Source organism: Centruroides vittatus, unplaced genomic scaffold (genome assembly GCF_030686945.1).
Source record: "Centruroides vittatus isolate TY-2023 unplaced genomic scaffold, ASM3068694v2 contig_371, whole genome shotgun sequence".
Taxonomy (NCBI): domain Eukaryota; kingdom Metazoa; phylum Arthropoda; class Arachnida; order Scorpiones; family Buthidae; genus Centruroides; species Centruroides vittatus.
The window spans coordinates 391,525-463,613 of NW_027122194.1; the positions used below are offsets into that span (position 1 = coordinate 391,525).

Sequence of the window (72,089 nt, forward strand, 5' to 3'; positions counted from 1 at the left end):
TATTGTTAATTAATTTGTGTATTTTATTTTTTATTTGTAATCTTAATCGTTCATTTCTTTAAAATTGCATTTTATTCATTATTTAACTTTTAAAGTAACTTTATTAGAGAATTCATTATTACTTTTAATTTTCTAAACCAATAATTCTGACAGTTCAAGAAAATTTATTTATTTTTTGAATTTTTCGTGCACTTTTCGTTAAAGTTTATTGTGTAAATTCTTTATTATTATTATTATTTTAATTTAAATGATGATGTTTTAATTATTAAATGAAATTTATAAAAAGTAAACTTCTCAGATACATTTAAAGGCATTTAAATGTATATTAAGGTAAATTTTATGGTAATTTTTTTTATATAAAAATTATATAAAAGTTTTTATTGTAATTAAAATATAGCAGGAAAAACTGCAAAATTATTTCGTGATGGGTTATGATTGATGTTTGAAAAAATTTTTTTTAGTGAATTAATTAAAATATATATAACTTAATTTTCATGTTTTCAAATTAAGAAGCTCAAAAATTCAATTGAAATTTACAAGAAATTTTTTCAGTTGTATAATGAAGTTTATCTTCATCCTTAGCTTCATTGAGTCATGAACATGCATCAGTATGATTTGAAATGCGAGTATTGAATCACGAATATAAAATTATACTTAAGCTCACTTGTCATTGGGGTTTTTGTCACTGGATATAAATTTGAGTAACAAATGAATGAAATATATGCATATTTGTAATAAAATTGCTCAAAATGTAATTATTCAGTGAATACGGAACAGTTCCACATCAATATAAATATTTATCATGGAAATTACCTCTAGAATTTAGTATATAAAAAGTATTTATTACGTGTGTTAGCTTAAATTGAGAGAAATCGTTAAGATCTAATTCGAAATTACATATTATAAATTCCGAAATGATTAGAAATACATACTATACAATAAGAATAATACTGTATAGAATTAAAACACATATATAATATTGTATCCAGATGAAAGATTTTATATAAGAATCACTTTTAAACTAGAAAAAAATTTTACAAGTTTTATATAATGTGAGAAGAAATTGATTGAAAGAAATGAATCTGAAATCCTTTTTTTTTCTATTATGTGATTTCTAAATTATTTCTTTTATTGTCGATTTCTTTAGATTTAATTCTCCTAGCCTTTCTGGTCGTTTTATAATCTTCGAGAATCATAAAATGTTAAGAAAAACTGCGGAACTATGAAAACATGCACTGAGTATCTGTGTAGCTATCAAGAAAACTGAAGAGGAAAAAAATGAAAGGATATGAATACTGTCAGAAATATTTCATTTACAGTATTTCATTTATTTATTTAACTCTTTCCATTCTGAGGGCACTAAGATAACTTTTCTTCCTAACATCATGGATTCGAAAAGCCCACAACAGGAACAAGCTGATAATGAGTGATTGTTATCCAAAATTTTCACGGATATTTTAACCTGAGTATAATTTAAGCGACTAAAAAAATATATCCGCGGTCATTTGTTAATATAAAAAGACTTAAGTGTAGATATTTACAATAGATATAATAGCCAACACCTAGGTGTAAATATTTACAACACAAAAAATACATAATTATATATTGAAATGTGATATTATTAAATTTTAATTAAGAGCTTTATGTTAAAAAAAAATCGATTCTCAACGAAAAAGATGAACACAATTTTATTTCCTAGAAAATGTCTCTTTCAGAGGTCTCGCACCCCCTGGGCTGCATGCACCCCAGGTTAAGAAACATTGGTATAGAGCAGGGGTGGCCAGACTTTTTAGAACTTGAGCCATATATTGAAAACAGAATTCATTGAAGAGCCACATATACATATATACATATTTTTCCACAGCTAAAGACAAATTTGGTCAGTTTTTATATAGTAAAATAAACAGTACTAACACAATTTTGAAAAAATCACATTTATTAATTAACTTGCATGACAATAAAAAAAAATCACATTGATACATAAAGCTTTAAAAGATTGCACTACTATTAAAAATAACAACAATAAATCGACTGACTAATGCAAAAAAAAAAAAAAAAAAAAAAAATACAAAACGAAATCATTTAATATTTAGTCTTTACTAGTTGAAGGATGAATTTGTAAATTGGAAACTGAGTTTGGATAATTTGGTGTGTAATTTGTAACGGCACTTCTGAGCAATTCATTTAAATGGGAATTGGTAAGCTGCGAACGAAATTTCAATTTAATAAATTTCATATTAGAATATAAAGATTCAACTTCATACGTTGACCCAAATAATGATAACAGTCGACATGCTGCATTTTTTAAATGACCATAATTATAATTATTTTTTCTATTAATGTTTTTACGTATTATGTTATTTAATAAATATTACATTTATTTTTAATAAATAATGTATAACGCTACCATATTTTGACTTTTTTATTTCAAACAATATATTATTTATTTTATATTATCCAGGAATCATACATAAAAAATAATAAAAACAAAATTAAAAAAAAAAAAAAAACAAATTTGGTATAAATTTAAGTATCTTTCAGTGAGCCACAAGTATACTAGAAAAGAGCCGCATGTGGCTCAAGAGCCACAGTCTGGCCACCGTGGGTATAGAGAAAACTGTAAAGCTGTCAAGAAAGGTTTATAGAAAATCAAGAAAAGTGAGAAAAGATATTCTGTAGAAGTTTAGTTTTTCAATACTCGTTTCTTTAGCCATTTAATAACCGAAATAATTAACAAATTATTATATGAATATATTTTGGATTTTTTTATCATAATTATCTTTATATCAAGATTTAAAACATGTTTAGCTGAGAAATATTATTTCAGGTGATTTAAAAGAAAATTGAATGAAAATAGCATAAAATAATTCTCGAAATGCTCAAAATCTGCAAATTGATATGAATTTATTAAATAATGACATAAAAAAATAAATGTTTTAATAATTAAACATTTATAAATCTCATTAATAGCAAATTTAAGGAGCAAAGTTTTTTAAATGAACAATTTTTAAGATTTTATCTTTAAGGAAACTTACAAAATATTTAAATTAATTCTAATAAAACTTTTAGAAATTATGTTTAAAATAATAATTAAAAGTTATTAACTAACTTAAAATTATTTTAATTTGGTAAACAATATAAATTTATGTAATATTTGTATGATAAATAAATTTATGCAATTCAAATTTAGTAATTATTTTATAGGTCTACAATTTTTTTCAAATTGCAGCCCGATTAATGATTTTATCGTTAAAATTAATTATTTCATAGATTTTATGTATATATTTTTAAAATATTGATATTATGTAACTTCATTGATTCTTATTTCCTAATATATTCTATTGCAAATAGTAAGAATTTCAATTGAATGTCTTGTGTTCGTGACAAAATCATGATATAATCTATTCAAAGTACTGTACTGTACTGTACATCAAACAGAAATTCTAAATAATTTTTTTCTTATTTAATAGCACTATTTTATAAAAGTTAGAATAAAAATTATGTGGAACCACTTTCAACAAACATGACTACAGTTTTAGAATCGCATAACAACGATATATCTTTGAAGGGTCTGAACCCCATCCTTTCTTGCATTCATAATATTCAAGGTAAGCAATAATTACCAAAATAATTTGTTTTTTTATTTGTAATAATAATTATAATTTAAGTTATATGTACAAAAATAATCATTGGTTATTACAATACAACTAGCGAATTTTAAACACGTATTATTAATAAAATGATCTTTTAATACAGGGCCCTTTATATTCAATTAACAGTTGTATAATTAACAAAACTCACTCAGAAAATAATTAATAGACCATCCAACTATACCTTAAGTTTCTGAGATAATTTATTTAAACGTAAACTAACGTTTTTTGCCTACTCAATAGGCTGAAAACGTTAGTTACGTTTAAATAAATTATCTCAGCAACTTAAGGTGTAGTTGGGTGGTCTATTAACAGTTGTATAATCAACTAATTGATTCACTCTTTAGACAGATTTCTTTCTACTAATACTGTATTTAATAATTTCGTGAGAGCACAGTGGTACCTCGTACTTCGAACTTTAAATTCGAGAAAAATTCGCTTCGGAGTTCGAACGATGCTTCAAATTTCGAACTGCACGCGTAGTGAAAATATGCGTAAGTGCACCCAAATCGTCTCTCGCTCTCGCATTACGTTCATATGTTTTCAGTGAATTATTTTTGGTGTGTTTGGTTGCATATGTGTTATTCGTCGATTTTTAACAATTTCTTTCCTCGGTTTTCTTTCGTCAATAGATTTTGGTCGTTCCATACGTTTTGTATTTTTTAACGGAACTTTTTAAACCACATTTGACACGTTTGAAGTTTATGAGCATCTTCCCCATACACATTACATTTTTTTTTTTTTTTTATAAATTTTTAAAAAGAAATTTAGGACAAAATATACTTTTAAACGTATTGTAAAAAGTATAAACAGCAAAAACTAACACAAATAAAAATATTGACGTCTTCCTTATCGTCCTTTTTCATCGTCACAGGAAAAATAATTCACATTGGCGGTGTCGACCTTTCTTTATAGGCTACTTCTCCGTCTAAAGCTGTGCAAATCGAGTAAAAAGTTTCGACGACAAGGAAAACGTCAATATTTTTATTTGTATTAGTCTTTACTATCTGTACACTTTACAATATGTTTAAAAGAATTTTTTTCTTTTACTGTTTTTATCGCGTTATGTCTTTTACGAAACTCATAAACACAATATTTCGGATATGCTTTTTATTTGAAGACATTTCAACTTGATTTTACTCAAACAAAACGTGAAGTTAAAGTTTAAAATAAACTTTAAACAAAGACTACAATCTCACATTAGCAATAATGTGTTAAATTCACTACTATTATAATTAATCACATATCTATGTGTGATGGTAGCTGTTAAAAATACGCGCAAACTTTCTGTATAACGCAATATACAGAAACAACCTTTTACAGTATTTATTAACCATGTCATGTGAGAAGTGTGTGGAAGCAACGAAGTCTAAGAGAAAGTTTGTAATATCGACTATTGAGATGAAGAAGAAACTTATCGCGAAGCATGAAAGCGGTACATGTGATGAATCAGGCGGCCATGTATAAGATGCCGAAGTCGACGATGTGCGACGAATTAATAGGCCTACAATATTCATTTTATTATGCAGTACTTACGTATTTTATTTAATTTTTTCGTGTTTTAATTTATTATTAGGGCATTTAATTGTGTTATTTTACCTTAAATTACAGTATGTGTATTTACTGTTTTAAATTTATCGAAACGGGTATTGTTTAGGATCTGGAAATGGATTAATTTACTTTCCATTATTTTTAATGGAAAAAATTGATTCGGACTTCAAACGATTCGGAGTTCGGACCGCCTCCTGGAATGAATTGAATTGGAAATACGAGGCGTCAGTGTAAATAAAAACATACAGAAACAATTATGTTGTTTTCCTAATGGTACATTTACACAATTTTAAGAATTAAAAGGGCCATCTCATCGCGTGTGGTTTCTAAATACTTTAGTATAAGGATTATTAAATTTACTACAATGTTTTTCTTTTATACAATTGTTGTTGGAAAAAAGTAAAGAAAGAATGAAGATAATCTCAGGACAGACGTAGATCCCGTCCCGGCCTTATTTGTCCCTGCTTTTATTTTGGTTTGATAAAGCGACGCAACATATGGGCAATCTGCCAGCGGGGGTACCTTCCAGGAGGATTTTCTGTGGGAAACTGGCCTCTGTTTAGGTGTTAGACGTATGAAGAAAATCCGGAAAATTCTATGTGCCAACCCATAAGTCAGGTGCGAACGGTTTTAGCAACTCGTTGGCTTTAATACGAAATTTTTGATTAAGGAGGATATATAATCTCTTATCCTGAAGTGTATTCAGGAGAAGAGATCATATGTCTTCCTTAATCAAAAGATTTAAATATATACATAAGAAATCTACGACAATTACTTAATGATTATTTATTCATGTAATTTTTTTACTGGTAATAGTTAAATAAATCAAGCATGCTTTATATAACACAAGTCTCGCAAGATTTATATTCAAAAGTAATTTTATGCACAAACACATCTCGATGCTTTCCTTACGATAATACCTGGATACGGACGGCCGGATGGCCGAGCGGTAAAGGTGGCAGCCTACCGCTCTGGGGGACCCGGGATCGAATCGGAGCGGGTCGAATAATCCCCAGGAATTTTTCGGGGGGTGGTCCGTTCGGATATGTCGGGCCCCGTCCCTCACCACCCGGTCGCCCCATTGTGGGCCTGGCCGAACCCATAATGGGCCTACTAAAATAGGCCCTCTTAGTGCCCACAGGGCGGAAAGAGTTAAAAAAAAAAATACCTGGATACGACACTGTCCTAGTACACTTTTACGAATTTCTTTCTTCGCGGTTAACTGACTTTTTTGGGCCACCCTGTGATGTTATATATAGGCCTATGTATAGTCTTTCAGAAATGGTAAACTTTTGAATCTGTTGATTTTCATTTAAATATTAAAGTTATTTTATTTTTTTTAAAATAATAAATTTTAAATTGTAAATGTCTTTTCGTAACTAAAATGCATTTTTTCTTTACTTAGATACACAAAGTAACATTCAAGAGAATAATTCGAAATATTTCAAGTCTCTCTCTTTAAAATATTTAAAAGAGCAATGGTTAAAAAGTGAAGTGAGTATTATATATTTGTTGCAATTAACGATTATATAAATCCTTATTTACATAAATTATAGACGTAATATACCAGCGGTGGCCAGACTTTTTAGAACTTCAGCCATATACCGAAAACAGAATTCGTTGAAGAGCCGCATATATGTATATACATATTTTTCCACAGCTAAAGACAAATTTGGTCAGTTCTTATATAGTAAAATAAACAGTACTAACACAATTTTGAAAAAATCACATTTATTAATTTACTTGCGTGACAATAAAAAAAATCACATTGATACATAAAGCTTTAAAAGATTGCGCCACTATTAAAAATAATAACAATAAATCGAGCGACTAACGTAAAAGCAAAATACAAAACGAAATCATGTAATATTTAGTCTTTACTAGTTGAAGGTTGAATTTGTAAATTGGAAACTAATTTTGGATAATTTGGTGCGTAATTTGCAAAGGCACTTCCGAGCAATTCATTTAAATGGGAATTGGTAAGCCGCGGACGAAATTTCGATTTAATACATTTCATATTAGAATATAAAGATTCAACTTCGTACGTTGATCCAAATAATGGTAACAGTCGACACGCTGCATTTTTTAAATGACCATAATTATAATTATTTTTTCTATTAATGTTTTTACGTATTATGTTATTTAATAAATATTACATTTATTTTTAATAAATAATGTATAACGCTGCCATATTTTGACTTTTTTTTATTTCAAACAATATATTATTTATTTTATATTATCCAGGAATCATACATAAAAAATAATAAAAGCGAAATTAAAATAAAAACAAATTTGGTATAAATTTAAGTATCTTGCGGTGAGCCGCAAGTATACTAGAAAAGAGCCGCGTGTGGCTCGAGAGCCACAGTTTGGCCACCGTGGTTATATACTATTTAAGAATTCAAGAATAATTAAAAATTAAATTTTTTCGGGTTTAGCTATTTTATTTTGTTCCATTTAATATTATGATGGCTTATTTTCAATTACTTGTATGTTTAAACAAAATATGCATAAGAAATGTTATATAATAAGAATTCATAAACAAGGAATTCTAAATAGTCTTTACTATTTGTACTTATTACAGATTGTTATAAAATTTTTTATTATTAACAATCTTTATAATAAAGGATCTAATCAGATTCATTTCATTAGTAAAATATCAATATTAAAGAGCTAAGCATCATTACAGTAAAACCTCGATTTAAAGGACTTCAGATTTAACAGACAAAATTTCCTGTCCGTATATCATACGTGAAAATTAACGCCTTGTTAATTTTAAAATGCTTTTTACATGTAATTAAATTAACAGATTTTTTTCAAATCCAAGAATCGCCACTCTTAAGAATATTATTTATTTGTTTAGTTAAATATAATTAGTGTATTTTTCCAAAAAATGTTTGTTTGTTTATTTATTTCAATGTAGGTCGTATATTACAGTCTCGAAACTATGGTGAGCACATAAGCAATAAACATATGCAGAAAACTTTTCTATGAAATTAAATTTTCGTACATACTTAATTTTAATTACACTAACGTATCTACATAAGTAAAAACAGATAAACTAATTTGTCAATTTTTTTTTTTTTTTTTTTTAACGTGCGCATTCGGGAAACCTACTTCATTATATAACTGACACTTCCTCACCCGAATTAGTTCGTTAAATCGATATTTTACTGTATTAATAATGTAAAATATTTGGAAATTCTTAAATAGTACGCATTAAATTTACTTATATGTAAATTTAAATACATTTTCTTTATCTTTGGTGATTTTTATCACATTAAAATGAATGGAAATGAGAATTTCTGAATAGATTCACGTTTTTTTTTGTAAATTGGTATGAGTTACTTAAACTTGATATAATTAACTCGCTGTAGATCCATAAAAAATGTGGACTGAATAAATTTTATTGTTATAAAAATAGTTATTACAAATTATTTTAGTTAAATTTATTATTTATAGTTTTAAAAACATCACCAGAAATTAGCATTCTTTAAATCAAACACCCGATGGTGTTTGATTTAAAGAATGCAGTATATAGCAGTAATTTAAAGGAACAGTATATAGCAATACTATTCTTCCTCTAGATGTAATTTAGTAAATAAATTAAAAATTGATTTTTTCACCTTGAAATTTTGTAAACATGGAAATGGCAGTGAGTCCCCGCTAAGTAAAAAAGTAAAAGTGACTATACAGGAATCAGAGTTGTCGATTTTTGCAGGTCGATTTCTCCGCGTTCAAACGTCTAAAGTAATTCCGAATATCTCGTTCGAAAGATACTTGTTTTCTTCGGTAGTGTGCAAAATTTCAAGATTTTCTATAAAGCGGTTGCCGAAATATAAGCAATTGAAAAGTGCAAAATTCGCCAAAAAAGCTATATTTTCTTTTCTTCATCCTGCACTGCAGACGCTCATAGAGAAAAAACTACTGGGTCTAAAAACTCAAATTTCAAACCTTTCTCGTTACGTCGTCATGTTAGGTCGCAACATAATGACAATTTAAAATACAGTATATTTAGACATAAGCATAGATGATGTCATCGTTTCGTTACTGATTGCATCATACTAATGAACTCTGCTTCTGTTCTCAAAAGAACAACACTACGTTGTTTCCTGCTGCTCCAGCTTATGCCCTCCCTTGCTAAGGTATACGATATCGGGTGTGGTTGTGCATGCTAGATAAAACATTGATCTTACCACTTGTCTATATGACACATCATTTACTTCGTTATCTTTTGTATGAAGTTTAAATTTGATTCCTGGTTCCATTGGTATTGATGCAGGCTTTGCATCTATCATCACATAACATTCCAACATCTCGTCAATTAGATGTTAAAATAGTTCAATAGTCCTTTTCCTTACGTTCAGCTTTTATTGACAGAATATTTTTTGCCTTTCTAAAGTCTTTAACTTCAAATTTCCTCTTTATATTCATATAAACATTAGTAACATTTGTAACTGTTATTTGCTTTACATGTTAAAAGGATATCATCGACTTGTATATCCATTATCAGGTATCGCTTTGCGTCAAAGTAAACACCAGTGGCGTGCCGTGACATTTGATGATAGGAAAGCTGTGTTTCTGTAAGATGCCGACTTCCAGGAGCAATCAGTTAATTGCGCGTCAGTGATGGCCTAGGGTCCATTCGTACGTGCGTGGTGGCGGAAGAGACATATCTGACAAAAACCGACAAAAAAGAAACATAAAATAAACATATACTATGTACGAAATATTTCCTTTAGGACAATCAGTCGTTCGGACATCCTGGGCGTCGATGTGGTTTTTCGATGGTCGATCGAACGTGGCCCCGGGACAGTGGCGTTGACAAGTCTGTAGGGCACGGGGAGACTTCCTCTGTTGGCGTCGGGGACACGGTCTAAGTCCGAAGTGGCACGGGTTACAGGTTGGCACAATAGACGAGAAATTGTTTTTTTTTTTTTTTTTTTTTTTTTTGCGCGTTGACACACGGCGTTTTGGCCTATTCGGAACGTTAAATCGGGTGTACTATAGATTACCACCTATGGAATTTCGGGTGTTTGGGTATATATTTGAACTCAGGGGACCGAGACGAGTTCAACGATACCCTACTTTTGGACCGGAGACGAAAAATAAAAAAAGTTATCATACTTTTTTAATGCTCTCATGCAGACGGCAACGTAATTGCTAGTACTGCCATCTTGCGATAAAGTCTGCAAACCATGACGTCAGACTACGATCATCTCCCGGAGGGTTAAACACGCGATACGAGAGCGGAGAGAGCGACGCGACTCATGGCGGCCGTTCCGACTGTTCGTGCTCTCGACTGACCTCCCGGAGGGGAGCCGCCGGCAGGCCGCCATGTGCTAAACGTCACTAGTTATTGATTCACGGTAGTTCTTGAACAAAAGAAAAAACAGCAGGTAGCGTTTATCAATATTATCAATAAAGATGACGAGATAATGGCATAAAATGCATTTTAACAGCAAACGACGCGACTCCCGATCGCGATAGCGAGGCCGACTTAGCGGAGAGAGCGACGCGACTCCCGATCATCGCGCGACCGCCGGAAAAAAGTATGATAACTTTTTTATTTTTCGTCTCCGGTCCAAAAGTAGGGGTATATACCCAAACACCCAAAATTCCATAGGTGGTAATCTATAATATCCCCGTTAATCGAGTGCCAGGTGTCCTGGATTGGTCGGAGATTATATCAATCTCCGTTCTTTCTTTCGTCCATTTTGATCGGTCGTTCTCCCTCAATCACGCTTCCCGAGTGGTTGGTCCCTGGTTACTAAACGTAACGAGAATTTTACCAGGAGCGGGAGAAAAGTCAAATGGTTTTTGGAATTCGTTTAACTGACAAAGGCTGATTAACGCAGCCGAAAACGTTTTTAAGCTAATAATAACTTCTTACTGGATACTTTAAAGGTGTAGTACGTTTGCCTTAGTAATATACACTGTTTTGATAAAATTGACACACTTTAAGATTTACAAGTTGTTTCAGTAGCTTCTCACTGACATACAGTATATCAGAGATTATTGAAAAGTGCTGTATTATTGATTCTAGGATGTCATGATTCTAAGGAGCTGTATTAGAATTGCAATAAAGTTTTTAAGTGTTACTGAGGTAATTTGGAAAAATAAATTTTATTTAATAATATACCCTATTCCTGTATTGATAGTCTCTCTTTATAGATTGTCCATGCAGTGTTCTATGAGCTTTTCATTTCAAAATTTGGTTAATGTTACCCTAGAATTAACCGGAATACTATATATCAATGGTATCCAAACATTTTAACAGTGCGATTCCAAGGTAATTTTCCACGACCCCATTTGGAGTCGCGACCCATAGATTGAATAGCACTGCTATATATGATTCCTATAAAGTGCAGATTTAGTAGATTCAAACTGAATCAGTTTTAGTTTGTGTTCTATGTTAAATGTATTTTTGGGTGTACTATAGATTACTCCCTATGGAATTTCGTGTGTTTGGGTATATATCTGAACTCAGGGGACCGAGACGAGTTCAACGATACTTTACTTTTGGACCGGAGACGAAAAATAAAAAAGTTATCATACTTTTTTCCGGCGATCGCGCGATGATAGGGAGTCGCTAAGTCGGCCTCGCTATCGCAATCGGGAGTCGCGTGGCTTGCCGTTAAAATTGCCTTTAGTAGACGTTTCCTTCCTTTTTTTACTTTGTTCAAAAACTACCGTAAATCGATGACTAGTTTAGCACATGGCGGCGTGTGGTGGCGCCCATATGAGAGGTCAGTCGGGCCGCCATGTTCGCTGCCATAAGTAACATTAACCGAAATGGCGATCGCGCGATGATCGGAAGTCGCGTCGCTCTCTTCGCTCTCGTATCGCGTATTTAACTCTCCGGGAGATGACCGTAGTCCGACGTCACGGTTTGCAGACTTTACCGCAAGATGGCAATACTAGCAACTACGGTGCCGTCTGCATGAGAGCATTAAAAAAGTATGGTAACTTAAAAAGTGTGATAACTTTTTTATTTTTCGTCTCCGGTCCAAAAATAGGGTACCGTTGAACTCGTCTCTGTCCCTGAGTTCAAATATATAATCAAAGTCCTGAAATTCCATAGGGAGTAATCTATAGTACACCCGTATTTTTAAACTCAGAATAACCATAACCACTGAAGTTAGAATAATTTTAATGTAATGAGCTTAACAGTTGGTTTCTTCAATTAAAAATGAATTTTAATTTATTCTTATATCAGTAAACAAAATTTCTCTAATTAAATTTGGAGAAGTTCTAGCCTTCCAACTATGTTATTGCTAACAAACAAAAAAGTTTTTGGATGAATCAACAATTTATCAAATAATTTATCCTTCATAGATAAGAATTCTAACAATAATGATTTTATTAGTGTAGATTAAAAAGTTTGTTTAAATGATGAATTGCATCATATACTGTGTTTAATTTAAGAAGTGAAAGATTTATTTGAAATAGAATTTTAATTAATATGATGCTACTGCAACTGAAAGCCATAATTTTGTGCATTACTGTACGAGCAACGCGTAACTACGTGATTTTATTTTAGTCATTTTGTAATAACTATGTAACTATAGTCACCCTTCTTTGTTGAATGTAAAAGTTGAAAACTTGTTAATAATTGCACATATTAAAGTAAAGAATGAGCTTAAATTTAACTTTAAACTTTCAATTAGAGGTAGATAGTCACACTATAAGAATGATACAGTTTATTCATATTCATATTTATATCAGATACTTATCTGTAGATATAAATTATTTAATTATTTATTTTTATTATATATAATAATTTCAATTTTATAAGTAGCATTTAAAAATTTTTAAATTTCAATTTTTATTATTAAAATCAGGAAGGATTTTGCTTGGCAATATCTCTTCAAGATGGAACTACACTGTATGTCACAAGTTCAGTTAAGACAATTCTGGGCTATCCCGAGGTAACAAGAACTATATTTTATTATTCTTCAATTTAATTTCTATTAAAAACTTTATAACATCAGTTTTAAACTGTATTTTAGAATGTTTTAGTTGGTGAATGTATAATGAAATTTTTATATCCACCTGATTGTATTGCTTTTGCTGAGCACCTGACTCAAGGTCTTAATCACTGCTTCACAGAGAATGAAAATGGTATAATTTATATATTTAAATAGACTATAAATATGTGTATATAATAATTATAATAATAATAATCCTGAGCAATACATGTTTTTTATTACTGGTAATAAAATTTAAATTATTACATCATAAATTTAAAATATATATTTATTCTAGCATTTATTTAGTTATAAAATCACAAAACAATAATGACAAGTTTACACAAAAAAATCTTTTGAAAATTTATATCTCGTTTTGACTTTGTTATAATTATTTAGGTAGAATAAAATTAAATTAGAACATCTTCAAACCACAAAACTATTTTAAAATATAATTAAACATTTAGAGGAAACAAAATTAATAAAAGTGTTACCAAATTTTTTCATTATTATGAACACCTGCAAAATATTAAAATAGAATTCTAGAAATTTTGCTGATAAATGCCAAAGTCTATTATGTGTTCAGCATTACATTACACAAGATTATAAATATTAAAATCTGTCATAATTGTCAACTGCTTTATGAAAGTCAACAAGCATAGATTGGATGTTGAGAAACATACACAGAAATCAATTTATAAATTTATTGAAAGGTATTTTATTTCAACTGGTTAAAAGTAAAAATCAAGAAAATGTATAAGTGAATTTTTGTAAGATGTTGGGATTGACAAATTAAATGTTTAAATGAAAACAGGAATAAGCAAAAAACAAATAAATGAAAGACACATTAGATTATATGAGATATTAAATATGCTTTTGTAAACATTAACTTTTTTTTATGTAGAAAGTAATAAAAGATAATTCTTTTAAACATAAAATAACTTTAATTATAATTTGAGCATTTTCAGTCAAGTCAATGTAAATAAAAAAGATGTTTGCTTCAAAAGAATTGGCTAATTTTTCCAGCATGGTGAGGGATGGGACCTGATATATCTGGGATAGACCACCCCCCAAAAATTCCTGAAAATTTTTTGACATATTGGGATTTGTTCCAGTGGTGTAGTGAACATAACTGGCGCCCGACACTTTATTGGCACCCCCTCCCCCTCCAGAAACACATATAGTTTGTCTTGGAGACCATTTGGGCGCCCCTCTGCGAGTGGCACCCGGTGCATGATACACTCCCTTGCTACACTACTGATTTGTTCCCAGGGCAGTAAGATGACAGCTTAATTACTCAACCATCTGGTGTCAAGTATGTTTTATTTGTTTCTTGTTAAAGATTTGTGGGCTTTATGGTAATGTATTAGATGAACAAAATTACCATAGCTAATAATATCTTGGTAGTTCTATCTGGATGATGGGGTATTTCTTTTCAATACAAAAAAAAAAGGCAACACAAATCATATGAATCAAAGTGCATTTATTTGAAACACGTAGAAAATAATTACAAAAGGAAGAAACCCCCATCATAATACCAGATCAGCCACAAATTGAGTAGTGTGATTTTTGTTCAGCTCCTGTAACAATAAGAATGCATTCCCTGGTAATGAAAAGATTATAATATATTATCAACAACAAAGCCAAATTTTTTTTTCTGAGATTAGTAATAAAAACAGAAAAAGAAATCAAAGAAGAGGAAGTTTTGTTTGGTAGCATGTTGTTTTATCAGCCAATACTTTCTTTTCATTTAATTTCATTTCATTCTTCATATCATTCTCTTCTTCTCACTTACAGGAATTGGTGCCAATGACATGAATAAGAATTGTCAGTCTTTTATTCAACTGGCATCTTCTTCTTTTATGGGCTTTGACTCTGATATTCCTTTGAATAATACATAAAATTTTGAATGATTTTTATTTGTACTTTTTTCTTCTCTTCTTTACTACTCTGTTCAAGTACTCATCCTTTCTCTCCCTCTTTCTTTCTTGCCCTCTTTTTATTTTTTGAAGAAGTCCATTTCTGCTAAACCGTAAACATGTACTTGGCAACACCCATACTACTTACGCATACTGACCAATAGCAAAAATTAGAAACAATGATGTACAGGAAAAACAAATGGTCTAGTAGGAAGTTTTCTACAATAGTACAGTGAGTGAAACTGAGATGTAATGATCTCATATATAATGATTTTTAACTTCATTAAAGTGCACTCATTTATTTCTTATGTAATGGAGTTTCTGGATTTTTTTCCAGATTTTACTTATGTACAGGATTTTAAAAAGACACACTATTTTTTCATAATATAGCTTATTGCTTTTTCTATTATTTTTTTATACTTAATTTTTCAATTCTTTCCAAATGGAAGAGTTAAACCCCAAAAAATATTCCCGTGTGCATGATCTCACTTGTATTTATAATGACATATTATATAACAATTTTTATTTTAAGTAATTATTATGTTTTATCTTGTAAGTAATGTATTAATAATAATTAAAAATTTATTTTAGCATAATTTGTATTTATCTTTGATAATGAATGATACTTTATATGGGAGTAAAAATTCTTTTATACAAATGCAATATTTTGTATTTGAACATTAATATTTTTATATTTTACAAAATTTATTATTATAGTTAATAGCATTTCTTGAAATTTATATCTTCAAATAACTTTAACATAGCTTCTATACCAAATATATATACAGGGTAATTCTGAAATAAGTGTGCATATTCTGAGGAACATTAGAGTGACTACAAAGGAAATTTTTTGCCAATAAACTAGGTGTCACAGATAACTGCATCAGACTGCAGGTAGCAGCAGTTTTGGAATTGCACATTGGTCATTTATTGGAATTTAGTCCTGCCACATCTCCTATTTATTGTTGTTATGCAATGTGGTACTGGCAAGTTGCTGGTAGGTTATTATGAAAGTAGAAAGTAGTTATTATGAAGTAGAAGTAGTTATTATGAAGGTAGAAATTATGCACACAGCAGTTTATATGAGATAAGCTTGCCAACTAGAGACCAGCTGTTTCTAGTGCCAACACTTGGCACTAGAGACAACTGACACTAACTGTACCATGAACAATTTCAAGTTATCTGCCCAAAGTTTACACATTTCTCACCAGTGGTGCACTCAAGATTTACTCTTGGGGAGCTGGGATGAATGAATAAAAAAATTTTAATGTGAATTTATTGAATTTAATAAAATTTCACCTTATGTCATCATTAATTCATAAATAGTATAGAAATAGAAGACACCAATAAATATAAATAAAAAAATAAATTTTAATTACAATTTTTGTAATTTTTGGAAAATTTTGTACTGTTTGTTTTCCTTTTTTGGAAGGGGCCAGGGCTCCTTGGTCCCTTAGGTGTGCCACCAGTTTTTCATTGTGGATCCAATGTTGATAAGAGAAGGGAACACTGCATGGGAATTGTAATGAACGAAATGAATGGTGGACACTTTGAACAAATGTTGTGAATTCTGTACATATTTCCATTGTGTCAATAAACTATTGCAGTCTCATTGCTGCATTTTCTGTGTACTTCTTGCTTCCTGTACCAGTGATAGTGCCAAAACAACAGACTGCACAATGCCACCTACCTACCTCCTGAAAGTGACACTAATTGTCATTTTTTGATGTAACAATGTATCTATGGCATCTAATGTATTGGCTAAAGATGTTTGTAATTAGTTCTACTAATGTTTACCAGAATATGCAACTTATTTCAGAATAACCTTGTGTACATATACAGTGAAGTGTCAAATCTGTAGCGTCAAAACTTCAGATTCTGTTGTCAATAAATGGACATTAATCTTTTCAATGGTAACTTTATTGCTGGGCTGCAACTTAAAAAATTGTAGATCTGTAAATTCCCACTGTTGTCTGTCTGTTTGTCCTTCATTAATCTCAAGAAGAGTGTTAGATAGATGAAATTCAAGACCAGATATGGACAGATTAACTGGGGGAACAGATTAGGGGCAGGAAGTCCAGATTAATTGTTTATGAACTTTTGATGCAAACCAGAAGTCACATTATTTCAATTCAAAAATTTCCTCTGAAAAGAGTTAGATGACTAGCATGACTGTATTGCTAACAGGAAAAGTATGGTGTACAGGGGCAAGCCACTACTAATTTGAGGTAGAGAGCATATATTTTAAATTAAAAATATGATTAAAAATTGCAGTCTGACATTGTGATGATGTCACAATAAATAATTTCTTGTTATTGTTCTAACAGTCATTCAGAATTTCTAATTTGTTTAATTTTAAAATTATGATTAGTATATTTTTTGTTTAAATATAGTAATTCTATAAATTATACTATATTTGAATTCTTTGTAAGTATTTATACATTCTATGTGAAATACTGGCTTGAACTTGAACACCTATACTTGAATTATAGTATACAGTAGAGTCCCGTACAATGCACAAATAAAGCAAACAACAACTCTTGAATTTTGTCAATCAGAGGTATATGTTTTTTTTTTCAACTTATAGGCCAAGGTTTAAACTTTCATAAATTGTGTGATAATGCAAGTTTTCGATAATGCGATTTCCTATGAATAACGAATCCCCGCATTGTACAGGACTCTACTGTATATGAAATTTACAGTATTTAAAATGCTAATTTACATGCATATTTGAAAATCCAGATAGATCTGGCCAAAATTAGGCTGGATTTTTGATGCTTTACTTTATGCATACACACACAAATAAAAAGAACCAGTCTGATAAGTTGAAAATTACTAAAGTCAGGAGAATTGGACTAATTATGACATAATTGTCATTAGCACACCTGTTTACATACCCCTGCACCTACCTGCCTTTTCTTACTTATGTTTATGTGTACTTACTTGAAATGGTGCAAGCTCTTTAATTATGATTACCCTGTACTATATCACTGTTGTTTTGTTTTTGCTTACAGATGTTAACAGTATTATATATTATTTATGCTATGATTTTAATGCTAAACAATTTCTGGATTAAATCAAGCTACATTACTGCTCCTATTAATAAATAAATACATATTTAATTATTAATAGTAGTGGTATTGTAGACCAATTCAATTTGTTTGACTATGATATTAACATTATTAATTACATTTTTTATTTTTATTAGGAAATGTTACACAAACTCCATATACCTTTTATTGTATAGATTTATAAGAATTTCTATTATTGAAATTATTCTAAATTGTATGAACTATATACAAGGTGATCATAATTAAAGAGTGGTGTTTAGACAATGGCAGATGAAAGGGAGTTATAGAGGCTTAAGTCCTCTGTTCCATTTAAAGTTTGAACAATTTATTTTTTCAAACTTCAAAATGTTGTTTTTAAAAACATTTATTGTACACTACAGTATAATGAGAGGAAGACATGATTAAATTAACAGATAATTTTGATGCACAGAGCATGCAGAAATCCAGTATCCAGAGCAGCTGTCCTGGCTGAAATAACAGTTGTAATTAGGGTGGCCATCACCCAATGCTAAAAAGGAGACACTGTTGGGGGTAACCCCATGCACCTGTTGATTCCATGCTTTCCTTTTTTTATACAAACATGTATAAATAAAAAACGGAAAAATAAATGTATGAAATGTTCAATAATCAGTGATAATATTAAATGTCGAAAACCATACATGAAGTAACAAATGGAAACAATGTAACAAATGTTGAGAAAGAAATAAACATTCAGTATTTTATTAAAAAACAAAACTGAGGGCATGGCTGTCTACGTTTTATATTTCTGTCCTATATGCTTGCCGTTTCCAGTAGTTTGTTGTTGGCAAGAAGTGTTTTTGTACATTACTGAGCACTATTTTGCCAAAGTTCGAAGATGATTGGTTAGACCTTTCATCCTTGCCATGCCCTCGTCCAATAAACATTTGTGACCAATTTGAAAACACTTGTGAAAATTCTTTGGCCTCTTAATGAAGAAAATGGCCAAAGTGCCACTGGGTCAAAGTGGTGTGAGCCATCTGGAAACGTTAACCAGCTTCGTCAATTCATTTGAAGTGGCAACTGAACTATTTTTGTACACATTTTTATCACGCTCCAAAAAGGACAAATTGATGTCTGGTGCAAGTGATGCCAGATGGAGTAGTCAAATGCCTGACAATCTGGCAAAAAGCCAGACGTCTGGCCACCCTAGCTATAATCCACCTGGGTATTGAGTTGAACAGAGTTTGGATGGCAGGTACAGTACATGTGTGATAGGCCATGTGGCTTCAACTCTGTGCCAGAGTTTATCTCTGTACTAGCTGCTGAGTGGTGCAGTTTCTGGCAACCATTGACCAGACATTTTCATTGGTGACAGATCTGGAGAACATGTTGGCCAGGAAAACATTCAAACACCCTCTGTATTCAAAAAGGTCGGAACAGCATGTGCAACATGCAGTCATCCATTGTCCTGTTGAAAGGTACAAAGATAGGGCTATCTTTTGTACCTTTCAACAGGAATACATCAGAAATGTAACATCAGCTGTCCAAATAACTGGCTATGTGAAAAAGAGGTGACCAGGATGTGCACCCAATGGTACCCCACACCATCACTCTAGATGCTAGGCCTGCATGATGATGATGAAAGCGAACTGGCAATGATCGCTCCCCTCAGTGCCTTCATATATGAATATACAGTAATCATAATGCTGTGTGCAGAACTAGCTTCGTCTGAAAAGACGATGTGATGCCAGTCCTTGTCCATATTCATCATTGAACGCACCATTGTAGGCATGCCTGTCTATGCTGCAGCAATGGTCACCATGCTGATAATCTGTGGTGCTGCAGATGACATTGCAGACACTTGTTCTGAAAACAACCCAAGTTCCTGACTTAGGGTACCTGACATGGCTGTACAATCCTGCAAGGCCATGCAGACAAAATGTCTGTCCTCTCGGACGTTAGTGATCAGGGGCCACTCAGATCCCGCATAGCATTCTCTATGGCCTTTCTGGATCCATTGATTCTATATTCTCATGACAGTCATGGGATCAATTCAAGCAGCAATAGTGCAGAACAATAAACCACGGTCCCAGCAGGTTACGATTCTATCATGATCAAACTCTGACGTGTACCTGTACCTTATACGAGGCATACAAAGCCTTTACACAAGCAATCAATATGCAAATGTGATTTCTGTATGAGAAACCCACTTTACAATCTTCTGTCAATCAGAGGTATATGTTTTTTTTTTCAACTTATAGGCCAAGGTTTAAACTTTCATAAATTGTGTGATAATGCAAGTTTTCGATAATGCGATTTCCTATGAATAACGAATCCCCGCATTGTACAGGACTCTACTGTATATGAAATTTACAGTATTTAAAATGCTAATTTACATGCATATTTGAAAATCCAGATAGATCTGGCCAAAATTAGGCTGGATTTTTGATGCTTTACTTTATGCATACACACACAAATAAAAAGAACCAGTCTGATAAGTTGAAAATTACTAAAGTCAGGAGAATTGGACTAATTATGACATAATTGTCATTAGCACACCTGTTTACATACCCCTGCACCTACCTGCCTTTTCTTACTTATGTTTATGTGTACTTACTTGAAATGGTGCAAGCTCTTTAATTATGATTACCCTGTACTATATCACTGTTGTTTTGTTTTTGCTTACAGATGTTAACAGTATTATATATTATTTATGCTATGATTTTAATGCTAAACAATTTCTGGATTAAATCAAGCTACATTACTGCTCCTATTAATAAATAAATACATATTTAATTATTAATAGTAGTGGTATTGTAGACCAATTCAATTTGTTTGACTATGATATTAACATTATTAATTACATTTTTTATTTTTATTAGGAAATGTTACACAAACTCCATATACCTTTTATTGTAGAATTAGGTAAGTTTGCTTTTATAATCTGTATAACAAGAAGTTATACTATAATACACTTTCTGATTAATTAAATTACTTGTAGAATAAAATTTGATTTTAATTTTTATAATTGATATCAAGGTGAGATTAAACATTACATAATGTAAATATTTATGTAAACTTTATTTCTACCAAGTAATTTTACTTACTAATTAAGTTACATTATATAATTTACTTTGAGAGATTTGATAGCATTCACATTATATATAAAATATGCAAAGCAAATAATAAAAGTTCAATGTTGAATAATACTTGTAGTTGCATTACATTTAGTTAAAAATTGAAAATTCAGATTTTAACTTGTAAGAAAACAAAGTTTTACTACAAGTTATGTTTGAGTAGTAATTTGATAAAAGAAATACAATAGATGCTCCAATTTAAACTCCTTTTTTTTTGTGTAAGCAAATACTGATACTTTGGGGAAGCAACTTACTGCTTGTGTTGAAATGATAAAGTCTCTTGATTCTGTTGGGTAGATATCAGGATGCAAGAAGTTAAAATGAGGTATTGGCTAATGGTGGCAGACACTGAGACAAAACTCCATTTTACAAAAATAGCCTGTTTTATGAAAGAACAAATAAAAAAACACTTATGAATAATTCTCAAAGATGGACACTTTCTTCCCCTGATGCCAAGCCTATTGGAGTGTTTAATTGCAACTTCTTGAATGATAGCTCAGTAATTGGGGGAAATGTGTTTTCCTTCCTATATCCAAGAGATTGCAGCTGTAATTAAGAGGTTTCAACTGCATCCTTGCTGTAATTCCAGTATAATAAACACTTTCCCTTCTTACATATGTCATGATAAAAGATTGAAATCTCTTGTTTATGAATTTCAACCTTCCCATTTTCTAACTCACCTGAATCTATATCTCACTTAACAACACATTTCTTTCCATTTTTTACCTTTTGAAACAAAGAGGATATTTTGTTATTTTCCTTCTCAACAGTAAACTAAGAGAAAAATAAAAGTATAAAAAGTGAAGTGTTTGGACTCAGATTTTTGACTGGTAGAAATATTTTATGATGATTTATGAAATGTTATGTATGAAATGTCATTTTTTCTTGGCCAACTCACTTTGAGATTGAGTATGGGAAATCAGAGCTATTCTATTTCTGATAGTTTATTTATATTTAGTTTGCCAGATTTTCACAATGTTAAACCATAACAGGTGATGGAACAGCCTCACCTCCCCCATTACAATTCAACATACTTTAATTTCCTCATACCTGGAAAAATATTATTGTTATAATTATTAACCAAAACATGTAAAGTAAGGTGTTACAGTACTTAAATTAACAAAAAATGAGGACAGGAATTCAAATAACAATGTACTCATTAGGACAAAACTTCTCACTTTATTTCTAGCAAGTAATCAAAATGAAAAATTGGACAAATCTGAGTTGAATAGGTTAGATTATTTTTCAAATTTTTTCTGTTAGTTTAGCATATATTTTTAAGTAAATAGTAAGAAAATAATATAAAGAAAATGTTGATAACTGCAAATGTTTAGCCTGCTCTGCTCAACACCATCTAATAAATTGCTTTTTGAATATCTTGCATATATGAACTGATAAGAAGTGATAGTAATGTTGAGATAACACAATTATTAGCAGTGGTGTAGCTAAATATTCGGCACCCTGGAGCAAGTAGAATCAGTGCATCCCCTTGTTCCTCTGAAGAGGTCTGGCGAAATTTATTTTGATCATTTAATTCAAAAACATATATCTAATTATTTTGATTTAAAACCTTACTTAATAACAGTTTATTTGAGATTAATACAGGTCATTAAATGGCTAATTACAGGTCATTATTGTTATTAAGTCAATAAATTGACTTAATAACAATTTATTTGAGATTGGACACTAAAAATACTTTTTTATATGCCCATTATGGATTTGGTCAATAACAATTGGACTTAATAACAATTTATTTGAGATTTGAGGCATTTCAACAATAAGATATTCAATTTAATAAATACAAAAATAATAATAAAACGAAATATAATTTTTTAAGTACAGAGTACCTAATATTTACTACATATGATATAAACTGTATTGACAAAATGTATACAAGTTTAGTTTCATAAGAAATACATAGTAATACATGAAAAATGTTCAAAATTGTTTTCTTGCTTTTTCATTTGCAAATCAGTCAATCACTTTCTTCTGATCAAGTTGACAACCTATTGTTTTTTAATTGATATAGTTTGTGACTGAGCTAACACTTTGTTGTGAAATGCTACTTCTTAAATAAGTTTTGATTAATTCTAGTTTTGAAAAACTTTGTTCTGCTATTGCTGTCATTGCCCATAAAGCTAATAAAATCAGGCATTCTGCAATAATGTTGGAGAAGTTACTTGAGGCTGTGGTGTGAATTAAAAGTAGTTTGACAACTTTGCATATAGAAGTAATTTCTTTTATTTGAATATAAAAACACATTTTAAATCAAAGCAGTTGAGGTCCAAAACTACGTGAAATGTCAGAGGGATATGCCAATTGTAATAATTCTGATCCTTCCAGAATATTTTTTCAGATGACGCAACAAATATGCAGGTGATAAGCACTTAAAAAGTGTACATAATTGTCGAATGTATTCAAATCTAATAGTTAATTGATTAATTATCAAATTCAAAAACTTTTTTAGAAATGTTTTTATATTGCCTTTTCTAACTTGGCACCCTCATGATTTGTGCACCTGGAGCAGTTTGCTCCAACTGCTCCACAGTAGCTATGCCTCTGAGTATTAGCCAGAAAAAAAAAGGGAAAAAATCATTTTACTTAAGATTGTTTGAAACTAGAATATTTAATCATCCTAAAAAGTTTTTTTTTTTTTTGCTTTTGTGACAAGAGACAAAAACTGAAATGTTTGAGAACACCTATGTTTACTTTTTAACTCTTTCTGTTCTTGGACATTAAAAATACCTTTTTTTATGCTCATTATGGATTTGGTCAAACCCAAAGTAGAGATAAGCAAGAAGAGATAAGCAAACCCATAGCAGAGATGGTCATGTGATAAAAGACAGGACATAAAATATCCATTTTAAATCTCTCATAAAAATTTCTGAGGTTTTGACTAAAACTAAAGTCCTTGGAGCAAGAAACTGATGCCTCTATTATCTTAGTAATCCTAATTATAAAGTTTAACTTTAACTTTACTAGTACTCTACTTTTTAATATTTGAGTTTGAAAAATAAAGGGCACAAAATATATTTTATATAAATCTCTGATTCAAATCTATAAGTTGTTTCAATTAACTCACTTTTGATTTAATTCTGATTATTCAGAAATATTTTTTAGAAATTAAATGTTATGTAAAAGTTAATAATCTGTAAGTTGCTTTTTACAATATTCTTTTATTTTTATTTGTAGATATAATCCGACTAAAAAATTTGATAATTGTAACCAACAAATACAGTATCTACCATTTCAAATTACTGCTCATATTGATAGTCTTGCTTTTATGGAAAAAAATTCTATTATATGTCTTGTTGCTGAAGTTATTCCTGTAGTGTCTGCTTACAAAGGTAATTTGTAAAGTATTTTTTTAATATTAAAAATACAACTTTTAAAAGTCTGTTTCTTAATTATTTTTTATGATATGGTTTTAAAAAGTATATTGGTGTTTTTAAATTATAGTTCCTGGAGAAATTCCAGCTATGACTTTTTCTACAAGGCACACTGTATCATGTCATTTTAGTCATGTGGATAACAGGTAATTATTTAGTTTATATATATCATATTTTCAAAATTTTGTATATCAAAAGTTATAAATTTATTATATTTGAAATATGGTTTATTCCATTTTTTTATTTACCTAATGAAATTTTTCCTTGTAAGAAACAACTCCCTTGTCTCATTTGTAAACTTAAAAATGATAAAATATAAAATTCAAGAAGTCATTGATTTATTTATAGAGAAACAAACATAACATAGAAACATTTCTAGATAAGTTCAGCAACAATAGCTTTGGCTTTATCCAGAAGATAAGCCAAAAAAGTGACCACCACACATTTTCTTGATTTAAATATCACTCTGAGAGATTAACAGATCATCACAAATATATATTTTAAGCAAATACCACCTCTATTCCTGTGGTTTCCAATAACTTATATATGATCAAGCTTTTAGCTTAGAGCCTTTATAACCATAATTAGAAGGGCTTTCTCCCATTGCACAAGTATACTAGATAGACAAAAAGAACTGGTGTATATAGTGAATATATCCTCACATCATGGATACCCCCCTTAAAATGATATGGTAGTTAACTAAGTTTTGTTCACAAGGCAAGGGGGCAACCTCTATCCACAATACACACACAGAATTATCAAATACAATAAGACACTTAACAGCATTAGGCTGGCTGTACAAGGAGATCATGAGAAGCATGGAGGCATGAATCACCTACAGCAGAAACCCCAATATGTTCAAACTATTGTTAATAATTAACATTATTACATAACTATTACATAACAATAAAGACAAAATTAACAGATTATGTGCACTAGGCATACCCTACATTCCAAATTAGAGACACTAGATTGAAAAAGGATTTAGAATATGTACAGACTGCAAATCACTTGTTATATACCAGACTAAAAGAATGTTCATATATGGTAGAACATAATATACTAGCCATGGCCTTAGCCATTTTTGCCTTAGAACCTTGGATCAAGGTCAATATTGAAGCACTGAACTGTCGATACCACTCACATCACATATAAAGGACTTGTAAATACTTGAAATCTTTAAATCAGCAAATAAAGGCAATTGCATTAACTAGAAACAGTGGAGTCTATCTCATTGTGTGAAAGACATTTTACAACTCCTTGTAAAGCTCTCCAACTTAATATTCCCTTCTCATTAAAATATGATCTTTGGCTCGTAATATTTATTTTTATTATTTAATGTTTGTATATCTATATATTTGTCTTGATCATTTACATTTATATCTATTTATTCCATCTTTGACATATTGTCTAAATGGAACTTCATTTAAAAGTAATTTAAATTGCAAGTTTTCCCATTCAGAATTTATATTTGAATTTGATACTTTCTCTAGCACATTGTGCATAGAATGTTATTTAAACATAAAATTTTTAATACATAAATTGAAAATGGTTTAAAAAATTTTAAACATAAAAATTTTTAAACCATTTTCAAACATGTTAATGATAATCTTCTAATTTAGAACTGTAACCTGAAGATGGCCTATCAATTAGTGTAGCTGTTGGCCATAATGTTGTCTATTATTTTTATTAGTTGTTAAGTTAGTTGTAATATTTATTTATTTTCTTTTGTTCTCTGCTCGTTGTTTCTTTGTTTATCACCTTCCAGGAACTTCTTCATTGTGCAGGTGGTGGTGATCTAGTTACAGGACAATAGAAAGGGGGAGCCTGGATGGCTAAAAGAGAGATATGAACTCATTCTTTGGTTTGAGTGTTAGAGAGAAAAGATGTTTGGAGAACAAGGGAGACGATAGGCCTAAGTTAGAATCCGAGAGGATCCTGGAATACTTATATAGAAGGACATTTGGAAAACATATTTTGAGAACTTGAAAGAAATCAGCAATCTTCAGTTTATACCATTTGGATGAATAATCACTGAGGTCATTGGAGATTTTGGGTACCCATATCTCTCTATCACCATATGAGCCGCTCAGTGCACACATCGATTAACTCCATAAAACGAAAAGTATGAGAAACGCGATGATGTAATGTATATTGTTTTTTAAAATTCCTCTGATAATAGGAATTCAAATATATAATGTAGAATGCATAATTGCAGATATAGCTTTCATCTAACGGTATATAAAATTAATAAGAAAGAATAGCCAACAAACAATCGTCAGTAATGTTACAGTTTTTATGTGACTGGTGGAGTTAATCGATTTGGCAACTGAAAAAAGTAATAAAGTTAAATTTAGTCTTTACATTTTTAAGTTTTTTATTACAGAAAAAGTTAGTTATTATACATTTTTATCACAGCTTTTCCATAAAAATGAATGTTGGCAGTTCGGTTATAATATAATTTTTGTAATTAATTCATAGCAGCTTTATGTTAGCGGCATTATTCTTTGGGATGATTCAGCAATATTATAAATAATGTCTTCTTCATCAGCTGTATGCGAGGATTCGTCATTTCGATTTGTTGACAAGTTCTTATAGTAATCGTGTTTAACAGGAGGAATGAATTTTAGCAGGTCCATCATGTCTCTCCATTTTTCCTTTGTCACAGTTCTACCTTTAGGATATAATAAAGGCTGGTCTATATTTTTCAAACTTTGCGGTCTACCCACTAAAGATTTTCTGATATTAATGGCTTGAAATTCTGTATCTTCATTATAGTCACATTTGAATTGTATGAGATAGGGTTTGGACCTTTCTAACTTTATCCAGCGTATTTTAAGCCAATTTACTGGAAGCCCTGTGACGGTTACTTTTCTGTTAATGATAGACTGTTCTAAAGGTTTTGTTGACAAAAAATCTTGGTGAGTCATTTGGATTAGATGAAATGGCGCTTTCTTTTTACATGTTTTGATTATATGGTACCAATCATCTGGTGAAAAAATGTTTTGATTTTTTTTTCGCACATGACTCAATAATGGCAAAATCTGAGTCATTGGGCAAATAGCTGTGTCCACTTACCAAAAATTTCATGTCAATTGATTCAGCTTTGATTTCCGTGCTTTGAACAAGTTTCAATAAACTTAAGACGGTTTTAATATTTCTGTTTTGCCCGGTACACGAATCCGAATATGTTATTATTTTTTCGAAGTTTGCAGCGTAAGTCTTTATGTACTTTATTAGACAAGATGAAATTTCTTGAGACCCACGAGATCCTTCAGTTTCTGGCCAAACAAACATGTGGCTTATATTTTTATTGAATTCATGACATCCAAAATTATAAACATATAAATTTCGCTTATAATAAGCTACGGATGTGGTCAACTTGGGAAAGGCTAAAGCTTTTTCCAAGTCAAAAGAAAATACGAACAATTTTTCCGATGTTGCCATTCGATCGGCAGCCATTTGACTGCGAGCCCGTTCAGCCTCTTCTAAGTGAGTTTCCTTTTCAATTTTCGCCATCTTAATTCCCTCATCGTCTGAAGATTGAATTTTTATTTGAAAAGCATCACAAGTTTGACACGTATCCTTTGATGGTTGTTTAAAATGTAAATTAAATTTTGTAGAGAACACATTATAGTAATATTTTTCTTTCACTGGTGCTACGTTTTCCTTTTCACATTCTGTGACGTATAGTTCATACATCTTCTTAATATTTAAGTCAGGATTTAAATATTGTCGTCTTGGATTATGAGCTCTGGTGTAGTGACTACTGTAGGCTGGAAATGACTTTATATGCTTTATAACATTTGTATCATCTATTTTATTGCTTGCAGCGCGGCCTTTGCGCTTATCAATCAAAGATGTAACTTGTTCTTTAGAACAACAATCGTATATCCGCCCGTCACTCACCTGATAAGTGTCTCTAAAATATTTTTTACAAACGGGAATATCAAGTCTCTCTTTTCGAAAGTAATATGTAAACGAATGTGATCTTCGTTCTTTAGTTTCATTCGTAGGGCGCCTTCTTTTTATTTCGTTAACTTTGATACAACCTCTTAAGAAAATATTTTGGTCAAGTTGACTATGTAAACTATAAAATTCTTTCATGGCAGCCTCTCTCTCATCCGAAAGAATTTTTTGATTGCAATTTTGACGGCATCTGCATTGTATATCGACAAATGTTTTTGCAGGTATTAATTTTCCTCCCCTATTCCTGTATGCCAAACCCTTTATCCTGTTATGCTTTTGTAAATTTCGTATTCATTTAACAGGATTACGACTTCTTTTCCTCCTAATCAATGTGTTTGTTGTGTTTGTACTGTTGCAATCCGATGAATCCGAGGAAAACGATAAACGTCTTCTTGGACCAGACTTTCTGTTGATAAATCGTATTGAAGAATCATCACTGCTTTCCTCACTCACATTATTAGTCTCACTCATCTTGATTATAACGGTATAATACAGTCAAACCTGTTTTTATGCGGTCAATAGGGACCGCATAAAAGAAGTCTCACATAGAAAATAACTCAAAACCGTACGAAATAGAATTTATTGACAACAGATGTCAGCACTTGACTGCATCGTCTGGTCTATCGTCTGTTTTACATATTTTTGTCCAGGTGGTGTTTTGTTGACTTTAAAAGTAAATTATTTCATTTTTCGCATATTCATGCAATAATGTTACTATAATAAGTTCATTTATGCTATAATAAGTTTATTTAGCTATAATAAGTCAACGTGAGACATGACGAATCGCACGAGACTAGTCGCCAACTATACCGCACAAATAAAAAATCGCACAAAAAAAGAGCGCATAAAAACAGGTTTGACTGTATTTATTTCTTTAAAAACAATCTGGGAGTAATGTTGAAAAGACTAAGAAGTACACAGTAACATTCAGCGTGCGAGATCACTGCTATACTAACTACCGTTTGCATTGTGCTTCTTTTTATCTGTTTACCGATGCGATTTTGTTACGAATATTATTGAGAGGGAGAGAGCATCTTCGGCTGTTTAAAAACAAATAAGCGTCGATGCACGGCCAGAACAGATACAGCGTTACTGAAACGATTTACATTAGAGTATGGAGTTAATCGAAATGGCTTCTGAAATAAATTACTTATTATTCAATGGCCAAAAAAATTTGCCATTTAACGGTGCTAATCTTTATTATTCAGGAAAGTTATTATAAATATAAAAAGTTATGACTATACCAAGGGCTTTGACACTTAAATTTAAGATTTTTCAAAAAGTGGAGTTAATCGATGTGTGCACTGAGCGGCTCATATATCCATCTGCTCTACTGTCTATCCTTTTTTCCTCTCTTTTTTTTATTTGTAAGTAGTTTTAAGTATTTGTATCACGTGAAATATTTTGTTTGATCATTTGTTGCAAGATTCTAATTAACAGTTCCGCCTGAGGATTTTGCGGAAATTATATGTAACAAGGAAACTAAGGAGTGGTATTGGAATCTTAAAGAATCCTGTTAAAAATAAACACAGGTGAAATAAAAGCAACATTTGTGTACATTGTATTCTTATCCTTTTGCTAGGTAACTTTCACCACGTGCATTTACCACACTAGGTCAAAAATGTTAGTTAATTAAATAAAATAAATTGATTTTAAAAGGTTTTAAGTATATGATCACAATTTAAAATTAACAATTCATATATATTTAATTACAGTGCTGTGCCTTATTTGGGATATTTGCCTCAAGATATGATTGGTTATTCTGTCTTTGATTTCTATCATGTGGATGATATGCCACAACTTAAAGATATTTATGAGTTAGGTAATATTAGAATTATTTAATAAATATTTAATAAAATATTTTGGTAAATATTCATAATTATTAATTTTTTGTATTTTTTTTCAATAGTTGTTAAAGAGCAAGGATGTTCTTTTCGAAGTAAACCATATCGTTTTCGTGTATTTAATGGATGCTATATTACTATTGAAACTGAGTGGTCATGCTTTATTAATCCGTGGTCTTACAAATTGGAGTTTGTAGTTGGCCAGCATCGAGTGTTAAAGTAATCAATAAATAATAATAATAATTTATTATAGATATTAATTTGAATTATAATTATAATATAAAATTAACAATATGATAATGGGTGTACAGAAATTTAAGAGCCACTTATTAAAGAGCTGATAAAATCGATGTAATAAGTTAATTCAGCCTGAAACAAGGTCACATGCAAGGCACAATATGTCAGAACTACTGTTTCTCATTTCTCTGACTTTTGCTTGTCCCGGGATTCCGGGATAAAAGTGAACTGTTTCCCAGGATTCCGGGAAATCCCGGGATAGAATTAATTATTTTTAAGATATACAAAATATCTGGAAATCAAATGATATAATTATTTTTTAAAGTAATTTAATATGTTCTGCAACCTCCAAAATCATATTAATAACACTGTGTAAGATATATATTAAAAATTACCTTTGAATTAGGTGGAATTTTCACAAATAAAAAGATTTATTAAAGTTTGCTGGAAACTGCATATGACAAAAAAATGCTTTGAATTGAGTTGAAAATTTAAAAAAAAAAATGAACTTAGATCAAACTTCTAATTTAAAAAGTAATTTTCATTTTTAAATAAAACATAAAACAAAATATTATTGTAAATTTTTATAAGATTTTAAAAAGCAAAGATGGTCAATACTCCAATCACTCAATTTGGTTCTTATTTAACCAATGAAAAGCCTGCTACCAAGAATGCCTTTTCTGATTCAATTCATGTGAGTGGAATCGTGTTAAATTGGCCAGCATCGAGTGTTAAAGTAGCATTTAAGAGAAGACAGATGTTGTGTTTTTTCACCTGTAGCCCGGAAGATTTATAGTTCATTTTCAAGATTGTAGTACTTCTTTTGCTCTCTAGTATTCTTGATTTGTCTACCTCAGCTACTTTAATAGAAACATCAAGCTTATAGCCCGATAATTCGGCAGTTCGTTTGTCTTTAATAATCAGGTTTATGAAGAAAAACTTCATACTTGCAGACTTCATACTCATTTGTATCTTTGCCCTTTTGCACAACCTGGCATTTCACAATTATTGAAGCTACTGGGGCACGGTTAAAAATTAAGACAGCATAAGCACAATTATTCCAGATATTACAGGTTCTGACAATTAAAGAATTTTGAGCGTCCTGCCACAAATAAGCTACATATTGATTATTGACTATTTGTGACATGCCATAACAAGCAAAAATTTAAAAAACTAATAAGTAGGTTTAAAATGAATAAATACAAAAGTATTCTGACAGTTTATGAGTTAATTATACTTTCTATCTGCAAAATTTCCTCAACCTTACCACTTCTTCTTCTTTAATGCTGTTGAATGGCGTTTGCGACTTCATATTGATATAGTTCTCTGTCTTGTGTAGAATTTGTGCTGTTGTCATGTGAAGCCAGGTGTTGATGTTGTCTAGCCAGGCCATTTTCGGTCTACCTGGACATTTCTTGCCTTCAATCTTGCCCTCCAGGATGAGTGGCAGTAGATGGTATTTTTGGTGGTTTCTAGTGATGTGGCTTAGGTATTTGCATTTCCTGCTGATGATGGTTCTGATCAGGTCCCGGTCCGTGTGCATGTTCTGCAGGACCTGTGCATTGGTTATTTTGGCTGTCCACGGGATTTTCAGCATTCTTTGGTAGAGCCACATTTTGAAGGCCTGTAGCTTTTTTGTAGTGGCTGATGTTAGAGTCCATGTTTCTACAGCATAGAACAGGATTGGCCAGATGTAGCATTTCAATATGCGTAATTTGAGCATGATGTTCAAGCTTCTGTCGGTAAGGAGTGTAACTTTAACACAAAATAAGAACTTTTAAGAAATTTGCAGGATTTCCTGGATGAGAAAAATTTCCTGAGTTAAAAAAACAACCAGAATCCCATTTGAGAAACCCTAGTCAGAACCTGTAACGAGTACCATATTGGTTATTCAGTCAGGCAAGCAAAAGTGAGGAAGAAAGGTGATCAGTATCTTACTCAAATGATATGACTTTACTAAGAAAACATTGAAGGAAAAGATAGATAGAACTTGTGATCATTTTGCAACTGAAAATATTTGAAGAACTACGACAGTAATCAGATATTGGCAACATGATAAAAATGCAGGAAATACTAATAAGCATAAGCATAATATTTACAATAAATATGGTGTGGTCTGTACACCATATTTATTGTAAATATTGATTTAAGTTAGTTTTAGTTTCTTTATTCTTTGTTTCCTCTTCCTTCTAGAACTTTCCTTTATAACCATTTTCCCTTGGGGTGGGATTACCAATTCTGGGAACCACTAAGAACAAAGGATGAACGAGGCCAGAGAAAGAGAAGAAAGGACATTTTTTGCCCAGAACTTGAGGTGGACAGACGTGAGACGTGGTGCTCCAGGTCGTGTTTAGCAACAACTGGAAGTGCAAGAGAGTTAGATGAAAGGATCGGGTTTTATCGTGGTTACAATAAACTTAATTGCCACACTGTTTTATCATAACCACGATAAAACAGTATGGCAATTAAGTGCAAGAAAAACTTTAATGAACATGACAACGAGAGACCTTCCAAAAGAGTTCAATATGGTATCTCACCCAGAGATTGTAGAGTTCGACAAGAAAAAAACCTTGAGTATTCCAATTCTATATTCTATTTCTGAGATTCTCTATTCCCTACTATCTTTCTATCCCTAGTTTTAAGTTAGTGCCTAAGTTTTAGTTATAGTTTTCGATTTACCTTTATATTATCGTGAATAGTATATGTTCTGTTTGTGCCTTATTATTGTATTTTATTTTATAATACTGTGGATACTATAATCTAAAATAACAACCTGTACATTTTTGCAAAATAAATTACTTTGTGGACCATACCATTGCATAGTCATTGCAACATGTTTCCTTTGTCAATTGACACCATTTCACGTGAATCTAACAGTAGAAAAAAGCAAATGATTTGAGTAAAAGGTTGAAACAAAAGCATTTTCTCTGTTCAGTATGAATAATGATTACCTTATACTTTCATGCAAATGCTTTGGTAAACAAATAAAAGGTTCTAGATGTGCAAGTTATGACATCTTTATCTTGTTTCTATTGTATTAGCTGCATTCAGTTCATATTAATCATACATATGTTGGCCTTTGTTAATTATTGTAGATATCCACCAACACTAGTGAACATGCATCTGGCATCAGAAGTAGCTTGTATGTTTAATGTGGTTTTCAATTTCAATTAATGTACTCATAACCATGAAGTCTAGGTTTTCTATTCTTTATGTGAGTGCAGTCAATCACACCAATTGCAATTGGAAAGTGGTATTTATTTTGACATAGCTGTTTTGCTTCCATGACAGATTGATCTGTTGTAGGAAATTTTATCCAATAATCAGCCTGAGCTATTATTTTCTCCACAACATTGCTCACAGTTTGTGACACTGTTGATTGCTCTACACCAAGTTCTTCTATGCCTTTTTGGAATCCAGGATCAGCTAAATATCTTAAACATGTTTTCACTTTTGTAAATAAGTTAGCAGACCACCGCATGATTCAGTTGTTACTTCTAAAAAATTGTGCCAACTATTCAAGTTATTTATAAATAATACAATAGATATTTTATTATATTCTTTATGTAACACTTTACAAAGGACAACAATTAATTTATGACAGACATATACTATGTTTAAAATAATTTAGAATAATACCTTATGGCAATCAAAACTTACTACTTTTTCAAACAAGTTTTTAGAAAATAATTTATTTAAGTATACTGCTATATAAGGTTTTTTAAATTTGCTACATATACAGTCCATTACAAAAGTACAGGAACACCATAAATTTTGTACTTTTTCAAAATTTATTTGAAATTATTACTGGAAAAATTATTAATTATTTTTTATCATTATTTTAATTATTTTATCAGGTTTTTTATATTTCATAAAACAGCATAATTTTTTTTCAGAAATATTCATTTTTTGATGTGTTACTAAAGTATAGGTACACCATTTAAAAGTCTCTTAAAAATTAATTTATCATAATAATATTAAAATTATCACAACTAGGGTGAGATGTCATCATTTTGTGCGATGTCATTGCCAAGTGTGGACTTTGGTTATGGTGGACTCTTGTATCACAGTCAGAGAACTTGCAAACGAGACAGGAGCACATCAGTGGACAGCAAACTGCCTGAACGCAGTTCGCTGTCCATTGATGTGCGGCCACCTTTGAAGCGGTTGTACCATTCCTTTATTCGTGTGTTGCTCATGGCATGTCCCCAAAAGCCTGTTGAATCTTGTGAATGGTTTCTGCTTGGGTACCACCAAGCTTCTGGCAAAATTTGATGCAATATCACTGCTCATGTTGTTCAGTCATTTTCTGACTTAATGGAATTCAACAAGCGCTCATTACATGTCCTCACTTATAGGCCGACTGCCAGCGACTGATGCTTCCTGCGGGCAGGAAAAAATTCAGGACTGCGTATGGCTGTGCCCTCCACAATTCCACTGAAGGAGGCCTCCCGCGTGTCATTGGTTTACGCGGGAAAAATAAAGGTCTGATACTTTTTGAACACCCCTCGTATCTCCTGCGATTGTTTGGAGAACTTTAAAAAACAATGACAATGTAATATTTAAAAATGAAGTTGAAACACACCTTTAACTGCCAAACACAAATCAATACATTTAAACTGGGCTAAAGACAAGATAGGATGGATGAAAAATGCAATAAACAATGTTTAGTGATGAGAAGAAGTTTAATTTAGATGGCTCTGATGCATTTTCATATTATTGGCATGATTTAAAAGAGAAAGCAGAGGTAAAATAAGCCGGCAAACAAGGGGGTGAGTCTGTAATGATTTGGGGTGGTTTTGGATGGGGAGGTAAAACTGATTTAGTATTTGTACTTCCTCTTTTTGCCATTGGACATTGCCTGTCGTTCTTCCGACTTATCAAGATCCTTTTACTTGTTTACCAAAAGCATTTGCTCAGAAATATAAGGTAATCATTATTCAAACCAAACAGATTGTTCGTTTTTTGTTTTTATGCTCAAAGCATTTGCTTTTACTTCTGTCTTATGCTCATTAGCATTTCCTTTGTTTTTATTCATACAGGCCAATACCTTAAAATCACTGACTTGTGAAGAGGAACAAAGTTTATAATATTTAACTTTCCTTAGATTAACTATTTCAGACATGGTTAAACATTAACAGAAAATAAACCTAGATAAAAGCAACAACAAGATGAAGACAACTGCAAAAAGTGCAGTTGTCTTTATCTGACTATATGCATGTATTTTAAAGGATATGCTTGTAATTCGAAATAAATGCTTACTTTTATTCATACAGAATACTTATCACTAAAGCAAAACCTTCATTTAGAAGCATTTGTTTCATTCTCATAAGTATAAAATTTTGCTTCTATTTTTATTCATATGGCTAAAACGATTTCCTTCAAATTTTACAAGAATAAGGTAATGCTTGTTTTTATTTATATGGCTCATTGATTTGAAGAATGAGATGAAATTTCAAATCTCATGAGATCATGAGATTTGAAAAATGAGGTACTGCAGAATATCAGTAAGTAATGAGCAAACTAATAACTGTGAAGATACCAAACGTAACTAGGGCAGCAGAGCAAACTTCCAAGATAGACTCTGAAATATCTGTTCAAAATAGGCTGCAAAAGTTGGTTTAGCAGTAAATACTCTGTAAAATATTAAAGTGAAAAAACTAGGAATCACTGTACACAAGAAAATAGCTACTTCAAAACATTCCTTGAACAATAAAATCACACAACCGAAAACTTATTAATGTCAGGTTAGAGGGTAAGATTTTGGATGATGAAATCTACTGCCCACATGACCCATAACAAGTTCCAGGACTGAAGTTTTATCATTGCAGTAACCAGTCAGAGGTCAAAATGAAGTTAAGTTTACCTCTAAGAAGAAAGAAATCTCTTCAAAATTTCTGATATGGCAGACATCAATGAATGTGGTCACATTTCTGAACCCTATATTTCAGATTGGAACCTGTGTGGTGACATGTACTTAATTGAGTATGTTAAGAAGCATCTGCTTTCATTCATCTTGGAACATTATAAAATTGAGGAAGTTTTGTTCTAATCTGACCTAGCTTATGTCCATTATGCAAGGCAAGTTGTGAATCATTTTAACACTGTAGAACTGAATTTTGTGGAAAAAGAATATGCTCTAAATATTCTTCAAAATCAATCACAGTAACAGGTTACTGTGATTGATTTTGAAGAACCTGAAATATTGGCGTAGGCTTTGTCGCAGATTGTACCTTTACTGAAGAGAGATCGGCAAGAATTCCAATCTGAAATGAATTTAAATAAAATATCTGAGAATTAATCATTTTCTGAGTAATTCTTGAACTTGGGTTTGAAGGAACATAATATTTTGGTTTATTCATCCAAAAAAAATCCCTTTTAAGTAGTTATGAAAACGAATGAATGATTTAATTAAATTAAGAAACAGATTGTACTTTCTATATGTTATTGCATATCTTATTTCTTTAATCAATCTTTTAGTACATTAATAATTAAAAAAAAAACACTTATTGCCTTACATGAATGACTTTATTTATTTCCAAACAATAACAGCAATTAAGAATTTGAGAAGTATTCATATATTCAAAATTTTTCATTGCAGAGGTCCAGAAAATATTGATGTTTTCAAACAGAGCAGTAAAGAAATTACTATTGCTGAAGAAATACTGAAAGAAAGTGAGAGAATTCAAGAAGAAATTAAAAGTATTTTATCACAGGTAAAATATACTTTTAATTTAATAGGATGAAATAGAAATAATTATTTAAATTTTTAAAATAATTAGTACGGTAGATCTCTGCTTTTGCATTTTAATTAGTTTCTAGCTGAAGAATTATTAAGCAAGACATCAAATTCCCTGTAAGTTCAATGTCAACAAAATATTATGACATTTAGCATACTTATAATAAATATTTTATACCAGTTTTAAAATAAGAAGATTGTAATGTGAACAATTGTAAGCAAAAGTCTAGTGAATATATATCAAAAACTGGCTTTTTTCATATTAATACTTTTTAACCATTTTATATTAACTTTTTGTATGTACAGTAGAGTCTCAATAGTTTGAGGTTCCCTATAGTTTGTGTACTTTGGCTTATGGTAGAGCCTCATACTTAACCAGAAACACATAAAAATTATATATTTTGGTTATTCAAATCAAGTGTGTGATGAGATTCCATAAACTGAAATTGTAAGCACAATGAAAGGTATAAAATTGGCTTTCAATATACAGTCAAACCTGTTTTTATGCGGGGGATAGGGACCGCATAAAAGAAAATGCATTAAAAAAAAATCGCACGAAACTTCACGAGTGGCTATAAAAAATAGTTTTCGCAACACAATTAAAAATATATTTTTTTATGCGGTGAATAGGGACCGCATAAAAAAAGTCTCACGTAGAAAATAACTCGAAACCGTACGAAATAACTAGGAATTGCTTTTTTAACTCCTCGGGCCTTTTTCTGCAACACCTAATGGGGAAAAAATCTTCTAAGAATTTTAATTTTTATATTAATTAATTATTTCCACTTAAATACGAATCTAACATTAAAAAGTTAAAAATAATCGTTAAATAATGATTTTATTTGATAAATATAGCTGCAGGAAGTGTTATTTCATTTAACAAGGCGTGAAATTTCACACCTGCAGTCTAAAGCTGGAGGGGAGCTAACTTACCACATCTGTTCAAATATAACATAATATTTATGGTTTTTATGCTATTAAAATAAGAGGGGACCGAAATAAACATATGAGAAAAAAATTTTACTGAATAAAAAATGAAAAAAACCTGCTGATGTCATAGAAAACAACCAATAGAGTTTTTAAAAATTTTACAGGAGTCAATTATGTTCCAATTTGATTGAAATTTTCATATACCGCACAAAACAAATCGCACAGAAAAAGACCGCACAAAAACAGGTTTGACTGTACTGCATATATGGGGAAAGTGCAATATATTATTGTTGTTATCATCATTACCATTACTAAAGCAATATTTTTATATAATATAATCACGCTGGCTCAAGCGTTTTTAGGTATCCTAAACAGATTTCAATCTTGGTGGCCCATAGAGAAACAAAATAAAAAATATCCTAATATTTTTTACTTATAAATTCAAAAATAATATACACACAAATTAAATCACAAGGAAACAATAAACAAACTGAAACAAACTTTTCTTATTTAAATTTTTAACTTTCTGAGCTTTCTTTTTTAGCAAATTCAGCAACAATATCTTTTAAATCTATACTTTTGCTATTTCATGTTCAATTGAAATTAATGATAATCCAATTAGTCTTTCTTGGACTATTGATGAATGAAGATTTTTTTATTATTTTCATTTTTGAAAAAAGTTTACCACTGGCAACTGAGATTGGAAGCGTTAATAAAGTAAGCAATGGCTGCTCTTCCTTAATCCTTATTGAGAGAATTCTTCACAAATATCTCTCACAACAACTACCATCCTATGGGTACAGTAGACATCATTGAACTATTATGCCTTGTTGAGAAACTACACCTCACACTATTCAATGAAAAATATATCACTCTCTTTGACTTTGAGGCCTGTACCTTGAACCTTGTTTTTTTTTTTTCAATTATAGGACTCTCCCTGTAAATGGTTGAAAACAGAAAAATATCTTCTGTTTTCAAGGAATCGTTTTCTTGAACAGTTATTGTTCCTTCTCTAATTTGTTTTGAATCTTGTTATTCATTTGTTACATATATTGACTTTCTGCACACAAATGTAGTTGTAGACATTCAACAGCAATCTTTATCGTTTTTCTAAATATTTTTTTAGAATTCAAATTTCTATTAGCAATCAACAATTATATCTAATAACCTATGTATGAATTTATCAATAATCTTATTTTGAGTGAGATAAACTTTTGCATATAAATACATAATAATATAGAGAATAAATTTAAATCTTTTTCAGCCAATCAAAACATGTCTATCAAAACATCGTAATGATAAGTGGAAGAAAGAGTTATCTTCTGATATTAATTGCTTAATTAATGATGTGAAAAAGGAAAGAAATGAAGAAAGTATGTATCTAATTTCATAATAAATTTATTAAATGTAAAATCTTGTGTTATTTAATTTGTTTGATTCTCATTTAAAAAGTTGAAATAATAGTATTCGCAATATCTCATACAATACAGTTTTAATTGTAAATAATTAACATTGATGACAATCTTTAACAGAAGATGATCAAGCAGGAAATGAAGGGTGTAGTTGTTCTGTAAGTATTTTATTTGCTTGAAGTTTATTAATTATAAAAACTTTTCTTGATATTTAATGCTTAAAGATGCTCACATTTGTGACAAGATTCTATTTCAAATATATAGTTATATGCTGAACAGTTAGAAATAGCATCGTATTAATATCTTTGAAATTTTTTCACTTAAAGAGCATTATTCTTTAAATGAGAAGTTTAGTTTTTATTATTCTATCTTAAAACAAGGAGTCAAAAAGAATGTCTTGTTTGTTTTCTTATATTAGACAATCATGTATTTATTATTAATTACTCATTGCATGTGATAATTGAATTCTACATTGTAATTCACACTATACTACTCATACTTACATAAAAATTAATATTCATAGATCATTATTCATTACTCAAAAATATTATGATTTATAGAGGATTAGTGTCCATATATATATATGTGTGTCAGTCATAAATAAGAGTATAAATTAGAGAATAAAATGATTTTCTTATTGGAATTTAAAATATAAATTAGGATCAAGGATCTGTATTAATGGGAGAAATATCACCTCATCAAGAATTTAATGATTCTGATCCATTAAGTGAAACACCACCATCATTTCAAGAGATGCGTTTTAAGGAAAACATAGAAAGGTGAGATTAATAATAATAATAATAATAATAGTAATAACTCTCCCATGGTCACCACCTGGTCGTGGTGGGAGAGACCAGTAATTTTACTGATCCATAGGGCAATGCAGGCTGGAGCACAAGCTCCTGGTAGGGACACCCATGCCAGTAAGGTCTATGGGGAGGAATGAAGCTAAGAGTGACCACACCCACATTCTGTGGAGATATTTATTATGGTAATAACTAGATCTAAATGTGATACCGGCTCGGACGTTGCCCGGGTTAACAAGGTCCGCGTTCGTGGGTTAGGCAGAGGCTCACGTTCGAAAAATAGGCCACAGTCTCCCTTGGTTACCGGTGGCGAAAGCAGCACCGGCCCAAGCATGGCTACTGCAATGCCCTCAACAGATGTGAGGAACCAACCCAGCCTTGGTGTTTCTGTGGCAATGCATCCGCAGACCACAAAGGCTGGAAAACCACGCCAACGGATGAAATGGACAGTAGAAATGAACGAGTTTATCATCCGTACTTACTACACAATCACAAAACTCGAAACAAACATGACAGCATACAGACAACAACTACACCATAGATTCACACAACAGTATCCTCATCTCACTGTCACCGAACAAAGGGTTGTTGATCAAAAAAGAACAATTATACACAACAACCTTATTCCACAAACAACACTTGAACTTATCAAACAACAGTTGCTGATCAAATACATCAACAGACAGAAACATCTAACATTAATGAAGATTACGTAACCTGTCAGGATAATCCAGCAACAAGCATTGATAATAACACATACAACAATTACCACTAATGATACTACAGACACTTCCTCGTCAATCACTGATAACATAGACATGGATTTAGTTAATACGCTCTCACATATATTTCAGGAAACACTCACTAAATATACAGGCACAGATCCCACACAACGACCACGAATACCAAAAATCAACACGTCAAAGGAAGTAGGAAAAACACTAAATTATGTAAACACTCACTTAATACCACACTACATTCATTCAATTTCTACACTCGCAGACATTCATACATTAGTTTATGCTGGGGCAGTCACAGTAGTGACACACCATGGACTGAAAGTACAATCACAGACAAATACACAGAAAACACAATTCTATCACAAGCCTGCCTGGCAGAGAAGAATAGAAACACAAATAAATGACATTAGACAGCAATTAGGCAGGCTGACACAATACACTAGAAACAACATAACACCCAAATTAAGGAAACAGCTCAAAAACATTTTCAAGAAAATAAAAACACATACAAAACATGAACATCACAACACACGCATCACAGAATACATTGATACACTAAAACAAAAACTTGCTGCCAAAGCACGTAGACTCAAACGATACAAAACATGTACACTACGAAAACAACAAAATAAATTATTTACAAACAATGAAAAACTCTTTTACAGACAAATTAATAACAAAGCAAACACTGATACACAGCACAGTGGCACACCAACAGAAGAAGAACTCACAACATATTGGTCTTCTCTTTGGTCCAGTGCTGTCACGCATAATGCTGATGCAGGCTGGATCGAGGAGGAGAACAGAAACTTGCACAACATACCAACTATGCCCTGTGCTGAAATAAACATACATGATTTCCAATACACTGTTAACAGAACACACAACTGGAAGACACCTGGTGTAGACAACATTCACAATTTCTGGTACAAAAAGTTTACATCACTGCACCAGGAACTAGCTAAACACCTAACACACATCATCATCAATCCACAAGACATGCCAAATTTTCTTACTCAGGGCATCACCTACATGAAACCTAAAAACAACAATACCACAGACCCCACACAATACAGACCAATTACATGTCTTCCAACACTCTACAAATTATTGACATCCTGTATTGCAAACAAAATATACAAACATGTTGAAGAACACGACATTCTTACAGAACAACAAAAAGGTTGCCGTAGAAACCACAGGGGATGCAAAGAACAGTTACTCATAGATTCAGTCATTCTACGGCAAGCACACAAACAACACAGAAACATACACATGGCATATATAGACTACAGAAAAGCATTCGACAGTGTTCCACACAGTTGGCTGCTACATATTCTACACATGTACAAAATACATCCATCACTCATTGCATTCTTTCAAAACACTATGCAGCACTGGAGAACAACACTACATCTCAGGGTTCATAACACTTCCATACAAACAAACCAAATTTTTATTAGGCGAGGAATTTTTCAAGGAGATTCCTTGAGTCCTCTCTGGTTCTGCTTAGCCCTGAACCCATTATCCAACATGTTAAACAACACGCAATATGGTTACAATATCAGACACGAAAAAACAACACAGTTTACACTGTCACATCTCATGTACATGGATGACATAAAACTTTATGCATCCACACAAAAACAACTTCATCAACTCCTACAAATCACACATTCATACACCAAGGACATACAAATGGAATTTGGCCTAGATAAATGCAAAACACTTCACATAGAAAAAGGAATCCCGAAGAAAGAAGATTTTGCACTTGGAAATGGATACATTATTGAATCCATGGAAGAGGGCGAGTTCTATAAGTATTTAGGATTCCAACAGGCCAAACTAACAGAACATACACAAATAAAGCAAAGATTAATTAAAGAATACCAAAGTAGGTTAAATGCTATTCTCAGAACACAGTTAAATGCAAAACACACAGTTAAAGCAATAAACGCATATGTCATCCCAGTACTCACATATTCTTTTGGAGTTATACATTGGACTCACACAGATCTTGAGCAACTCCAAAGGAAAACAAGAACAACACTTACTAAGCATAAACAACATCATCCTAAATCCGCCACAGAAAGATTAACCCTTCCGCGTAAAGATGGTGGACGTAGCCTGATTGACATAGTTAACCTTCACTACAAACAAATACAGTCACTGCGAGAGTTTTTCTACAAAAAACAAGAAACATCACAATTACATAAAGCAGTAACTCTAGCAGACTCAAATAACACACCATTAAACTTACACTCACATCATATGGACACAACGCAACATATAAAAAGCATAGACACCATTAAGCAATCGTGGGCTCGAAAGGCACTCCATGGCAGGCATCCTTATGATCTGGCCCAGGATTTTGTTGACAAAACTGCGTCAAACAGCTGGTTAGCTCGGGGATGCCTCTTTGGGGAGACGGAAGGATTCATGATCGCCATACAGGATCAGGTCATAAATACTAAAAACTACAGAAAACACATACTCAAAGATACAACACTCACAAATGACACATGCAGAAAATGTCACGTCTTGCCAGAAACTATACAACACATCACTTCTGGTTGCAAGCTCTTGGCACAGACGGATTATCTACACAGACAGCATAATCAAGTAGCAAATATAATACACCAAGAGCTTGCAAAGAAACACAAATTATTAGACATCCACGAGCCATACTACAAATACATTCCACAGACAGTATTGGAAAACAACACGCACAAAATGTACTACGACAGAGCCATAATCACAGATAAAACAATTTACCACAACAGACCAGACATCACACTCATTGACAAACACAATAAAATCACATACATTATAGACATATCCATTCCAAACACTCACAATATACAAAACGCATGCACTGAAAAAATTAGCAAGTACACAGAACTCGCCCAGGAAATAAGGCATCTGTGGAGGATGGATAGGGTGCTTATTGTACCTGTTGTTCTCTCCTCTACAGGTGTCATACCACACACACTACACAAAAGCCTGGGCACATTACAATTGAATAGAAACACATACATCACACTACAGAAGGTCACTATATTGAATACATGTCATATTGTGAGAAAATTCCTGAATACAGACACACACACTGATACACTTCTTTAATTTCTGTTTTGGTTACTATGTCTTGACTTTGGTCCGGCATAGTACACAGCCACCGGTGTTAACCGAGTATATCTCACTTAACCCAACATAGTAATAATTTGATTATTATAATAAACTATATGATTATAAACTTATTTTTTTAACTATTGTTTTTCTTCTCAAGGTAATATTTTCTTGATGTTTAAAAACCATTTTTATGAAAAATAGATATATGTATAAAGGAAACTTAATGTAAATTTATTCTATTTTTATATTTATTTGTAACATGAAAATGCATATCAGACAGCTTTTCTTTTAAATGTCATGACATTTAAAAGAAAAGCTCTCCAGTTTCTCGGCCACTGGATGGCTATAAGAGGGCAAAAATCGAGTGGGAGGGGTAGTGAGGTCGGGATAAGGTGTCGGTTGTACTCAAGGATGACAGGCATGATATAATATAAAATAACATATTTAATAAACAGATAGATTACTACAATTATTCTGGTGTACAAAACAAATGGAGATACAACTAAACAGTAAATGCGGTATCAACACAACGATTCTCATTCGGCACATGATTGTTTGTCTGTTGACCATTCGGTAATACTAGTCTAATTTATAAACTATTCGGACCGAGAGAGATAGGGAGCAAGAGAAAGTTTACAAAACAATCTAAGTTAATACCTCTTGATGAATACCTCGTGGTGTATGGATCCGGGATTATGCATTGTCCTGAAGACATTCGCTGATCTAACGGAGTATCGGAGGTGAGCTGTCGGCGATATTAGCAGAGTCGGGCCGGAGGGTCCTGTGTCTTGATGATGTCCGCCGTAGGGTATGGCGGCCAGGGAGTCTGTTGACGTCTGATGGAGTCTGCTGTCGATGTCCACTGTGGTGGATGGTGGGCCATCGGAGATTATGGCAGAGTCAAGCCGGAAAGTCCTGTGTCTTCTGTTGATGTCCGCCCAGAGGTCTGTGTCCAGCCCCTTTTTATACCCATTTTGGGGGAGCTGACTAACGCATTGTATGATGCAACCCTTTCCTAGTTCGGTCTGTCTCTAGAGTTTGTTTATATTAATTGTCTAAAATCAAATGTTTCGACAAATTTATGACCTCTCTCTATCCGGTATTGTTACTCATTCTACCTCATAAATTTGATAACAGCTGTCAAACATTCGGAATAAATGGTTATAGGTGACTAAGGTCAGAGTTGGTCTCTCGAACCTTAGTAAAACTCATTGCCTTATATGGTCATCTTGATCGGTTTTCTCATCGTTGAAATCGGAAGTAATAGGAAGTGTGGGAGTTTGTTTTCCCCTTTTCATTCGACCTCTGGAGTACAAATGACTTAGTTATTTAGCATACAGTTTTATTTTCTAATTACTATTATTAAGACTTTTAAAAATAATGCATCATTAATATAAAACTTAAAATTTTAGATTTTTTGCAAGTCATCCTAAAACATATTCATCTGATGGTTCCGGTGGTAGTAAATGTGAAGAGCGGCAGATACCTAATATGATTACTGATGAAGAAAATGGAAAAATAACTGGTGAATTCTGTTCTAAATTTTCTGATTAGCATTTTTTTAAAATTAAATTATTAGTTTATAAGTTTAAAATATTCAACAATGTGAGATTGGTGATTTATATATATAGAGCATATCACATTTGGAAGCAATTATAAATTGCTTCCAAATGTGATGGTTGATATGTCAACAAACAATTGTTGTGAACCCATCTAAAATTAATGCATGTAATGAAGAACTTGAACTGATAATACAGTACACTTATGTAATGTGTAAGCATGTCAGAGTTGCAATTCATATTCCATTCCAGTGTTGCATTTTTAGGCTGTGTTAAATTTAACTACATTATTTTAAAATTTTTCTAATTACCAAAGTCATTAATTGATAGTGAAATATCTATCTATTATAATACAGGATATCCAAGAAAGATCTTTTACTTATATTATGCAAATTCATAACACAAAAATGTAGCTGTTTATTGAAATGTTAAATTTGGGAATTTGTTAAAAATTGTCAAAAAGTCAGGAAATTTGCTTCCTTAGCTGCTTTGTTGATTTTTTGCTGACAATATGCTTCACTAAGTAAGTCATCTGCAGGCAGCAAAAAGCAATGTGGTTCAATACAACTTGTGAAAAGGAGTGCAGAATATTTTCAGGACCCAAAATTTCTCCCATGCTTACACAACATTTTTGCAAAAATTTACAAAGTACACAAAATGATAAATAATTTAAATGGTATTATTTATCATTTTTCATTTTAATAATTTTGGTTGCATAACAAAACAATTTCTGATTTTTTTTCAGTTTATTAATATTTATAAAAGTCAGGAAATTTATTAACAGAGAAATTTAATAAATATATACTTTTGTACATGGATTATATAGAATTTGTTAAAGAATAATAAAAAATAATTGTTTTTTTCAAAGACATGTAGATTTATGATTGTGGATTAATAACAGAATTTTAATAAAACATTTTATTTTTGATTTTAATAATTTGCCAATTATAAAAAATATATAACTGTTAATTAGAAAAAAATAACTAATTAAAACATTGGAGAAGCAAAACATATGTGCATAGAAAGTCTAGTGCTGTTTTAATTTGTCAATGTATTATACTGTAAGGGATGTGATTGTCAGGGAATTTGTGCAAAGTTGGTCAGGGGGGTCAGGGAAAGTCATGGAAATAAAAACAAAAATTTGAATACGAACCCTGTATATAGTAGAAGTTTATTAATCTGTACCTACCAGAACTATCTATATCTGTGGAAATCTTCATCTTTGTCAAAAATTCCAATCATTTTTGACAAAGATGAAGTTTTTAAGATCATTCCAAAAACGTTTTTTCGAATGATCTTAAAAACGTTCCATTTCTGCTTTCCATTTTGAAAACATTCTAACCTGAAGATGATCTCTTGTGCAGATCGAAAACGTTTGTGATTGCATTAAATATCCTGGAAATTCTTATAAGATTCAGATGTGTGCTGTTTTTGTAATGCCATTTTACCAGACATTTTGGTACTTTCACAAAATTCAGTAAGTGATATGTGATTTGAATATTGTAGACATTGCTGTTTATATTGTACCAGCTTTATACACTGTTGTATGCTTCTGATTTGTTTACACACACTTTTTAATCACTCTGAAGATGATTGGACTGTTTGAGTTTGTGAGTTTCAACATTTTTAAACTATTAATCAATAACTTGATAAAGCATACTCTCCCTCTAGATCAGAGGTTCTCAAACTTTTTCGATTTACCACCCCTTTGTTCCATAAAGTTATACCCAATGCCTCATAACCCATCAGTGACCCCAACTTTTGCCTTTAGTCACCGTTCAGTACCCTGCCTCCAGCGCCCCCTAGATTTACTCATTGCCCACAAGGGGGCAATATCGCCCACTTTGAGAACCCCTGCTCTAGATGCTACTAAAATAAGAAAAAAAATTATATCAATATTAGTTGTTAGAATAATTGAGGAATCACTTTTAGAAACTTATACACTTAAATAGTGTATAAATTGTGCATTATAATGCCTTGAAATCAAAATCTAAAAATATGTTAAGATGTTGTATCAATAATTAAGAACAGTTAGTATTAAAAAGAATAAAATCATCCAAAAATCAATATAAATGTTTTAAGTTTATAAATACAGTAGCCTCTTGTTATATTGCACTTGTTGGGAAACAAGAAAAAGTGTGATATAGCTGGCAGCACAATATAACCAAGTAAAAAAATTCTGGGCTTATACTAAACAGATTATACATGCTATGGAATCTATATCTTGTATTCTTTCATCAGCAAATGTTTCTGATATTAAATAAGCTCAGTTTTGCAATACTGAATTTTATTCATGGTTATATCATATTAATTGATGTTTACCCTATACATCGATACTATGAATGCCCATTTAGTATTATTGTTTCTTTAACAATGACATTTAAAGACAAATACTGTGGATATAAAAACAAAATATCAGTTTCAATTTTATTATACAGTACTATATTCCATAATAAATTGCTTATTAAAAATTTGTATAATTTATATTTTTCAATAAAAATTAGAAATACAGTAATTGAAAATTTAAAAAATAAACATAGAACATATACATAGAACATGAAAACTTATAAAATTACAAAGATTAAAAATTTTCTAAAAAGCAAAATAAAGTTACTACTGTATAAAATTTTTAGAACTTACTGTTAAAAAATAAATAAATCTTTTCTTTATACATTACCTTATACATTACCATACATTATCAAAATGTCAAACCTTTATGTGAATTGATGCAATACCATCAATTCACATAAAGTGAGAAATTTTGAATTCTCAGAAACTTGTAAATGAGGAAACAGTACTTAAAACCAATAAACAACTTTTAATATCAAAAGGAAACATAAATGATAATTGACCTGTCCACCTGTTTTGCTTATTTAGGTCTTGACAAATTTATTGTTTCATCTGCAGTGGTAGTTTCAAGAACAATAGTAGGAATAAAATACAGTATTTTGTTGCAAAAAGAAATTAAATGGCAATTGATATTTTAAAATTTATTGACTCAAGTGCTTTTAAAATCTGGGGGATAAAAAAAACATGATATATCTGAATCCAGAATATAATGAGGGGCTACTGTAATAAAGTAAAAGAAAACTTATATAGATAATAAATAGAAATATTAATTGAAATTTATTTATTTTGTTTTATTTCATTAAAAGATGAAAAGGATAAACATTTTATTCATTGCACTAAATCATCAGGAAGATATGACTGTAGGATTCAAGCATCTAGCTGTGGTTCGTCCAAATGGAAAATGTCTTCTGTAACAACTGCAGATTCTGGAAATGGATCATTGCAAACAGTTGAAAGAATGCAGCCAATGGACAGCAGCAGTGGAAGTAGCAGTAGAGGCAGTTATGATAATTATCCTCCTTGTCAAACACTCACAGAACAAGTGTTATCACAACATAATAGGATGACTCACAAACATTTAAAGCAAAGAAAGAGCATACTGTCTTCATCTTCAGGAGGACTGACACGCAAAGAAAACCATCGTTTGAAACGTAGTGGATCTCCACAGTCCTGTGAACACACAACAGGAGTTCACAAACACAGTAAAACTAATAGAGGTCAAATGGTTAGCACTGTTACTGTTCCAACACAAACGGATGCATCATTGCCTGTTTCATTCAATCTTGCATCTCCATTTTCTTTTCCTGGATATCCAATTGTTGCTCAACCACCAACCTCTCATTCGACAACTGTTAACAGTTCAACATCATCTTCAGTATATCCACCATCACTGGCTAACTTTGCTATTCCTGTTTATGGATACTTGCCACCAAGTAATACATCTGCCACTCCTTTTTTTATGCCTGGTAAAAAACTTTTATCTAATTTATTATAAAATAAAAATTATTCTTCATTATTGTTATATTTATTTTTATAATCATAGTGTAGAACTAGATTGCTCATGAAAAGTTAAATGATAATTCTAAATTTTGAAATATTATAAAAAAAACCATACATACAAATTAAATAAGATTTTATATAAAGGTCATATGTTTGACAGAATAAAAAATGATAAATAAAATATCCTGTTTATTTTAAAAATATGCAAACATTTATTGCAAAAATAGATAAATATTATTTCTTCTAAACAGATAAAACTAATAAGATATAGTTGTATGATTATTCCTTAATGATTTGTAAGTTATACAGCAATAATTCATATTAAAATACCATATATCTCGGCGGATAAGACAACGTATAAATTTTCGTCAAAGTTTTATAGCTTTAGCTTATATCTGTCCTATAAGACAACCCGCAAACTATCAACGGCCTATGAATTTAGTTTAGATCAGCAATCATTATCTGAATAATAATACTGTATAGCGTATATGGAATTATGTCCTATTTGTAATTTTTCAAATGAACAAATTTTATTTTCTTGCATCTGGTGATTTTTGCAAACATTCGCACTAATTAGAGCATTTGGGTAATAACCTTGACTATTTACAAAAACATCCTATGGGCTGTTCTATTCTGTGCACATACCCTACTCTCTTCTAGTAAATAACTGCAGTTTATCTGTCTTTTTATAATGGTTTTAATTTATATAAATTTCAATCTAATTTTTTTGTATCTATCCTATAAGACGACTCCGAATTTTTGGGGCCATTTTTTATGGTTCAACTATCGTCTTATCCACTGAGATATACGGTAAGTTTGTTCAGCTTTTTTCTGAAACTATGGGTTGTGACCCAGTATTGGGTGGCTGGTTAGTAACATTTTGTGACTCATCACTGACTGGGTCACAAAATGTTACTAACTTTCATAGAAATACTTGTAATTCTTGTATTACTGAAATATTCTCCAAGAACTAAGATGCATCTGTTAAATACTGAAAATTTTTAAAATTTTTTCCTCATAATTGTTATTGTCATTTAGTAATAAAATTAAGATTAAAGAATATGTGTAAATAGGTGAGAATGTGAAATGAGACTTGTATTTAATCCAAAGACTAGTTTTCTTTGAGAAATATCGTAAAAACTAAATGTTTTTAAGACTAAGTCACTAATCTCAAAGTTTTATAATCAATCTCTTTCTAGAATGGAAACAACTAATATCAATCACTATATTCTTGGCTTCTTCAGATCTGTAATGTTAATTTTATATTTCTTATTTTCATAAAGGTCATATTTATTAATTAATTTTGATTTATTTATTTATTTTAAAATAAATAGAAATTTACTCTCAAAACATATAACATCTATATATTAATTTGGTAAGCTTCAAATATTGTCTCAACTTTGAGAGAATGATGAAGATACAAACATGGTTCAGGTACCAGAATAAAGCTCTTGCCCTGTAGATGGGTCCATTGCAATCAGAAATGAAAACTTTGCAATGGTTTGGGCACAATGGAGAAGCAATAGCATAATGGGAAAAAATCTATGAGACAAATATGTTTGTTGCCTGTCATCTAGCAATTTTTTTTTTTCAATTGTTTGAATAACTTGTTGTTCATCCCTACTCTGAATTCCTGCATTTTTTGCTAATTGCATATTAATAAAAGACGTTTTGTATTTTTTTTAACATGAAAAAATTTAAACTCTTATACTAGCTATTTAAATAATAAAATAAAATTAAGAATCAACTTTTATTTTTAAACTAGATTAGCATTTCTCAAACTTTTTGATAACATAACCCAACATTTGTTTGTAATCGTCCTTCGTGGAAAGCACTAAGAATCCATAAACTTATTTCAAACCAGCAGAAATGAACTTTAGGCTTGCATTAATTTGTTATAATTAAACATGCAAGTTTCATATTAATATGGTAAAACTGAACTTTTATGATCATTATTATACTACAGATTTTGTATCATTTAAAAAAATTCATCATAGTGGTCTGCAAGATTCAAAATTGTGAGTTTAGTGGTCCATGAAGTCAGAAAGGTTGCTGACGCTGATATAGACCTCCTTTATCTCCACTAACTACTTTCCTTCTTCCCCTTATTGAGCTGTTTTAGGACACATCCAAAAACATCTGAATAAACTGATTCATTGGTCACAACATCATGATCACAGTCAATAAATTTGTCTGTTTTCATTTAATATCCTCATTTTAGTAAATCACTTCAGTTAAGAAATTTATGTCATCAAATTCAGTTGCCCTGTTTCTGCTCATATCTTTGCACTCAATTTGAAGCCTACCCAGATACTCACGCTTTCTCTTTTTGATGTTATTTATGGTTGTCTTACTAATTCAACACCTTAGCTGTTCATCTCTTGCTATGACTTTCTAAAAAGTGGACCAGTTTGCACTTCTGCTGAAAATTTAGCTCTTTGATTGCCATTCTAAAAACTAATTGGGGTTAGTAAGTGAGTTATTAAAAAAAGAAAGAAGAAAAATGAATTTCACTTTCAAATTAAAAATTCACAGAAAGAGACTTAACAATTACCAAAGAAACTAGCTCACTTTACTAGACAAAGCCAAAATATGAAACACTCTGATAAGGGAAAGCTTGATAGTGGCCCAACATGATTTCTAGCATAACAGAAATTTTTAAATTTGTCTCCAATGCTGCTACTAAAAATTGCACAGTACTGGTGCATTGATAGTGATATTTTCAATTTATGATACAAATTATTTAAAATTTTTCAAACTATTCTTTCTTTTACTCAAGCCTCTAAAATAAAGATTTCAAAAGATTACAGGAAATTTAGTTTAAACCCCTATCTACAATGTGCAATGGTTTCAAATATTTTATATTTGCAATGCAATTGCTACAAATTGAATTACAGTCTTTAAAATGGTTTTGCTTTTGTGGTATTTTTTAATGGTCACTTTACCCAAGATTATTTCTTATGACCAAAGTGGTATGACCATCTGCATACAGTAACCATCTGTCACAATGGACAGATGATCATTGTATGCAGATATATCTCCATTGAAAAATGTATTATTTTTCAGGGACCAGCTCAAAGTGGTCAACTTAAGCAAGTGGTCACATTAGCAGGTTTCACTGTATGTCCTAAGCGATCAGTGCACATTCTCACTAGGTCTATATCTTCAAAACCTAATGTTGAATTTGCCCATTTTCTAATAAAAAATTATTGATTAACTTTTAAATTATTATGTTGTTCTGTTTTAAATAAAAGAAATAAATAATTGTTTTGCTCTTTTTAGTTATGTATATGGGAGCAGTGCCATGCTATCCTTCCATTTCAACAATGATTCCTCATTCTGGACATTGGCAGTGTGATGGCAAAACTTCTGAACAACCCAAACAAGTTAATGGTGGAATTAATACCAGCAATAACAACAATAATATTTCACAGTCTTATATTACTTCTCCATCTGAACAAAATTTTAAAAAATTTGAAGAGACATGCGTAGCACCAGTTGAAAAGTGTACCAATGTAATAACTACTGAAAGCAAAACAGTAAGATATAAAATGTTCCTTTCATTTCTATATTTATTTCTAAATCACAATAATATTAAAATTCTAATTTTCACACTACAGGAAACTAATACAGAAGTTTCCAACAATGAAAACACAAAGGATATTAAATTAAATAATAATAAACAAATTAAAAATAAGAAGGTAATTTCGTTTATAAATATTTAATTAAATACAAATTTTTTAGTTATTATTAATCTCATTTGATATCATTTAAATGACTTTTGTCGAGGACCAGTGAAATTATGAGATCATCATTTTTTGTCTCTAAATTTTAATTAAATTCAAAAAAATTAAATAGTTAACATAATTCTCTTTAAATATTATAAGATATTTTGGTATACACTGTTTAAAATTAATTTAATATTTATGAGCAGGATTTGACACCAACTTCATATCTGTAAATATTATTAAAAAGTTTTTATTTGAAAATATTTGTTTCATCAATTTTTTTTAATGCATGACCTTTTAGATTTTTCAAAAGTTCATAATAAATATATTTGCTGCCTCTAATACCAAATTAATTCGAATGTGTTCAAAAGTATAAGTGCGATATTTTGACGAGCAGTTGAGACAAATCTATTATTTAAGCTATTTAACTTTCAACAATTAATGAATTTTAAATGTTTTGAGACAGCATTTGGCTCTGTGCTCCACAAAGTATGAAGATGGGGCCAATATTTCTGCCGTCTTAATTGCATCTACATTTGTAAGTACAATACTTCTGTTCCCTTTGTTTTGAGGATATTGTGTTATTAAAGTAAGGATAAAACATTTTTAAATTGGTAAGAATTACTTATTTTAAGAAAATGCCAGGATTTATACTTTTTTAAACTTTGTATATATGATGAAAGCTTGGTATGAATTTGTATATGTATGTGGTGTACCATAATATAATAACGTATATAATAATAATGTAAATGAAATGAAATATTTTTAAGCAGTATATCAAAAAATAATAATAATCAAGAATAGTTACAAGTTGAAATTAAAATTTTTCACTCAAATAATAGCAAGGTTGAGACCTAAGTTTTAAATGCAAAAACATGTATGTCGGACGTTGTGCACAGCTTTCCTATAAGCCTAGAAGTTTGACAATGGCATTTCGAATGTTGAGCGTGATTCCACTGACTTTCCAAACACCATTGTCAAACTTCTAGGCTTACAGGAAAGCGGCATTGAACATCCAACGTACACATTTTTGCATTTAAAACTTAGGTCTCAACCTCACTAATATTTGAGTTTGAATATTTTCAATGTGATAATTCATATTTTTCAATGTTAGTTATATTTTTGACTTTCTTTTATTCACTTTCCATCATATAGGTACGGTTTTACTAAATTGCTTTTAAAATTATTTTTTTGTTTGACTTTGAATTACAGTATTATGATTCTTTGTTCTTTAGTCCTCTGAAAAATGATTCTTTTTGTTTTGAAATTAAAAATATTTCTTTTGGAGAGAATCTTTAAGGAATTTTCTATATATAGAATAAATTGAGGGTGACACTACATTTTGTTGATTTTATATATATATAGTATTTTACCAAATAAATGAAATTTATTTCATTACAAAAATTTGACTTTTCTGATTAAATCTCACTCTAAACTTGCTTTCTACATTTTGGAGATCAAGATGAAAAATTCCACTTAAATCCTAATAATTTCAGGTTTTGATGCTTTGCACATACAATGCAATGTCCTCTCTGCCAATGTTGCAACATTATCACAATAAACCATTCTTTAAATGGCTGTGAGCTCATTTAAAGAAACATGCACACTCCAGCAAAGTGATGACCATCATAGCTGTTGCTGATAAGAATGGCATTTGCTAGTTGTCAACATTTTTATGCCATTTCAGTTGAATTCCACTTGGCTACACCTATCACATTTTCTTGATTGCAGCATGATTTACCTTGTAATGGACAATTTGGAACTAAAATTTTTCTTTACAAAATCCTTTTTTCACATTCTTTACTGTGTACATTGTGGCTGCATGCCATATTGTCTGCTTTTGTCCTTTTGACAATTTTCCCTGTTCTTTGTTCTTTCCACCTAGAACTTTCAAATCTTCTTAATTCTTTCTTGAAGGTGAGGGCCACTTCCTAGAATTCACTAACATAATGTATACAAGGTTACCTTTCGTATGTTCTCAGGTAACCTCATATACATTATGTTGATGTATATGAGGTTACCAGACAAAGGAAGGTCACTTTTGGGCTGGTGCTTGAGGAGAAAAGACCACAAAAACAAGAGAGACTTTACAGTGTCCAATGCCCAAGAGATGGGTGAGACTAGAACTTGAATTCTCAGGCCAAAGTTAGCATGTTAGAGTCAACATTTCAGTTTGATGAGTCCAAAAATGCTACCAGCCATTAGAATCAAACATATGAAAACCCTCAAGAACCAAGGAAAAGGAAGACAGAATGTAGAATTTTCTGTTTAAGAAGCTTCCACTTGGTTCCTCTGAGTAACCAAATGATGTTTGCACTATCCAGTCATTCTTTCCTATCTATCTGCCATCTTCATTACCTCTCACCCCTTACCTTTTATTTCCTTTTTAGGTATAAATTAGTGTTAAGGAGAAATTTTTGTGAATATTATTTTCAGTTCCTTTTTGTAAGATGATAATTTTTATAATTGTTCTACCAATGACTGGATTTGGGTGACTGTTAATCAATACCCCTTGTAGAGTTGAAATCCCTTTGTGCCTGTACTTTTTTTATCATGCATAATAAAGTCAGTTTTCCATCTCCTACTTTTCATGTGTCTTTTTTTTGGGTGTTTGCCCTCATTGGTCAACGAAACACTTTCTTATTTATCACAATGCAAATTTGGAGCTGCAGAGTCTTCTGAATAGGACAACTTTAGTTATGAACACCCTGTGTACAGGACAAGTAAAAATATATAAGAAACAGAAATCATTCTTAAAAATAAAGCTGTTATAATATTTGTTCATATAATTTATTATTTTTGTAATATCTTTTGTGCTTGTAAATACACTCTTCAAAATGTTCTTTCTTTGATATTTTTTTATCTGATTAATGCACTTATTCAATATTACTGATCATTGAGATTTTTTATCAGTTAAGAACAATATTTGATTTTCATCTATTTTAATTACAAGTAAAGCACATCATCCTTGTTATAATTAACATTTTGATCGCTCCTTTTGTAATTTTTGGCTATTATATCAAACAGTATTTCCAGTCTTCATTACATCCAAATTATTGAATCTAATTAGATAATTCTTATATAGGTGACAGAAAATGCTGTAGAGTTTAATAGAGTTTTTGTATTATTACTTCTTTGTGTTGCATTCTGCACTTTTTCCTTCTCATCCGTATTACATATTAACTTCTTTGGTCCATGAGCTGAATGAATACACATTTTTTTAATTCAATTCACAAACACTTGTAAGGCTGATATCATGCTCTAATCAAGAGATTTTTTTCTCTTAATACAAAGAATGTTGTTTCTTTTTACAAAAATGGAGATTTTATGATGACGATTCTTTTTCTTTTATATATATGTTTCTTCTAAGAGCACTCTTTATTTCTTTAGATGAAATGAATATTTTTCTACAAAGCATCTTTTAAAACTATTATATATTCTTAGAATTATCATAAATGTTATTGGAAAACTTATAAACTTGAATTAAGTAAGATTTTAAGGTTTTTAAGATAGATTAAATAATGTTAGTTATAGAAGGTAAGTAAATGAAACATTTCATGAATTAATTCTAATGAAATATTATGGTTTTCAGGCTGAAAACAGTAAAACAGCTAAAGAGAGACAGATGCATAAAAATGCTGAATTACAAGGTGAGAATGAAGGTGATAAGGATCAGGAAGATACAACATTATCATTTATATCTTCGTTGTTGAAATCTGATGACTTGAGTAGTCATTCTCCATCTGATCATGCTGAGGTAATATATTATTTCGAATTAATATAGAAATTATCACAAGTTAAAAACTGATAAAGATCTTGCTAGACTTTCCCAGCACTCAAACAGGAGGTTAACGGGACCACTAGAAAGTCTGATAATTTTTAATTATACTAGGATATAATTTAAATAATAACAAAAGCTGAAAAAGAGTAATTGTGTTGAATTATGATAAAAATCTCCATTTAAAAAAAAAAATGTAAGTTTAAAATCACTATGACACTAGTTCAAAGTTGTGTATGGTGCCATCTGTTATAAAATATTATTAAACAATAATATAAAAATTATTAGTTATTATAAAAAGACTTATTTTGAGGATAGAGATGAGTTTTTAAAAATATTATAAATGCCAATAATAAGTAAAATTTTGATTAGGTTCTACCTCCTTCCCTTGAGTTCTGCACTCCAGAATTTAATGCCCTTAAATACAAGTTATCATGCTAAATTTCATTTGTTAATCTTTACCTCATCCTGAGATATTAAATGAAATAGACACCAATACACACACATGTACGTATTCAGGGAATTTTTTCACTTTTTCTTTTACTTTTCTGGGTTCAGGAGTTCTCAAAACTTGAGATTTGCAAAAAACCCTGAGGATCAAATTTGATATGATTACAATACTTTCCCATGATGTTGTGTTTTGACAGCCAGGAAAGTAAAATGTTAAATAATGTATAATTTTAAAATTTTTTTTGTAGGATATGGAGTTGGATACCAAAGAAAATGCTAATAAGTCACCTTGTTTAATTCGTCACGAGCCTCCATGGATGAATGGGGTGAAAATGGATGCAAATACAATATTCCGTTATCAGATTGAACCCACCAATATGGAAGAAGTGTTGAGGAAAGATTTAGAAGTATTACAATCAATGCAGCAGCCTAAATTAGTAAATCAACAATTAGAATACTTACAATCTGATTTAGAAGATGAAATTAATTCCAATTGTAATGCTATGAGATTAGGATTTAATACAACTGAAGATGACATGAATGAGGTTAGTTAATTTAATTTTATAGAAGTTTTTAATATTTTTGAGGATGTTGATAGATTTTTTAAAATTTTCTAAAACTTTTATTATAATAAATTTAGATATATTGTTCTCTTTAGGAATAAAATTCAATTTCTACATTGCATAAACTAATACACTAATATATTTAAATAGATATATGCAAAGATATTAATCTGTAAACCATACGAATCTAAATTGCCAGATTTGGTGATTTAGATTTCAGACTCTCCATATATCTATTGCTTCTAAATATTTACAAGACATTTGAGAATAATAGATGTATATAGCTCAATTGATTTAAGCAAAGGGCATTAGAAAAAAGAAAAATAAAGCCAATAATTTTCAAGAATGTTAAGTGCCTCAGAAATGAGGGTAACTTAATATTCTTTAAGATAATTTATTGCAAATTTTTCTCTGATATTTGATAACTGCCAAAGAAAAATCAAATGCCTGCTAAATTGTAAGTTAGATCACACAACTACTCAAAATTGGGTAAATGTGATAAAAACAGCAACAGAAACCAAAAACTTTTTTGCTGGTTTTTGGTTTCTGTTGTTGTTTTTAGTAAGTTAGATCATCCTGTATGATGTCTTGATATATGGACTAATATGAATTCAAGGATAATGAGTAAATAGCTTAGTACCATGAGCCATCAGCTTTGAATAGAATATATTGGATGTGTCAAATGAAAAATTCATTTGTAACTTTGGTGATCTTGTGAGCTATCCATGCTTTTTATTGTCATATGATCACAGGAAAAATTTAAGTGTTGAACATTTGTTTACCACAGACTAAAGAGATAACATTTGAAACTAAATAAATAAATTGGTAGTGCATGACAAATTGGTCAGGTGCATTATGAAATTACTTTCATTGCAAGTAAACTTTTCATTTGATCACTAGACTATAGAAAAATTGTTTGTTTATTGAGCATAATATGAAATTTCTGTATAAATGTATGCAAAATTGAATTAATAGTTAACTTTTAATAAAATTTTGCATACATTCATTTAATTTAATTTACTAATGGATTAAAAAGTTAACTTACTGAACTTACTAATCCATTAAAAGATATGTAGGCTATAAGCTAAAAAAATTTTAATGGTTAAAAATTGTTATGAATCAAAAATTTGATATAACATATACATTATTTCATTTAACTAATTATTAACCAATAAATTTTCAAAGTATATTAAACATCCATTGATGTTATTAATCTGGATAAACTAAATTTCAACAAGTGTAGTTTTATAATTTAAATAAAATAAAAATAAACTTTATCTTTAATAGGATGTGGAAGCTAAGGAAGAAAATATTCTGCATTTAATTACTGGGGATATGTAAATATTCAAAGCTGTTTAAAAAGTAAGTATGTAGTATTTATAACAATTCTTTTTTTTTTAATTATAAAATATAATATAATTTTTTTCCTTCTGAGAAACATGATACAGTGATGCCTCGTACTTCAAATTTAATACATTCCAGGGAATTGTTTGAAGTACGAATCAATTTTTCTCATTAGACATAATGGAAAGTGAATTAATCCATTCCAAGACTCTGAACAATATTCATTTCAATTAACTTAAAACAGCAAATACACATAATTTAAGGTAGAAATAACACAATTAAATGTCCTAATAATAAATTAAAACATGAAAACCATAAATAAAATACATAAATACATAATAAAATGAAAATTGCATTTATTGGTCACATACCTGGGCATATGCATCTTAACGTAGATGTGTGATTTAATTAACAGTTGTAATATTTAACATATTATACTGGTAGATAATGTGAGATTTTATTCTTTGTTTAGAATCTTACTTTAAACTCTTTACTTCACGTTTTGTTTGAATAAAGTCAAGTCATAATGTCTTTCAATAAAAAGCATATCAGGCATATTATGCTTTATGAGTTTCAAAAAGAATATAATGTCATACAAACAGTAAAAAATAAAATTGTAATATGAATGGGAAAGATACTCTTAAACTTCAAACATGTCAAATCTGTATGTTTTGTATCCTTTAGTTCAAAATTTCCTGAATGGAAATTTTGAACTAAAGGATACAAAACATACAGGTAACTCCAAACGTTGATGAAAAATTGTGAAAAGAAATTGTTAAAAATTGATCCATAACACACAATACAGTACATATAACCAAACACACAAAAAATAAAGTGAAAAAAGCACTGAAAACTTACAAGCATAATGCAAGAATGAGAGATGACATTGACACATAACAAATTGCATTTATGCTTTGAGCACATTGTTTCACTACATATGCTTTTTGAACTTCAAAGCATCGTTCAAACTCCAAGGCAAATTTTTGTCAAATTTTATATTCAAACTCTGAATTGTTCAAAGTTAGAGTTGTTTGAACTATGAGGTACGACTGTTTTTAATTTTTCAAAAATTCAAATTCAAAAATATAAATATAAAGTTCTTCAATAAAATAAATATTGTATACATACAAATGATTTTCCCATTTTTGTTGTAGAAATGGCTAAAAGTACTTTCCCTTCTTTCATTTACATTTATTCAGGTGTGGGCTACTATCACTAGAGTCGATAAATATACTGGTCATTGAGCTGCCAATAGCTGTAATACTTCTATTCTGATTTAATAAATATTTCTGCCACTTTGAGCACTTCGATCATGCATAGTCATAAATTTGACTGGAGCATAGGGAGAGTCAGCTATAAACATTCAAAATTCTTTTAATATATGAAATTTTCTTGTTTTTAACTCAGATTTTGTCTTTTTTAAAGGACTGCTTATAAATACTATTTTAATCCAGTTTTGAACATTATTTATTCATAAATGTTGTTAATATTTATATTTCTATTAACTGTCACTTTCATGATTTTAGACTTTAAATTGATTAGACTGTTTGTTTGTTGCTTATAATTTGTGTTCATTTTAAAATATTTTTGAGAGTTTTCAATAAGGGGAAGAAAACGTAGTCAAAAATTTATAATTAAGCCTGTATATACATTATTAATATGGGATGTCTTCAGGATTCTCGAGAACTCTCTGAATCAGGAAGAAAAATGAACGATGAGAATTATATAATCTAATTATGGAAATGTATAGAAATGCTAAACCATGTGTTAAGACAGGATAGATTTAAAGTGTTACAAAAAAAGATTTAGAATTTAGGGTGACTTTAGGGTTTGTCAAGGTTAAGCCCATCTTTTTTTTATTGATTAACATTAGGTGAATTATTGTAGATATGTTGTACTAACCTTGTATAGCTTTGCAGTTACTGCTTAAAAACGTTTGTGTTACATTTTTAAGTAGTAACTGCAAAGCTATACAAGGTTAGTATGACATATCTGTAATTATTGCTTTTTTTGCTAGATGGATTTGAATGAATTATTATAGTTTGCATTGAGAAAAGAGCTATGGTACAAGTTATTCACAATTTATGTTATGTTTATTAATTTAATGAGACAAAGAGAGATTAAAGTTGAGCAAAAAAAAGTGAGGAACAGGTTAGAGAAGGGGATTAAAAGTCAGTATATTTAGTTCTTGGATTTCAAATATAGGCCGTTAGAGGAAAAAGAGGAAATTCCAACTATTTATAAAACATATTCAACATATTTACAGACACATAATAACTTAGAGATGATTAGAGGATGATGAGTTAGAGGTTGACAAATAAAATAGGTAAATGTAGGATGGCAAGAGTTCAGACAGTATTATTAGATATTGACAGTGATAGTGATTAGTGATGACATGGATGCTAAAAGAAAGACATGTTAGTGATATTTTAAACCTATATAAATAAAGGACAGGTGTAGTAGGCCATCAATAAATCTTCATTCATATTCTACTTTGATAGTGCAGAATATTATATAAATTACCAAACTATGTAGAGCCAATATGACTGTCATAAGAAATGTAATTTCTATTTCTCGTGTCAAAAATACAAAACTACTTTCATCCCAAATACTATTTCTCACTATACTAAATCAAGTAAAATTGTATAGCACACTTTATGAAGTGTTAGTTAATAAATTATTTAAAAAATAGTTTGTCTTTATCTGGATTAAATTTCTATGGCTATTTAAATGTATCAGAGGATAAGGTATGGTTTTTCTAATTATATTGTCATACATATGTAATAAAACAAAACAGTAAAATGCAAATTTATTTACTTATTTTACCATTACCTATTTATTAAACAGATATATTATACAAGAACATTATGTACAGTACAAATTCACTCATAATATGCAGCAGCAATATAACAGTTTTAAACATTATAAAAGAGCTTCTTGTCTTGAAAATTGTTGAAACTAATATATCAAATACTAGAATACTCAAATAGTAGAGATAACAGACTTATCCTAATGCTACTGGTAACATTAAAATAACAAAGATTGCATTCTAATGATAGAAGTATCATTTTTATGTTACCAGTAGCAGTGTGATAAATCTCTGTTATCTCTACTATAGTATTTGAGATATTAGTTTTAACAGTTTTAAACAGATCTCTATTTAAAACCTGGATAAATTAAATCAAAAATATAACTATTTTCGATTTATCTACATCCTCATCTGTAACTTAAAATCATCATCATATTAATTTTTTTATAAACCAAATACACTTTTTCTTTCTTTATACATGATACAAAATTTAAAAATGTAATTATGAATAAGATTTTTTGGCAGAACAGTAGAAAAAAGTTATAAAAATGCTTGAAAATGGGAAAACTACCTACTAACCAAATAGATAAACAAACTTCTAGCTAAAGAGCAACTCTCACACCAGCTATCAGCAACCTGAGTCATTAATTGAACTTGAGAGTACAGTGCAAGGACCAGTATATCTATATACTCTGCTATTACTAGTACTCTGACCCTTTATTTCTCTTATTGGCTCTTGATGATGGGCATATAGTTTGAAAGCATTAATTGTGTTTTTCTACAAATGTCCTATTAAAAAATATTATACAGTCAAACCTGTTTTTATGCGGTGGATAGGGACCGCATAAAAAAAATCGCACGAAACTTCACAAGTGGCTATAAAAAAATAGTTTTCGCAACACAATTAAAAAAATATTTTTTTATGCGGTCAATAGGGACTGCATAAAAAAGTCTCAAATAGAAAATAACTCAAAACCGTACGAAATAACTAGGAATTGCTTTTTAAACGAAATCATGATGAGGCTTGGCAGCTACTTGGAATCTCGCCAAACCTTTTGGAATCTGATTTAGAAAATACGTAAATAATACAGTACATTTACCTTCAATTTACGCTTTGAAATGAATCTTATATTAATGGTCCAGGAATGTGAAAGCACTTTGAAGGTTTAATTAACGTAATTAAAACACACGTAGAATTTATTGACAACAGATGTTAGCACTTGACTGCATCGTCTTGTCTATCATCTGTTTTACATATTTTTGTTCAGGTGGTGTTTTGTTGACTTAAAAAATAAATTATTTCATTTTTCGCATATTTATGAAATAATATTGCTATAATAAGTTCATTTATGCTATAATAAGTTTATTTAGCTATAATAAGTCAATGTGAGACATGACAAAACGCATGAGACTAGTCGCCGACTATACCGCACAAAAAAAGACCGCATAAAAACAGGTTTGACTGTATACTTATAAATAGTTTGATTATTAACATTTTTTATCAACTTAACACTTAACTTATACAAAATAAATGAATGCAGATGACTTGTCATTTGTGATTATTTAATTTTTAATTAATTTATTTGATCATTCCCTTTCAATTGATAGCAATATACATTATTTGACATCCTTTATCATGTTTTGCAAATGATTTTAAATTATATTTTATTGAGGATTAAATAATCAAATGTTATAAAGTAAAGCATTTAGCCAAATGATTGTTGGATGACATTGGGCTACACAGGTATACCTCGAGTTACATTGTTTTGAGTTACATCGTTCTTGATTATACGTTGTTTGTCAAAAAAGTATATGGAAAAATAAAAATCAAGTTTAAGTCATTTTATTCGACTTTACATTCGTCCGCCACAAATATTGAAGTCGTAATATCACTAGAAAAGCGTTAAAAGCACATAAAATCATATTAAAATATGTACATTTACAGTAAATGTTAATATAATCATCATAAATCTTAGAGAACGAAACATGAAAACATCTGTATTTCTGTGTTGTATTATTTAGCGGTCTTTAAGGCTTTAATTTACTTGTGTAGTTTTGACTTACGTCGTAACTACACAAGTAAATTCAACTTACATCGTTTTTTGACTCATATCGCCTCTCCTGGAACCAATTACCGACGTAAGGCGAGGTATACCTGTATTAATACTCTCTCTCTCTCTCTCTCTCTCTGCATGCCATATCAGAAATCCTGATGTCAGCAAGCACCTGGCGCAGGTTAATAAGTGGTTAGTAAGGCACCAAGGTGTATCCTGGGCGAAGTTACAACCAGAGTGGTTCCCCATTGCCTTCTCTGGTGCGCGAGGTTACGTGAGGGAAAATGTCTTCCAGGAGGTCTTTTAAGGGAAACTGGCCCCTATACAGGTGTTACAAACATGGAGAAAAGCTGGAAAACTCCATGTGGCCAGCCCATCCGAGCACGGCGCAAACCCGCGATCAAACTCCCAATGTTTAATAACAGAACCCCTCAGCCACTAGTGGGCATTAATACTACTAATTATTAATTAAATTTCAATTAATTTGGCCTAGAGAACATTAGATGCCATCTCTTGATAAATTTAATAATTAATTTAGAAGGTTCTGGAAAAAAAGAGTCTGCCCAAAGTAGGACTTGAACCCACAACTTCCACATATTATGTGATTGTTTTGCCAGTAATGCAGTCTGGACCTCCAATCTTTGCTAATAGTTCTTCCAGAACTATTAATCTGGATATAACCAAACTGGTAAGTCATGGTGCCAGTTGGGAAAGACCTGGTGTCCACAGGCTGTAACTCACACTATGGCATTCATCTGGCTATTGCTTTACCCTGGCATAGAGTACACTCAAACCTGTTTTTGTGCAGTCTTTTTTTGTGTGATTTTTTATACGTACAATGTGTTTTGTGCAATTATTTTTGTGCAGTATACCAATTTGATTAAAATTCATATACCGCACACAAAAATTCACACAAAACAAATCACACAAATAAAAAATCGCACAAAAATAGACCGCACAAAAAGAGGTTTGAGTGTATGTACTGTATATACTCCTCAAAAGTGAAATTGCAACATCACAAAGAAATGTATGTAGCCACATAAAAATTTCAGGACTGGTAGAAGTGACATAGATATGCAAATGATTAGGTTTGTGTATACATTGAATCATGTGGTATCCAGTTTCAGGCTATAAAGACCATCAGCCAGCTTGGGCTGTAAATGCTATTAGTTCACAGCAACTGAACTTTCAAAGAAATGTAAAAAATGTCTTGGAGATGATATCGAGCTGAATACCATCAATTAACAACTAGGGAATGAGACCATATCCTGGATTGCATGACCTTGTTTTGTTGATGTGAACAGGAGTGGATCTAGGTTTTTTGGGGCCTAGGACTTATTGAAATCCAATGAGGCCACATTTTTACCAAACCTAACCTAACCTATTAACTATTTTTTTACTATACAATAAGTGCTCATTGTTAATGAAAAAGTATTAAAAATTTATGATGTTAATTCAACTTTTTGGGCCCTTGACACTTCGGGGGCCCAGGGCTTACGTGCTATTAGTCCCTATATAGATCTGCCCTTGGATGTATGAGACAATGGACACAGGAACATCTGCAAACACACCAAATAGCGAGTGAATCACATGGTGCACAACAATGCACACAGACCAGTATATTTGCTGAACCAGCCTATCAGGTCTCATTTGTCACAGCATGTTATCTGAAGTTACCTTTCACTGTCAATGGCATTTATAACTTCTATCTTGGACAATACTCACCTGGAAATCCAACTGACAGCATCTCCATGATATAAGCTGGCCATGTCCACCATATGTTTTGGTTGGAAACAAAGCCTATAAGTGCATAAAAAAACATCAAATAATACTTAACCCATATTGACAATAGACTGAAAACAACTGGAAGGCCACAATCAACCTAACCAACAAACATGTCACTGGGACAACTAATTATGCATCTCCTTTACAGCAAAGACTGTATAGTATTAGCCTATTTGTGTAAATACCAGCCAAAAATACATATAAAATTATATTTTTTAATTAATGTATACAGGGTACTTAGGAAAGTCCCTTTAACCAGAAAATTCTTGCGAACAGAGAGAGCTACAGCTATGCAAGTGAGGTAACGGTATAGTAAAGCAACTATGCCCGACCTAATGCAAATGACAGCAGCACCCCTAGTGGCAAAATTTGGAAGATAGGCAGTGCAAATCGAAAACAAAAACAGATAGAGCAAACTTTCCAATTAGAAAGTTATAAGCATGAATTATTTAGTATGAAACGACATGTGGTTCACACGGATAAGATAAATTGTCGCCTGTATACCCAAAAATGTCTGAAAGCAATGCACGCCATTTTGTGTGACGTTTGAAAGGAATAGCCATAGGTATGAAGAAATACGCACAATTTATTGCATAAAATACACACTTATGTCAATACAGTTTGATAACATCACACAAAAAACAATGGAAAGGCAAACTGTCACACAGTGATAACAAGTTTTTGAACATACTCAACATTAACTTGTTATCACTGTGTGACCCTAAAAGTAAATATGGACCCTAAAGGTAAATATGATATAGTAACATAACATAGTCACCATGAATGGGTGCATCTGGGGAATCCACCCAATGGGTGCACCCAAACCATTCTCAACAAATGGATGCCTGACATGACACCTGGATCACTGAATGACATTGGGTATTATTTACGGAAGAATCCCATCTCTGTGTGGAGGAATGATAGCTGTGGACAGGTGTGGTGGTATCCTGGGGAATGCTATAATCCAGTCTTTTCTGCCAAGTATAACACCAGCCTCACACTGGGCATTATGGTTTTGGATGGGCAGCCCTAATGCACATTTCCAGTACTCTGGTGTGGCTTTATGCCATTTTATGGCCTTTGTTCTCTTGTTATTCTGCAAATCATTCCTGTTTCTTGTTCCTTTCACCTTCAAGAACCTTTTAATCCTCTTAAGTCTTTCTCTTGGAAGTGAGGGCCACTTCCTAGAATTCTACCATGTGTCATAAACAAGACTACCTGAAGGCATAGTGGGAGTGAAAGAGTCACTTTTGAGCTGGTGCTTGAAGAGTGAAGATGATGAGATGGCAATGAGGTGATTTTGTCCAGTGCCTGAGAATTCATTACTTCAAGCAGGAACCTCAGAAGCCCCGGACCAAAGTAAGCATGTCAGAGTCAGCAGCCAGTTTGATCAGGTTAGAAGTTAGAACTAGTAAAGAGAAAACAACACCTTTCTTAAATTCCAGCAAAAGTTTAACTAGTGACCATCAAATTCGATAGGCTGCAAGTCCTCGAGAACCAAAGAGAAGATGGAACTGTAAATTTGGTGCAAGGCGTTCCATGTCCCCTTACAACAAGAGAAAGACATTTGTAAGACTTTGGTCCCTTCATTCTGTCCCATCCACCATCTTTGCTACTTCTTGTCCCTTATCATTTTCTCGTTTCATTAGAGTAAGTTTGGTATTTAAGGTTAGTTTTAAGAAATATTTTTTTTTTGTAATTATTATTCCAGTTTGTAGATTGATTACTGTCATCTCTTTCCAGTGGTGTAATATTTCAGCCAACATTGGGTTCATCATTACTTCTGCATTATACATCTTACAGTAGCATTCTTGATTGAATCTATAACCATTATACCATGCATAAATAAATTGTTTCTTTGTTGTGACTACAGTATGTTTACTTTGTCAGGTGTTTGCCTTAGTTGACTAACAAACACCCCTTTTATATCTCACACTGACAGCAGACAAGTATGACATGCAAATTGTGAGGCCTGTGATTTGGCTACAGGTGCAGGCTGCAACTAACACAGTGTTCCAGCAAGACCATGCCTGATCACACGCCACATGATGAACTCTCACCAACTTGAATGAAATTCACATCCTTTCCTGGCTGGCAGCCTCATCAGATCTCTCTCCCATCAAACAACTGTGGAACCTCATCTGACATGAGGTGCACCAGAGACCACTGTTGCATACTGTAGATGACATGCATGCCTCAGTGGACACTTGGCAATGGATACCTCAGGCAACCATTAATCGCTTCATTGATAGTTTGCCTTTCCATATAGTGGCCCATACAGCTGCCTATGGGAATTATATTGGTTACTGAATAAACAGGTGTCTGTTGTATATCTTTGTTCTTTTAATCATTTGCATATCTCTACATCTACTGATCCTGCAATGTGCATGTGACTACGTGCATTTCTTTATGGTGTTGCAATTACACTTTTGAGGAATGCATAATATCTATAAACTTGTTGTAGGAGTTGTAGGTTTGCATCCCACTTTGGGCTGATTCTTTTCTTTCAGAACCTTCTAAATGAATTATCAAATTTATCAAGAGATGGTGACTAATGCTCTATCTCTAGGTCAAATTACTTGAAATTTAATTAGTAGTTAATAGCATTAATATAACCTGATGTAATTCAGGAATCGTTTAACTTTAATCTAAAAATCAGGTGTGTAGATGCTATATTTGTTAAGCATTATATTGATTTACACTTTAATCCAAAAGCTGTAAATTGTATTCCAGTGAGGTTTTAATTCAAAATAAAAATTTTTTGACTAACATTTTCAATCTGCAATTGGAGATCTTCAGGTCTGTATATTTTAAATAATATATACAGACCTGAAGATCTCCAATTGCAGATGGAAAACATTAGTTGAAAATTTTTATTTTGAATTAAAACCTCACCGGAATACAATTTATGGCTTTTGGATTGAAGTATTTATTATATCATTGCAGTCTACCAAGTGATGTTTATTATATTGATTTATTCTTTTGTTTACAGAATCCAGAGATGATTCCTCCATCTAAATGAATAACTAAATGAAAAACTGGGTTTAGCTTTACCTCAGTAAATTTAAATATATTATTAATCAATTTTCATACATGTTGAAGAGAAACTACAAAGTTAAATTAATCACAAGTATATAATATATATGTATGGACATATTTAGATATACTAAAGGTTTATTTTTAAAATGATTAAAAGTAATTGATATAATATATATAAATTTTATAAATAATTTTGAAATCTTTTAACTTTTTTAGATAAATTACTTTTTAAAAAAGAAACAAGGGTTTTTCTGTACACAATAATGTAGATAATACTTTAAAACATTATCTTAGATATATTATCATGATAATGAGGAGTTTTTATTATGCTAAAATGATGTAAATATATTTCAATCATAAATTTCATTGGTAAATTTAAAAAATGGTTTTATAGTAAATAATTTATCTGATTATAAAAATAGTATAAGTCATTGATAAATGATTTAAGACATGAATTAAAAAATTTTAATAAAATAATTTACAAAATTGCATAACTAAAGTGCAATATATTCCATTCTGTTGATTGAATAATCTATATAAACATCATTCATGATGTTCTATAAATTCATTCTTTTATATAAACTATTTAATCAACATCAAAATTTATTAATCCAGAATATTTTTATGATAGTGAAAAAATAAAGAAAATTTTTCAAAATTAGTATAATCATTTAATTTATATCACTCATTAAAAAATTGTTTGTTAGCAAAGTGTATATTCTAGTGAAAATATTTGTTTTAAATTGTGAATTTTTCTTCATACAAATGTCTTTGTATACTGTATTTATATATATGTAGTTAAGTATAATTTATTTTATGTGTATGATATACAACACAAATAGCATTATTGCATAACTTTTATAGCTTAAATAAATATATATTATATAAAATTATATGTTTAATGATATATATATATTTTTTTTAATTCAAATTTTATAAAAATAAAAAAATACTAAATTTGATGGTTTTCAATCAAATTTGATGGTTTTACAGGCTTCAGTAATGGCAGCATAATTTATTTTAGAAATTAATAAAATGTTCATTTTTTTAACATATTTATCTGTTTTGTAATGTAAAAATTATTGGCTATTTGAAAATACAAAAGAAAATTCAATTTTATTGGTCAAAAATTCTCAGGTTCATATCCAAGCTCTTATTGTATTGGAATAAAAGAATTTGGACATTTTATAATTTCATATTTAATAATGCATGTGTAAGATGTACTTTTATGATATAAAGGGTAATTATAAAGATGATGCCAATGCCAATATTTTAAGGTAATGGTAACATTAGTGTTCTCAAACTGTCTCCGTCCATAATGTTAAATTGTGAAGGCCTATTTTGGCTTTGCTATTGGACAAAAATTAGAATTTCCAATGTGATAAATTGCTCTTTTTCATTACATCTATATATATATATATCAAAACAGATTGAGAACCACAATTTAGAAGTGTTTTTTTTATTTGTAAAATTTTTATTAAAAATATTTGAGAACTTTATTGATGAATTACTGCTATATTTTTAATATTGTACATATGCCATAATAAAATTGAAGTAAAGCAAATGCTATACTTATTAAATTTTATATATTCAAAAGATGGATCAAAAACAAAAATGTGATATGTGAAATATTGCAGAAAGTTTCTTGATATTGTACCTACATTAAGTACAGTACATTCTAAGTTCATTGTGCATTAAACATTGTTATGGAATAGCAAATAATGAAGAAACAATTTAATTGAAACTTTTTAAGCAGTAATAGTTTTATATGTATAAAGATCACTTTTACTCATACTAATTAGAAAAATTAATTAATATTTTAGAAAATCTTCTAATGCTGTGTAATTTGAAAATTAAAACATATAGTTAATAAGAGATTAAAAAAAAAACAAATATTGCAACATTTTTCAGCATACTAGGCTGAAAAATTATAAGGTTATAAATTAAGGTGCCTTACAATAGGCTAAATATAAAGACTTATGATACAAAAAACATCCGGTATTATTTGATTATGTTTAGGACTTACTGTAAGAATTTCAGGCTTAATTTGTTTATACAATAGCAGATTAACTTATTTGGAACTGTTTAAAGTGTAACAGAATAACCATCAAATTTGTTATCAAAAAAGTCAATTATTAATCAACCATATTGGATTATTTGGTCTGATTCACCCATGTAATGAATTGGTTTGAGATTTAAGTATCAAATCTTTGTCAACCTGGTTAGTGATTCTGTCTGTCTAATTCTGATAATGATTCTTCTTCTTTAGTAAGCTAGTTATAATATTAATATATTTGCTTGAGGTAACATTTATCTTCTTAAATGATGATTTCAATATGTATTTTAATGTCTTTCTCAGATCATCATCAGATTTAAATTTCCTTCTTCTCCATCAGAAATCATTGTTTCATTCATAAAAATTCTCTCTGTTGACAGCAAAAGTCAACAGGGATGTACGATAATGCATTTTCAGCTATCTTTGAATTACTTGAATTGGATGGAAATATGGAGATTGTTTTTATTCTTATTCAGATTTTTGAATAAAATAATACTCTTCTTAAAATTTATTTTAAAAAATTGTTGCTTAGTTGAGTAATTGGGAACTGCTTCTTTACAACTAAAAATATAAATCTATTGATATCAGTGGTGCATTCAAGATTTAATCTTGGGGAGC

The 72,089-nt window shown here is 30.8% G+C and overlaps 1 protein-coding gene across 1 annotated transcript; it reads left to right on the forward strand.

Moving 5' to 3' along the window:
- The first annotated feature begins 3,489 nt into the window (after positions 1-3,489).
- Positions 3,490-59,746, forward strand: per (period). The gene is made up of 20 exons (XM_067270416.1): positions 3,490-3,608; positions 6,607-6,695; positions 13,046-13,132; positions 13,214-13,325; positions 21,005-21,047; positions 24,452-24,606; positions 24,719-24,794; positions 30,333-30,439; positions 30,527-30,680; positions 37,300-37,414; positions 39,632-39,740; positions 39,900-39,937; positions 40,440-40,558; positions 45,870-45,982; positions 49,172-49,831; positions 53,148-53,404; positions 53,486-53,566; positions 57,186-57,350; positions 58,070-58,366; positions 59,672-59,746. The coding sequence occupies exons 1-20, from the start codon at positions 3,524-3,526 to the stop codon at positions 59,723-59,725; spliced, it is 2,916 nt and encodes a 971-aa protein (XP_067126517.1). The 5' UTR covers positions 3,490-3,523; the 3' UTR covers positions 59,726-59,746.
- Positions 59,747-72,089: the final 12,343 nt, after the last annotated feature.

Bases quoted from the DNA above. Each gene is read 5' to 3' on its own strand.
- per (XM_067270416.1), top strand. From the start codon at position 3,524: ATGACTACAGTTTTAGAATCGCATAACAACGATATATCTTTGAAGGGT. The intron at 3,609-6,606 runs GTAAGCAATAAT...TTCTTTACTTAG, and splicing joins TTGCATTCATAATATTCAAG to ATACACAAAGTAACATTCAA. The intron at 45,983-49,171 runs GTGAATTCTGTT...TTTCATTAAAAG, and splicing joins AGAAAATGGAAAAATAACTG to ATGAAAAGGATAAACATTTT.